Raw genomic sequence first — 65,564 nt, forward strand, 5'->3', positions numbered from 1 at the left:
TAGTTGAGTATTGTGTGTTAATGCTCTTGTTTGTTGAGCATAGATGGCTTCTCTGATCATTTCAGAGCTAATGTGTTACATTCCTACTAGGATTTCAGTATTGAAAAGTACAGAGATATCACATACTGTGTATGTGTAAGTCTCCAGGAGTTTTAGAATCTGTGGGGCTGAGCCAATGAGCAAACATGGTGGCAGCTGTTGATTGTAGTTATGACTACTGAGGTTTGCTTCAAGAAGTAAAGTGGTTCGAGGGGTGGGAGCAAAGTTGAGGTTGTCAACTTGACTGCTAGAGTTCTTAACCCCCAAAATGGTGTGCCTGGAGTTTTGAATTTTATGCAGTGTCTCTGCAGATTTCAGTGGAAAGCAATGAAGTTGGGCCATTGGCATGTGGCAGTTATGTGTGTGGTTGGGAGGGGAGGGTATATGAGCATCTGCTGAGGCTTCTGTTAGGGTAGGGGACTTGCTCCACCCCACTCCAAAGTTGCACCAGGGCTATCATCTTTGATTCGGTTGTGTCCAAGATGTTTTATAGTTTGACTTGTATGAGTTAAATAAGAGTTAAATGAGTCTATGGAGCTGGCCTATGAGCAGATATGATTAAGAATTGTGGGTCGGGGCCAGAGAGATAGCACAGTGGCATTTGCCTTGCAAGCAGCTGATCCAGGACCTAAGGTGGTTGGTTCGAATCCCGGAGTCCCATATGGTCCCCAGTGCCTGCTAGGAGCTATTTCTGAGCAGATAGCCAGGAGTAACCCCTGAGCACCACCAGGTGGCCCCCCCCCCCAAAAAAAAGAGTTGTGGGCCATGGATCTTTTTTTTTTATCATCTTGGGCTTAGCAATTTTTAGGCATTCTGGAACCAGAGAAGTAGGAAAGGGTAAAGGCACTTTCTTAGCATGAGGACTAACTCAGTTCTATTACAAGTAAACACAATGGTCCTCCAAGTATTGCCACGAATGAACCCAGAGAACAAAGTCAGAAATAAGCCTTGAGTACCATGAGGTACGGTCCATCCCACAAACTCTTAAAAATATAGAAGGAGAGAGGGAGGGAGGAAGGGAGGGAGGAAAGGAGGAAGGAAGGAAGGAAGGAAGGAAGGAAGGAAGGAAGGAAGGAAGGAAGGAAGGAAGGAAGGGAGGGAGGGAGGGAGGAAGGGAGGGAGGGAGGAATGGAGGAAGGAAGGGAGGGAGGAAGGGAGGAAGGAAGGGAGGGAGGAAGGGAGGAAGGAAGGGAGGGAGGAAGGGAGGAAGGAAGGGAGGGAGGAAGGGAGGAAGGAAGGGAGGAAGGAAGGGAGGAAGGAAGGAAGGAAGGAAGGAAGGAAGGAAGGAAGGAAGGAAGGAAGGAAGGAAGGAAGGGAGGAAGGAAGGGAGGGAGGAAGGGAGGAAGGAAGGAAGGGAGGAAGGAAGGAAGGCAGAGAGGAAGGAAGGGAGAAAGGGAGGGAGGGAGAAAGGGAGGGAGGAAGGGAGGGAGGGAGGAAGGAAGGAAGGAAGGAAGGAAGGAAGGAAGGAAGGAAGGAAGGAAGGAAGGAAGGAAGGAAGGAAGGAAGGAAGGAAAGAGGGAGGGAAGGAGGAAGGAAGAAAGGGAGGAAGGGAGGAAGGAAGGGAGGAAGGAAGGAAGGAAGGAAGGAAGGAAGGAAGGAAGGAAGAGAGGAAGGAAGGAAGGGAGAGAGGGAGGGAGGGAGGGAGGGAGAAAGGAAGGGAGTAAGGGAGGGAGGGAGTAAGGGAGGGAGGGAGGAAGGGAGGGAGGGAGGAAGGGAGGGAGGGAGGAAGGGAGGAAGGGAGGGAGGGAGGGAGGGAGGGAGGAAGGAAGGGAGGGAGGGAGGAAGGAAGGAAGGAAGGAAGGAAGGAAGGAAGGAAGGAAGGAAGGAAGGAAGGAAGGAAGGAAGGAAGGAAGGAAGGAAGGAAGGAAGGAAGGAAGGAGGGAAGGAAGGAAAGAGGGAGAAAGGGAGGAAGGGAGGAAGGAAGGGAGGGAGGGAGAAAGGAAGAAAAGCACACTATAAAATTTTCAATATTTGAAATAATCCTGAAATTTGCTTCATAACCCTGAATGAGGTCTTTTGGAAAGGACATGGTAAACATATATATTTTGTGAGTTCTTGAAGGAAATTACATTTTGTGGTAACTGCTACATGAGTATTCTATCAATGTCTTTTGGTCAGTTGTATAAATCATAGTTTTCTCAGTCTCACTGATATATTTTATTGGCCTCAACAACAGGAATTTATTTTCTGACATTTCTGAATGATAAAAATCTTAGATCAACCAACTGGCCATGTGGTTTTCTTCTGAGGCTTCTTGCTTTAGTCGTAGAAGACTGTCTTTTCCTTGTGGTGTCCCTGACTTTCCAGCTTCTAATAATTACTAAAGGAGCTCAACCAATTTTTTTTTACAATTTTTTATACATGTATATGAGTTTTGTTTCATTTATTTTGTACATAACTTTATATACTTAAGGTCATTATGAGAATTGTTGCAATTTAGAAGGATCATGCATTTAGTAGATTTCTCTAGGAATGTGTTTTTGTCAGATTTCTTGTTTGTATAAAAGTAATATATAATTTCAATAAATTTTCAGTTAGCATTACATCCTTTTTTTATATACTCTTATTTCCAACTTTTTATCCACTCTTATTTTTAAGCATTTTATCCTTACATTTTCTCTCTGGATAATATTCCATATTTACATTGAGCATTTGATCCACTTTTTACTTATTATAATTGCAAATATATATATATATATATATATTGGTTTTTTTGGACCACACCCGTTTGATGCTCAGGGGTTACTCCTGGCTAAGTGCTCAGAAATTGCCCCTGGCTTGGGGGGACCATATGGGATGCTGGGGGATCAAACTGTGGTCCTTTCCTTGGCTAGCGCTTGCAAGGCAGACATCTTACCTCTAGCGCCACCTTGCCGGCCCCAATTGCAAATATCTTAAATTTCAATCTACTTTTTTATTATGTGCTTTTCATTTGAGCAACTTTCTGTAGTATGTTCACAACTGTTCTTCCCATTTACTCGCTTCTTAGATTCTAAATATAGACTCTTTTCTGATTCTTTTAAAAGCATTTTAAAGTTATTAAAATATAACATTGTAAGAGTTATCCTTCTCTTGAAAAATTTATAAATTTTATTTTACTTTTTTGGGCCACACCCTACGATGTTCAGGGGTGCTTAGGGGACAAATGGGATGCTGGGAATCAAACTAAGGCTGGCCACATGCAAGGCAGGCACCCTACCTACTGTACTACTGCTCCAAATTAAAAAATTTGAAATATCTATAGCCCTTCTGTCCAATATGCTGGTATTAAAATGCATTTTAATTCCACTGTGCATATATACTGCAGCTTCTGTACCTATTTGCAAGGGCTCCACTTACTATAATTCAACCCCGGGAGTATGGGTCTGTAGCATATGAAAAAGTTTCCATAAGATGATTCTTGGAATTGTATATAAAAGTGTTTCCTTAGGATTGTTCTGTGACTTTTGCCCCACCTAACCCTTCCAGGAGGGGCGCTGTGGAGTTGGGAATAAATAGCTGGAGGGACAGAAGTGAGGGGTCCTTCTGTGAAAAGCTGCTGGCTGCAGGAGGATTCTCTGGCTCTCCTTGCCCGATCTTTTAAACCCTATCGTTCTTGTCTGTGTGGATTATTATTTGCTGCGGATAAATATTACCAAGGTCTTCCCCCGAAAGGGGACAAGGGGATGGGAAGTAATTTCTCATTCTGGGGACTGTTCTTGAATTCACAAATACCCAGCAAAGTTAACAGCGAAGAACCACTGCAAATGGCGCCCGAACAGGGACCTGAATCCTGGACCCAAGAAAACAGCGAATATGGTGAGATTTCTGCTCTTCTGTTTGATTTTGGCTCTTTTCAAATGGAATCAGCCCAAAGGGTTTGACCACGTGAAGCCATGTTCAAAGATGGCCACGACCCCTTCTAGGGGCACAAATTTCAGTAATACAGGGGAGTTGAAAACTTGTATCACTCCCATCCCAGGCCCAGAACTAAAACTTTGTTACAAGAAACAAAAACCTCGGCCTGTACAAAAACTGATTAAAAGTTTAAATTGGAAACGGAGGAGAAAAAAGACTGTATTTAAAGTGGACTGATTTTCTGAAAACAACCTTCAGCTTGAATTTGGATTTCGGCTTTGGAAATTTCGGACTAAACTTTTAGTTTAAATAACTTTGAACTTTGAACATCCAAAAGCCCTCTGCAAAAAAGCTGTGGCCAAAAACTGGCTTGCTAAGTGCTGCCCTGAGGGGAAAAGCGGCGAAAAGTTATCAGCCCAGAAGCAGAAACGCCTCAGCTCAGCTTTGCTCCGTGGCAAGCCTGAAAACCTGCAACCTCATGATCTACAGAACCATCTGCGGGGCCTGAAACTAAAAGGAAGCCACGTGGTAAAATCAGCGTGGGACAAACCAGCAAGCTTACAAAAGCCACGTGGTGAGATCAGCGTGGGACAAACCAGCATCTAAACTTATGATTTTAAGTATAGGAACTAAGCGGGTAGTCTTATATTTTACTAATAGTTGGTGATGGAATAAGTTTTAGTTAGTTAGTGGTTAAAAAATAAAAAATAAAGGAAGGTAATACAGCTTAGCCCATTTAAACATCTGATTTCTAACCACCTGTATCTTTGTCTTAGTCATTTTCTTTATAATTTAAATGTGTTTTGTTGTCTTTCATAGTTAATAATTTCAATTGCAAAATGTTTTACTGTGTATTTTAATGTACTTAGCCTGTTTTTAAAATGTATGTTAAGCATTTATGCTGTAGTACTTGTGTATAGGAAAGGTTTTTAGGAACAAAAAGTTCCCCCAATATAGTTTAAAAGTATAGGAACTTGAAAGTTCCGGAATAGTGTTTGGTAAAAAAGCATTAATAGAATTTTAGGTTACAAGTGTAAAGTATATTTTGCAAAAATATGTTTTTAAAAAGGGCTGGTATATTAATTTTCACTTTATTACGTTGCTGTATAAAAATATTAACCCACCTTTGGCTAAAGGTGGAGTCAAAATTACAAAAGGCTCTTTTTATATTTCAAAAAAGGAGGAAATGTAGGGTACTTATCTGAGACCCACCCATTTCTGGGAGGGGTCTTGGGAACCGGATAATAGGTGTGACTTTACCTGCAAGACCCGGCCCATTCCTGGGAGGGGTCTTGGAATAGGTAGATAAACCCGGAAGCCAGGGGATTAAGGGTCTTTGCCTTTTGGCCCTGCTGTGCACTCTGAGGAAGATGGCTGAAAGAGTTTAGATGCAGGGTAGCCTGGAATGGCTGAATGCTTAAAAGGTTATGAGATAGGCCACACACACGTGGTGGCTAGGGCATGAATAAAGCTGATGGTTCCTAATGCCTGCCTGTGAGTGAGTCTTGATTACGCCGATTACCTGGGCCTGGAACCCGCCGGCTGCATGGGGGTTGCTGAGCCACGTGGCCTGGGATGGCAGACAGAGAAATCCACCTCCATCCATCGCCATCCAGCCCCATCGTTAATTATTTAATACAACATGGGTCTGAAGCAGGATCACCATAAAAGTTAATAAATCAAGACAGTCATAAGAGAAAAGTCGTGGGGAATCAAGGGGTTTCCAGCCACATGGACTAAAAGCATGCCAAACCAACCTTCATCTGCAATCTTTATTGACCAGTCTCAATTCATCTGGGAGGAGGGGCAGACATTGTTAAAAGACAGAAGTACCTATCTCATGCTAATCAAGCCTAGGTGGGTCTTTACATCTCAAAAGGGGTGTGTGTATGTGAGGGGAGGAAGAAGTTAGGGTAGAGTCTTGGTTTTAGGTAAAGTGTAATCTCCGTGTATGTAACATCTGTGTATAGCAACATCTACCCCTTTTCTGTTTGCTTAATACATTAAATTGAGATGGGCTAGATATGTTGTGTTCTCCGTATAAACTATTTTTCCCCACAAAAGGCAAACTTCCAGTTTCAGTGGTACCAGTAATGGCAACAGCCTGGGTGAGCAGCTCCAATATACTCAGCGCAGAGATTATAGCAAAATGGTAAAAGTGGCTGTTATTTTGCATAGGCACAGTAAAAACTGGAATAAAACTTTTTAACCTAGTTTAGATTTAGAACAGGGTGGCCTTTTCCAGGAAGCATTTGATCATGTCTTTCAACTGTAGGCTTCAGGCCAGTCTTTAGTCTGCCTAAACCCAGATGGTCCTTCTAAGTATTGGGAAAATTAAAGGCTCCGTTTCCCTCATCTTCTTTTCATTAATGGCTGTCACTGTAAGACATCAGACTTGAGCTTTTGTGCTCTCTCAAATACCATATCATTTCCAAGATGGCACGAAGCTTGCCCTGGTTCCATGTCATTGCCAAGTTGACACAAAGCCTGTCCCAGTTCCATCAAGGCCCTTGGTGGGACCCATATTTTGGGTGTGTGGCCAATCTCAGAGCAAATGAAGTCAAGCCAATTTTCAGGATTTAGAACCCACCTGAAATGCTCAAATTTTTGAGTTCCTAGGTCTAATAGATGGGAACTACTTTCTTTGAATAAGACATCTCATTTTACTGGATCTATGCAAAAAAGGAAAAAAGGATATAACCACAAAGTACTATTGGGGTACAAGGGACCTATGGCTAGATTGTAGTATCTATCCCTCAATTGATGCAATTTTCCATTATCCTTGATTCATAGGTATAACAACAACATTGTTCCCCAATAAATAGACATAGAGAAATACACATATCCCCCTTTGTCTGTTGTGATCAAGTCTAAGATAGGTCAATTATGGAAGACTACTTCAGCTATCAAGTTAATCTGTTGGTCAAAAGCAGTCAGGAAGGCAATGGTAGTGTCAATGATTTCCTGCAGCTGCTACATGGAGTCATGGGCTGAGATTAGTCCTTGAGCCAGGGCTCCACTCACAAAGCTGTTCAATGTGGACAGTCTGGTCACAAATGACAGTCCACAGTGAGCATGAGAGGGGTATAAGTGAGTACCAGATGTAGACATCCTTTTATTCCAGTGTTCTCTTATTCCAATATCATGAGATTGTAAGGGTATGGGGAGGGAGCAGCACTCCAGGACACAAGAGGTGCTGAGCTGAGGAGGTAATGAGGTTTAATGGGGACAGCTCAGTTGTACTCATTTAATATTTTCATGCTGTAATAATATTATTATATTTTTAGCTTGAACTTTTCAATTTCAGGAATATCTTTTTAGACTAAAATTTACAGTAGCTCAGCAGTCCTCGCTTTGAATCTTTTATTTATATGCTTGCCTTCTTTACCTATTATTAATATTTGTAATACTTTCTAGCTTTGTTTCCTTTTTCATTTATTTTTTAAATGTTCCTCCTGTTAAGCCTTCTACTCCTGTCAGTTAGCGTGTTTAACTTTTTCCCTTGTAGTTTTAGTCTTCACTTTTTAATTATTTTTTGTTTGTAACTATTTTCTCATTTTGTTTTTTGTTGTTCTTCTGTGTCTGTTGTACATGTTCTACTGTCTTTAAACACTTTTCTAAATATTGAATTTTAATCTTGTTAGGAGAAAATCAAGTAACAGAGATTTCAGACCAAAGAGGGTGGAAGAGAAAGGAGTTAATTCTTGTGGAACAAGCGTTCAGTTAGCCCTACCAACTCTTGACACCACCCCCCAAAAGGGCCCACACCCTTTTTTTTATATCTTCATACACAGAGGCAAGCAAGCAAATAGGCTTACACAAGCTAAGTTGCTTTAAAGCTGATGGGGCTTTGAAAAACAAATGGTTTTGTATTAAACAAACTGTATTTCTCTAGTTTCTATGCTCTCAGTTCCTATACTCCAGTGATTCAAGGCTTGTGCTCAGAATTCTTCACCTTCCTTCACTTCCCCTTATGTCCATAAATCTCTGCCAGTTTCCCTCATATTCTCAGATTTCCATCAATTTACCTCACACTGTCTCCTCTATATGACCACTAGGTGGTCTCCAATTTATCTTTCCTTTAACTCTATCTATCCTACTTCCACTGGCAACAGGGAGTATTCTTTCTGCACCACTGAATGTAATTACTGAGCGCTGATAAAACATTAACGCATTCACAACACATGGCCCAACCAGGAGCAGGGTAAACAGTGCTATCACTTGGCCCTAAGAATGGAGTGATCCATGAGGCTCAAGTTGCCCACATAGTGGCCAATCTTTCATAGAAAAAATATTAATTCTTGATTAGCTCCAACAATTTCCATGGGTCCCTCACACTAATTCTAAGAAAAAACATTACTCTTTGTAATATGGCACAAATTTCCTTTCTTTGCTGTAAGGAGGTCCAGCCCCTGTTTCTTCTACAGCATCCCTATAGCTAGAGACTAATTAATCCTGCAACTTGATCACTGTCTGGTGGACTGACATCATATATACCTCTATTTTTTAGGGATATTTGGCTATGCTGAACTGGATGGACACCCAGAGCAGAAGCCCCTATTCTGGCTGTACTTGCCAGAGCAATTCTCATAAGGGTGTACAGGGTGACAGCCCATTTGGCTTTTGAATTGGGAAGAGTCACCTGATCTGGGAAGATGACTATCTTCTATATGGGCATTAGGAAGACTACTAACAATCTGCATTATCAGGAAGGCCTGAGAAGTTGCCTCCCGAATGGTCAGGCAAAAACTATCCCATTGGGCTTTCTGTCTGTGACTTTAAGATTACAAGGGCACTCTCACTTGTTCGGTTGGTGTTCAACACTTGACTGGTGTTCAGTAGGAAATCTAGATAATCCTGCAATTGAGATCCTGGCTCAGAGCTAATCTCTGAGTCTATGTCACTTTGTGACCTGGAGAATCCAGTCCTACTAATATTTTCCAACCTAGCTTACGCACTTCTCTGGCCTTCCACATATCTTAGGACATCATTATCAGAACAAGAATATTTGGAACATGTAAATAGGATTACAATGCTAAAATACAATAGGTACAATGCCCCTCTTCTTCACAGCTGCTAGTGTTCAGGTACAGCAGTTTTCAGGCCTATAGCTAGGATTACATTTATCAGAAGTTGAGCTATGATGCCATAGGTGACATCTCAGGTGAATCAGCTAGAATCAGCCTCGGTGGAGCAGTCAGTGATGTTCATTTCAGATGGAGATAAAGTTTTCCCTCTGTGTTCAGTGCTTCTTGAATAATCCACTGCTCAGGGGTGATGCTGCCTAGGCGTGTGGGTGACAGTCTGGGAAATGATCAGACTGTATCATTTCCTCATGAGTTAAATATGTGCGAAGGAATGAGTTGGTTTACCCTCCTCTACTGGTAACTGGGTGGCTAGCTTGAGACTACAGATCCCTTCAAGATGTATCAGCAGACTGAGGGGGAAGGTGGCACATTGCCCTTTAATATCCATCAAATCACCAGTTTCTAAAGGAATTCATCCCCAGTTTCTAATGGATAAAAAGCAGTTATAATCTTAGCAGTTTAGGACTAGAAATAAGCGGTGACACATGAGGATTTCCTCAAGTTTATGCTGTGCATATGCCAACTAGTTTCTAGGGGTGGCTGAATCAGTACCGAAGTCCTCTCTTTTCTTAGTTCAACCAGAGATGGGAAGGGTCTAGACTGGCTCTGGCTGCAAGCTACACTAGTGCAGGCTGGGCAGAATAACCAAGTGACAGACAACTACATATCTGATGAACCTTCAGCTTCCTATCATGAACTAGGCAGGGGTCGGCAACCCATGTCTCCAGAGCCAAATGTGGCTGTTTTGAACCTTTGTCGTGGTTCAGAAATCAGGGCCAATAACAAGGATCAGGGAGTGGTATCACTTAAATAATTTGATGGCTATTAATTTTCACAAATATATGTTTTACATTGTTAAGTGAAAAAGTTCTTTTTTTTTATTCAGATCGACAGCTAACTGCACGATCCTGTAAATAGCATTAAGGTAAGAAACACTGTATGCAGTGCTATAATTGTTTTAAATGTCGCTATGGTTTTGCGGCTCCCAGGGTTTTCCTTTGGTTGCAGCTCCTAGGTTTTTTTCTCCCCCTTCGGAAACAAGTCAAAGTGGCTTTTTATGTCTTAAAGGATGCTGACCCCAATAAGTGATTATCATCAATAAAATTTCATTTGAATTATCCATATTAAAATCCACCCTACTACAATTGTTCGATTATTTCTATAGGGCTTGGATCTAATTTATATAGAAGGCAAATTAACAAGATACACTTTTTTCCTTTACCCTTACTAGTATCTACAAATAATCATAGTTGTGGGTTAAATTTACTTCTGACAAATGGGCCCAGAGAGATAGCACAGCAGCGTTTGCCTTGCAAGCAGCTGATCTAGGACCAAAGATGGTTGGTTCGAATCCAGGTGTCCCATATGGTCCCCCGTGCCTGCCAGGAGCTATTTCTGAGCAGACAGCCAGGAGTAACCCCTGAGCACTGCCGGGTGTGGGCCAAAAACCAAAAAAAAAAAAAATTACTTCTGACAAATATTGCCAGTCATTTTGTATAGCCACAGTAAGAACTACACAGATTCCTTTTATCTAAAACTTACATTAATTAAGCTTAAAGATCTCTCTGGACTTAAGGGTAAATGTTAAAGCAGGGTGATCTTTCCTGGGAACATCTTGTCATATTTCCCAGACTGCAAACCTTGAACCAGTTTGCTTTAGATTTTCTCAATCCCATAGTTAGTGTTCTTGTTAGTTGCCTTTTCTTCCTTTGAGTCAGAACCAATTTCATGAATTTTCTTTTTAATCTATATATAAATTCGTTACTTAAAAGACCATGTATCATATTGTTGAGGTTATAGTTAGTCAATCTCTAAGGCCTCCAGGAATGTTAGAGAAAGTTCTAGAAATTGCAATTGCAGCCCAAGGTGCCCAGAAGAGAAAGGAATTTATTCATCTGGACCAAGAGGTATCCCCGAAAAGAGAGTCTACTCCATATTTTATTTTCAAATGCAGAAGCAAGCAGGCATGCAAGCGAGTTTGCACAAAATAAATTGCAGTTAAGGCTGATTTGGTTTTGAAGAACGAGTGGTTTTTGCATTGAACTGTTTTGTTTCACTTTTTCCTCTGGTGAGTTGGTCCTTTCTTATACTCGAAATTCTTCATCAGCTTCCTCATGCTTATGCCCATTCATCTCTGCCAGTTTCCCTCATATTCCCAGATTTCCATCAATTTCCCTCAAAATAGGCTGTTTAGGCATGACTTTCTAGGATATCTGTATTGTCTGTGGAAATACTATTAACTTTCTTAAGGTTTTTTTTTTCTTCATACTGACAGAGATTTAACCACAAGACTTTTTTTTTTAATTGGGGGGGTGGGTAGGGGACGGGCACATCCACCATCACTCAGAATTCTGCAATCAGGCATCATTCCTGGCAGGCTTAGGAGACCATGTAGGATGACAGGTATTGAACCTTAGTCAGCCTCATGCAAGACAAGCAACTTACCTGCTATACTGTCTTTCTGGATAGATGATTTCTTACTGATTTTATATGAATTTACTTTTCTTAAATGTCTAGTTTATTCAGAAAGTTTTTTTTATTAATTCTCTCTCTGAGCTTATGTGCAGTTTCTTATGTACTCTGTATTCTACTACTACTCTCTTACACTCCTACTATTCTGTTCTCTTCACTTTTGATTTTACAGTTTGTGGGAAGTATCTCCTCTCACAACAAACCTCAAGGTTGGGATACTTTCCCAGTAAAATAATTTAGGTCTCAGAATACAAAGGATTACCAAATATGCACCAAGCAAAAAAAAAAAAAAGGCTTCTGCATACCTATGTTCATTGCAGCACTATTTACAATAGCCAAAATCTGGAGACAACCCAAGTGCCTGAGAACGGATGAGTGGCTAAAGAAACTATGGTACATTTACATAATGAAATATTATATGACTATCATGCTTAAACATGGATGGATAACAAGTGAAATGAGTCAGGACAAGATATGCATAAAATATCAAACTCATTTGAGGGGTATAAAAAAAGACAGTATGGTAACAATATCCAAAGATAACAGAGACCAAGCCCAGGAGGACTATTCCACAGTAGAAAGCTGGAAGCTGAAGTGGTAGTACAGTGGGTAGAGCATTTACCTTGCACATGGTCGACCCAGATTCAATCCCTGGCATCCCATATAGTCCCCTGAGCACCATCAAGAGTGATTCCTGAGTGCAGAGCCAGGATTAACTCTTGAGCATCATTGAGGTGAATCAAAACTAAAACCGAAATCAAAATAAAACCAAAAAAATATATAGTAGGAACCTGGAGGAGTAAAGTTAGAGCTGAGAAAGGACCACTATGGCAATGGTAGTTGGAAATAATCACTAGACAAAACTGGGTGCTGAAAGGAGATAAAGTGATATAAATGATACCTGAATAGTTGAAGACATTGGTAGCATAGGAATGTGCACTGGTGAAGGGTGTTGTACATTTATGACTGAAAATTATGAACAACTTTTAACTGTTAAAAAATAAACAAGAGGAGCTGGAGAGACAGTACAGCAGGTAAGGCTATACTATACATGGTCCACCCAAAAACCAACTCAAAAACCCATGTGATCCCCCCCAACATCACTAGGAGTGATTCCCAAGGGAGGAACTAGGAGTAATTCCTGAGCAATGTTGATGAGATTGGTGTTGGATCATTGAATGCTAGAAATAATTGCATTGTGAGCAGCTCTGTAAATCACAGTACTTTAAATACATTTAAAATAAAAAATAGCAAGGAAGAAAACAAACATTTGAGGCAAGCATGGAATAAGACTCTTTGGCATCTAATAAGTATAATGGGAAAAAAAATACAATAGGAAATTGTCATAGTTATTCTTAAGCCTCTGTTGTTAAAAACTTATTGAAAGTTGATGTTCTTACTGCCCTTCATGTCTCTGTCAATTAAAATAATGGCTTACCTGTTGAAAACCTAGTGCAGGTGCGGGAACTATTGTGAGATGACTCGCGTGAGCCCGAAATTTGGATATTCGATGTGTGATTGCCACCTTACAGTTTTTAGTAATCAAAAATTTAATAATGTCCTTTTCTCCTCCTCTCCATTCCCAAACATAATCCTTTCCCTTTTTATTTTTATTTAAAGAAAATACATCATAGTTGACATAGTTGACTAAATAATTTTACTAAATTACTTCTATTATTGATATATGATAAATTATTTATATTACATAATTATGTTATTTTAGCTAAATAATATATTTATGTATGGGTGGATGGATAGCTAAATAATATATTTGTTTCCAGATAAGTGAAAGCAAAGTTATTGAAAAAAGAAAAAAAATTCAAAAGACAGACAGTAAAAGAGCAGCAAGCACATTTGTGAAAATTATTGCATCTCCAATGAAGTCATTAATGGTTAATAATATGGCTTATTAGTAATATTAGTAATATTAATAATATGGTTTATTAGTAAGCTCTTGGTGTTAGCTGTCCATTCTGTTAAATTGGTTGTTCCTTTATAGATGACAGCATGAAACAAATAAAATTGTCTATAAATTTAAAGCACTATTACTGATAAAACAACTTTTAGGGGCATCACTAAGCTGACAGGCCTCCTGGAATAAGAAAGCTATAGGAGAAGGGTGCCCACACTTGCTCCCCGAAACCCTGGTGATATCAGCTGCAAAACTGGCATACCTTGAAGTGTGGTCAGATCAGCTACCACATAATAGTAAGTACCCATAATCTTTCTTGGCTTGGTTTTACATCTTTTTTGAGAAAAGAGTAAGTCTATAGAGCTGGCCTGATTCAAACATATGTGGGTGTGGTTACAGCTGCTCAGCTTCCCCCAAAAAGGAAAAAACAGGGGAGATTGCCTGAATTCACCCCCAAAATCCCTGGTGATATCTGCTCCCAAATTGGCATACCCAAATGTGGTCAGATTAGTGTCCGAGCATGGAATTGTAGAGGGTCAATGAAGAGGCAGGGCCATCACAAAAATGGTGATTCTGGGTTTAGAGGCAGCAAGCCTGACTTTGGCAGAAATGAGGACTTGGACCATTCTTACCTTCTAAGATGGCCAACTTTCTGCTGTTTGGTCCAGTGTACCCATAATCTTTCATAGCTCAGTTAACATTTCATTTGAGAAAAGAGTGAATCTGCCTCCTAATATTTTGTCTTATTCTCTGTGACTAACATATCCCCCACCCAGGTCAAAGGCACTGATTGGTGTTGGACAACAGCTTATCTTCAGTGTGAAAATCTATCTAATCTAGAAGAAAAATCTTGGATGGCTAAATTTTATATTAGATAGCAACTATAATGCTTCAATTCTCTTAGTCATTAAAAAATGGTGGCATTTGTCATATATTCATATAAGGTATTTGAAGTAGACAAGTAACCACCCTTTTATGTTGTCCTCAAATGATCTTACTGTACTTTTTAGTAAATTATATTTATTTTGTCTATCTTATGGCTCATGTTATAAATAACTTACCACAGAAATAAGTACTGGTTGTAAAATAAAACCCCTACAGTTTGTGAGGTCACCTGAAGCACCATGTTTCTAAACCCCTTCCAGAGAAGTCTAAAGAAGTAGGGTAGTGACAAAGAAATAAAAAGCCAAGACAGTCAGGAGAGAGTAATGGAATCAGTGGCTTCTCATGGATTCTCCCTAGCGCCCAAATCCAGAGTTCCTCTTTTGTTTTGTTTTGTTTTGTTTTTGGGTCACACCGCCAGTGTTCAGGGGCTACTCCTGGCAGAATCAGGGGACCATATGGGACGCCAGAATCCGAACCACTAACCTTCTCATGAGAGGCAAACGCCTTACTCCATGCTATCTCTCCGGCCCCTCCTCTTTCTTTATTCAACCAATTCTCAGTACCAGGATGAAGAAGGTTATGTAATCTTGACGGGCTTTTACATATCAAAAGAGAAATTTATAGGAAAGAGGAAAATTGAAAACATGCTGGTAAAGGAATCAAAGGGAAGAGGAATGAGTTTTAGGAGGCTTTGAGAAAAAGGTGGCTCTTAGATTGAATGTTGGCAGTCCATATCACTCTCTTGGACCCCCATTTCCATTTATTTGAGGATCTCATCCATTTCCATGCCTTCAAACATAATAAGTCAAATATTCCCTCAAATCTGGGTATAAGGTCTGGAGTTGAGGTGAGACAGGTTGAGGCAGACAGATAAGGAAAGTCCCACCCACAGCTATGAATTCTTGAGACATAATAAAATCAAGAGATTTAGAGGAATTATTTTGTCATTGATAAGAGTCTCACCTGGTGCCACAACAGGCCTAAAAGCCTAGACCCACTACCAAGAGAATATCCAGCATAAACAAGATCAAGAAAGGAATATCAAGAAAGACAATAAATGATGCCCCAAACTTCCCTCTGGCAACCATAACAACAGTACTCTTACCTAGGTAAAAGGTCCCATGTAAAGCCAACTTAAAAACAGGAGGCACACACATGTCCCAAGTACCCAAACACATGTCACCCACAGTCCTTCTTGATATGTGCACCTTTGCTTACATACTTTCACGCTGGGATGTGCACCAGGACTCTACTCTCTCTGCCTTGTGCTCTTTTGAGTGCATTTCTCTCTTCTCTCTTCTCTCTCTCCCTCATCCTCTCCCTTCCCTTCCTCAGAATTTCTATATTAAACCTGTTTATTTCACTGTTCATTTCCTCTTGAAACTCTTTTCTGAGAGAAAAGCTAAGGACCTGAATGCCTGATTAGAGTCTAGAACTGATTTTTCCATTCTTGCAAAGCACAAGACCACAGTCCTAGATCTCCTCATCCAGCCATTCACAGGTAGCAGAAGTAGGTAGAGAGAAAGCAGTAGATTTTCTTCTGAGGGGCTACCACCTCTCTTCTCCCCAATTCACGTAAGTTACCCAGGAACCCTCATCAGCATCCAATCATTTTAACATCATAGCTTGTAGAGCCACTTGCAGGTGTGACAGACACAGCAGATTCAGCCTGGGTCAAAACAAGAATATAACTTTATGCTTACACTTAATTACTGTAATCTACAAGTTGTGATATTATGTTTTAATTTGTATTTCACGTGATCTCCTTCCCTCTCGTTTTCCCCTCCTTTGGTCTACTGGTTATTCACTGAGAGGTACACTGTTTAATTACTAAATATTTTACAGCTTTTAAAGTATGTTTTGGTTTCCAGTGAATCCATACATGTATAGTTTCTCACTTAAATAGTAAGCTTTATTTATTTATTATGCAAATTTAATCTCCCTGTGTGACACTTCTATGTGTACTTGGAAAGAATGTGTATTCTGCTAACTTTGTGCCATGCTTAGTTTCAATTAGGTCGAGTTGGTTGTGTTAAATATTATATATGTGTATATATATTGGTTTGGGCAGTCAAACCTATATATAACATTCAGTAATGCTCGAGGATTATTTCTGTCTCTGTGTTCAGGGATAACTCCTGATGGTGCTTGGAAGGGGGAAACCATATGGGACTCTGAAGATCAAACCCAGGTCAGTGACATGCATTAACATACTATCTCCTCAGCATTATATATTATTATTATTAATATTATATATTCTTAGCAATTTTCTAATTCTATAATTACTAAGGGAAATATTAAAAATTTAAACTATTATTGTAAAATTAAACATTTCCAGTTTTATGTTATAGCTTCATGTTTTCTGAAGCTCTAGATTTGAAATACATATAAAATTATTATTACAATGAAATATTAGCATATAATAAATATGTAAGATACATGTGCCTGTTAAATCTAATTCTTGATGTGGTCAATACATTTATAAAAATAGAGAACGATTGACAGTTACATATTTACTTATGAAGATTTAAAACTACACTCATACTTACAACAAACAATAAAAATACTTCAAAAATTTTTAATTTTTTTCATGCATTTATTTTACTAATTAGAATAAAATCAATAAAATTCTTGTGAAGGTTGATATTAAGTATTATATATGTTACTTAAAATAGTTTCCTGTGGCTTGCATATTTTTCCTAGCAAAAATAGATAAGAAGTTGAAAGATTTTTTTTTCTTTAAAGGGCCTAATGATGATTGTTCTTTACTTTATTGGCTGATATGCTGTCTCTCAATACTAACTTTTAGGTCATTACCATTATAGCACAAAAGCGGCATAGACAATTGTAAACAAATGGACAGTTTTATCTACAAAAACAGGCAAAAGGTCACATTTGGTGTGTGGTCATAATTTGCCTACTCAAAAAGACTTTAACATTTACAATACATAATTATTTTGCATCTAAATTCTGATATATTATAAAATGAGTTTCCAAATTTTTAGCTTCAATCACTTGGAACTAAGAAAGAATAGGAAAAATAAAAAGACTTTTTACTAGGTTTCAGGAAAGTTACATACCAAATGAAGCTTTTTTTTTCTATTTAGCAGTAGATGTTTTGAGACTTCCCAATACAAAAAGTCACTAATGTAATATTTGAGTAATGAATCTGAACTTATCAAAACTTCAGTAACACTCTACATATGGTGGGGGTAAAAATTCAAAAGAGTTATGTGAAAATAAAACCTATATTGGTGGTGGGAACCTTGCACCGGTGAAGGGGGGTGTTCTTTATATGACTAATCATACAACTACAATCATTTTTGTAATCATGGTGTTTAAATAAAGATAATTTAAAAAGAAAAGAAAAGAAAACCTATGATGTATATTTATATTTTTAATTTAGAGGCCGGAGCATTGGCGCAGCGGTAGGGCATTTGCCTTGTGCGTGATTGACCCAGTGCAGAACTGAAAAAATAAAGAAAGAAAAACATCTAAATTATCTGCTCCAGATACATGCAGAGGGGAGGATGGGTAAAAAAACTGGGTACATTGATGGTAAGAAATGTGCACTTGTGAAGGTTGGTTGGTATATATGACTGACATTCCATCATGAATAATTCTGTAATCCCAGTGCTTAAATATAAAGCATATTAATAAAAAGTTAACATGCTTCTCATAAAAACTATAGAGTTTTTATCATTCCAAAAATGTATATGGCATATATTCAATATTTTCATTTAAATAGCATAAAATTTTCTCAAAAATATTGTTATACATTATATCTATTCTATAATAGAACATAAAACCTAGAATACAAATATTAAAAATGATCACAATTAATGTTTAGCATAAACTTATTTATATGATCAGTATAAATAGGTAGAATCACCAATTTTATTTATTTATTTACTTATTTTGGCTTTTAGGTCATACCTGGCAGAGCTCAGGGGTTACTCCTGGTTCTGTGCTCAGAAATTGTTCCTGGCAGGCTTGGGGGACCATATGTGATGCTGGAATTCGAACCACCATCCTTCTGCATGCAAGGCAAACACCCTACCTCCATGCCATCTCACTTGACCCCACCAATTTTATTTATTATAAAATTGTTTAAATATAATTATTTTTAAATGGAAAAATACATGGCATGGTGAAAGAACACATGTGTAAAGTCCTGAGTTCGTGCCCAAAAGCATAAAGTAGATTAACATAAAGGTATAATTTAGGGCCAAGCAAATAGGTAAACATTTGAGCACATGCATTTTGCATTCAGGAGGTGTGAAACCAACCACCATTACTGTAGGTCTCCCAAGTACTGCCAGGAGCAACCCCAAGCAACAAGTATCCCATGAGTATTCCTGAGTATGGTCCAAAAACAAAGCAAAAAAAGTAAAATAAAGTTATCAATTTTTCATTTAACCAATTTAAGCTTTTATTCAAGTAAAAAGATTTACAAATTCAATATTTATAGGTTAACAAACATTTTCTCATACCATTACATAGAATATTCTGTTCACCACTAAATTACACACAATCCAAAGATATATCAATTGTTTTATATCTAATAATCAAGTATAACTGGTAAGCAATTCCTTAACCAAAAATATCACTATAATTGTATGAAAGAAAGCCCTACAATAAGGTGAATGCAATAATGTCACAATCTTCTCAAATACAGTATATAAAAGCTTTAGTTTTCACAACTATGAATTAGTTTTCCAAAACCTGGTTACCAAAGCCAACTTCTAAATGTTAGCACAGAGGTGGGCCAGTAACGGAAAGAAATGATTTAATGGAACTCAAAAGAAAAAAATAAATATCATAGATTTGGGCTGAAAAAGTACCTGGCATAAGATACTCAGAATTATGTAATAATGCATTTATCAAAGTTTATTGGCTAAAGGGCTAAGGGTAAGAGGCAAGTAAAAGGTAATATTTTCTTTTAACAAAGCAGACTAAGTAATATGGTAAGTGTTAGGGTGGGATAGGAAAGAACTCAAGCTGGGCAAAATTTCCTCTCGGATTTTCTTACAAACATCTATTTTAGTTTTGTACCAATGTACTCATATGAGGAGAGAACCAACTCTATCCACCCACAAAAGGCTTCCTAGACATATAGATCCTTGTCCTTGTCCTGAAAGGCAGCTCATCCTCTTGAGGCCCCACCGGAAAATGGAAATAAAGGAAAATGGAATCCAATCTGAAAAAGTACGCCTAATCATGTTGACTCTTTCAGTGAACCAAATTACTCAAATACCAGCACAAAGTAAAGCTTTAAGTTAGAAAACATGGATAAAAATCTTTCTTGAAAATGCCTGTAGGATCTCCTGAAGGAAGCGATGATATGATCTTGCATTTCACTAAAGTTATATTCTCCCACAATAAGGGGATTCATAAGGTCCTGTGAAAACCAGCTTCTTTGTCCATCTTTCCAAACGAAATCTTAACAAATGCAGTTTAAATCCTTTATTGTGCTCAGTAATCCTTTCTCCAGAAATATGATGCCATTTTTTTTTCAGGTAACTTCTGTTGAAATATATGGTCTGATATTTTGATACCACTAAAGATAAATATATTCACTCGAAATCAAATGATGCTGCTTTCAGAGAGTTGTCAGAAAGAAAATCAAATGATACACAGAGAAAACACATTGTACGGATATGCAAAGCCCTCAGACCAGCTTGATATGTTCTATGAGGAGGCTCCAGGCCATGTGGGAATTTCATGTGAATTCTGTCAATTCTAAGAGAGGCATAAGCTTCTTAAAAACTTCAAGCACAACTTTATAACAAAAGTGATACTGCTCCTACGTACATATATATGAAAAATAACAGAATGTTAAGTTATTGAATACCAATATCTATTTTCAGAGAACTTAGTTATAATTTTCAACCACAAAGGAAAAATTCTGACAAAGAGCACTTAACCAAGAACTTCTGTACATAAATGTTTATTTTTAATATCAGTAAGATAAATTACAATAATATATATTTTGGTTTAAACCTTGTTAATTAAAAGTTTAACTGAACTCACAATGTGAGAAACTGACTCAAATCTCAATTTGAAAGCTTCTTTAAATCTAATTAAAATATTTTTTGAGATATAACTTCAGTGTTTTCAGGCAATCCTAGTCAAAATAAGATACTTTTCAATATTGGCCTAAAAACAGATTACCATAAAAAAATTAGGGGTTGGGGTCAGTGGGTAGAGGACTTGACTTGCATGCAGCCCACCCAGGTTAAATCTCCAACATCCAAAATAGTATTTCCAGAACCAGCAAGCCAAGCCAGGAGTGATATCTGATTGCAGAGCCAAAAGGAAGCCCTACACACTAGGCTTTGACCAAAAACTAAAACCAAAATAATAATTTAGGAGAGTTTTAATTATCTATAAACTCTTGACCCTTTCCCAATAATTGTAAATAATATGTAACATAAATGGCATCTTTTTATAACTTACAATTACCTTATTTTAGTGCAATAAAAATGTCCTAGATTGCAATTAATAAATCCACTGAAAATAACTTTTCACATTAAATAATAATACATTATCTACAGCTTTATGCTTGAACATCAAGTAACTTGCTACAGCATTGGTTCTTTCACTAGAAAATGTCAGCTTCTAGAAATCTCTTAGCACAAAGTATATCAGCAATAATACCAGATATATATATGTATATATCTCAAAAAATAATTTTACATGAGAAAAAGAACTTTACAAACTGCAATATATTCTTGATCTATATAATCATTAATTCTCTTATTAGAATTTATGAGGTGAGGGCTTACCTTTGTTTGAATCATGCCAGGTCGTTGTTGTCTCATTTGGGACACTATATTCAGGATATTGAACTGCAAAAAGATAATGGTAATTTCATAATATGTGTATAGAAGGGGCACAAACCCACAGATTTCCAGATAAATATTCTACATTGCTTTCCAGTAAAAGAGATATCAAAATTTAGCCAAAAAGTTCACATTTGCACTCATCTGCTATTTTTAACATAGGGGGCCAGAATTATATAGTATAGTAGATAGGGCATTTGCCTTGCACATGGCTAACCCAGGTTTGATCCCCAGCATCCCATATGGTCCTTAGAGCCTGCCAGGAATAATTTCTGAGAGCAGAACTAGGAGTAACCCCTGAGCACCTCCAGGTGTGACCCAAAAACAAACAAGCAAAATATGGATAATGAAATAAGGAAGTCCTCTTTAAATTGATTTCCAGGGGAAAGAACAACAATTACAGAAAGAAATGATCTTCAAAAAAAAATAACCAATTTGTCCCTATTACCTTTCTGTTCTTCTAAACAAGCACTGTTATTTGGAAAGTATTTAGCATAGACAACGTCTACCCATAAAAGGGTCAAGATGTTTCTCCCATAAAGATTCATCTTATCTCAAATGGCAACCCTGAGCAACAGCTGCCCAACACTAGATTCTGCTATTGCACTTCCTAGTGGACCTGCACTGCCTAAAGTGGCCACTGAGCTGATCCAGATCAAGCTGGTGACCCACAATGAGATGAGTTCAGGGAATGAGATGAGTGTTTCAAACTTCTTGAATATATTCATTGGTTTAAGCATCAATTTGTTTAAACATCATTAAAAAGCAAGTGCATGAATATTAGCTCCAAATAGGAACTAATGTTCATGAACTTGCTATTAATATTTGTGTTCTATGGAGAAACTATCTGCATTTCTCTGGGTAAATATTTAAAAGTGTTATTACCAGGATTACATAGACAAGTTAGGTCTAGTTTAGCTGTGTTTCTTTGTATTATTTTCCAAAAGAAATTGTTTAACTATTTTCCAGGATGGCTGTGTTGCTATGCTGTTTCATTCTTACAAGCAATGCATGACTAAACTACTTTGAATCTTCACCACTCTTGGTGTTGTCGCTCTTCATATTAGCCTTTCTGGAAGATACTTAATAGTAGCTCCCATTTAATCATAAAATTTTTTCATGATTTATCATCTATGTGTTTCCTTTGATGAAATGTTCATATCTTTTATATTTTCAAATTTAACTGTTCTTGTATTTGGGAGGATTTTACTACTATAATCTAAGGATGCTTATATAACACGACTGAATGCCTTTGTTGAACATGTGGTTTGTAAAGTCTCCAAGTCTGTGTTTTTTTCTCCTTTTCATGGTTCTTTCATATTATGAAATTTTAATTTGCTTTTCTCCAGATATCAATTATGTCAACTCTCACTAATTATATTCAAATGGTACTTAAAGTCCTAAATAGCATAATAAAGCCAGGAAAAAAATATGTAAATTGGAAAGAGGAGAGAATAGAAGGAGAAGGGAAGAAAAGGGAAGGGAAAGGGAGAGGAAAGAAGGTAAGGGGATATAAGTGTAGGAGAGGAAGAGGAGAGAGGGAAGGAGAGGAGGGGAGGGGATATAAAAGAAAGGGAAAGGGAAGGGAAGGGAAAGGGAGAGGAGGGGAAGGAAGTGGAAGGGAAGTGAAGGAGAAAAAAGAAGGGGAGGAAAGGGAGGAGAGGGGAATAAAAATTTGTCTCAACTAAGGGCCAGAGCGGTGGTTCAAGCAGGAGGGCATTTACCTTGCATGTGCTAACCTAGGACAGACTGTGGTTCGATCCCCTGGCATCCCATAAGGTACCCCAAGCCAGGAGCAATTTCTGAGTGCATAGCCAGGAGTGTCACCAGGTGTGGCCCCAAAACAAACAAAAAATTTGTCCCAACTGAAAGGAAATAAAGTATTATACATGGCATTCCTTCTGTAACAGTACTGCAAACCACAGTGCCTAAAAGGAAAATAGGAGGGGGGGGAGAGAGAAAGAGACAGACAGAGACAGAGAGAGAGCAGTGTCTCTCAGACATAGAGGTAGGCTTGAATTGGGGGACTGGAAGGTAACTGGGAAAATTGGTGGCAGAAAATGATCATTGGTGAAGAGGGAGTGTTGAAACATTGTATGACTGAACATCAGCTATTATCAACTTTTTAACTCTGTATTTCATGGTGGCTTCAGGCCTAAAGTCATATTTCCAAATCAGGTTAATCAAACTAAAGTTAATAAAATAATTACAATATCTTGGCTAGTTTCAATTTTTGGAGCAAAGTATTGTTCCTGATTGTTTCAAACCTAACAATACTATTATCCCCCTTTTTTTTTACATAAGAAAAAACTTAGTTTCGTGAATATTAGCAATTTTTACAAATTTATCAAACTATAAATTATGTGGCAAAACTAGTAGCCAAATTCAAAAACCTCTTATGATCTCTGAAGTTTACATAGTTCCATAAGATTTCCATCCAATAAGAAGAAACACCTTTCCTAGACATTTTCTAACAAGATTTTAAAAATAATGTGTGAACAAAAGGAAGTAAATGGAAAAAGAATTCATGATTACTAAGCTATATACTATTTCTATTTTCCAGACAATGCTGACAGTCATTATTTTGCATTCTGCATTTTAATCCTCAAAACCAATTCCAGAAACCTGAAACAGTTCAGCAAGAAGCAGGTAGCCAAAGCTCATGTTTTCTATTTACTAAATTATGCTAGAACAGCCAAGTAGTCTTCAGACATTAGAAGGCTGTTACGAGTACTGTGCTTACTAACAGCATCTGTTTATCTGCTTACACTTACTGTAAAGTTCTTTTCAATGGCACAGAATACAACATCCACACATAAGAATACCCCAGTCCTGCCCACGCCAGCACTGCAGTGAACAACCAGGGGTCCTGTGTGATGGCTCTTCCTCACGTAGCGAGTATACTTGATGAAGTCTTCTACTGAGGCAGGAGTGCCATGGTCTGGCCAGTTGGTGAATTGCAATTGTTTTACAAGATGACTAGTTCCCGTCTGTTGAAAGTGATGAAAGAAGAGAAAGAAGGGAGGGAGGGAATGAAGAGAGATGAATTATCAGCTTCTTATGTTTGAGATTTTATCTCAGTGTCTAATAAACTATGAAAACATTACTTCAAAAATGGCTCCTGTTGCATCAAATAATTAACGATGGTGCTGGATGGCGATGGATGGAGGCCTTTGTGCTTAGGCCCCAACCACGTGGCTTCATCCCCATTCAGCTGGCGGATTCCAGGCCCAGGTAGTCGGCGTAATCAAGACTCACTCACAGGCAGGCTTCAGGAAGAATCATCTTTATTCAGGCCCTATTCACCACATGTGTGTGGCCTATCTCATAACCTTTTAAGCACTAGTTATTTTTGGCCCTGCATCTAAACTCCTTTCAGCCATCTTCCCTTTGGGCTCCATGCTGGTTAAAGACCAGAACACAGAAACCCAAAAGCCAGAGCGCCCAGCAGCGCAGAACGGGCAAAGAGCCAAAAGGGCAACAAGCCAAAAGCCAAAAGGGCCGAATTCCCTTGGTCCAAGCCTTATCTACCTTTTCCCCGACCCCTCCCAGGAATGGGAGGGTCTAGCAGGTAAGGTTACACCTACTATCCGGTTTCCAAGACCCCTCCCCGAAATGGGTGGGTCTAGGGTCTTAAATAGGTACACCCACATTTCCTCCTTTTCTTAATATTTTTATGCACCAACGTAATAGAGTGAAAATTAATATACCAGCCCTTTTCAAAAACATATTATTTGCAAAATATACTTTACACCTGTAACCTAAAATTCTATTAATGCTTTTTTACCAAGCACTATTTTGGAACTTTCATGTTCCTATACTTTTAAACTATATTGGGGGAACTTCATTGTTCCTATAACTTTTCTATACACAAGTACTTCAGCATACATGCATAACATACATTTTAAAAACAGGCTAAGTACATTAAAATACACAGTAAAACATTTTGCAATTGAAAATATTAACTTTGGAAGACAACAAAACACATTTAAATCATAAAGAAAATGACTAAGACAAAGATGCAGGTGGTTAGAAATTAGATGTTAAAATGGGCTAATCTGTATTACCTCCCTTATATTTTTATTTTTTAACCACTAACTAATTAAAACTTATCCCATCACCAACTATGAGTAAAATATTACTACCCACTAATTTTCTACACCTAAAACCATAGTTTAGATTAATTTGTCCCACGCTGATCTCACCACGTGGCTTTTGTAAACTTTTAAAGTTCAGATGTTGGTTTGTCCCACGCTGATCTCACCACGTGGCTCTCTTTTATAGTTTCAGGCCCCGTAGACGGTTTTGTAGACCATGAGGTTGCCTGTTTCGCTGCCCGCTGCCGGTTCGCTGGAGGGTGGATTCCAGGTTTTTCGCTTTTCCGGGCCAAACTGAGCCCAGCCAAGCCTATTCCAGCCGAGATCCCAGCCGAGCCGAGCCCAGCCGCTTTTTTCCTCCGGGCGCACTTTGCAAGCAAGTTTTTGGCCACACCTTTACAGGGCGCTTTTGATGTTCAGAGTTCCAAGTGATTTAAACTAAAAGTTCAGTTCGAAATTCCCAAAGTCGAAATCCAAATTCAAGCCGCAGGTCATTTTCAGAAGCTCCGAGGTAATGAAAGACAATTACTACTAACAAGTAACATTAACTAAGCATTTACTGTGTATAAAGGTATTTAACACTTATGTGTTAAGACAGCACATTTCATTCATTCCTTAAATTTATCCTACCAAGTAGGCACCGCTTATTCCTTTTAACAGATGAAAAGGGAGTAGAGGGGTTGAGAAATGTCAACCAGGTCAGAAGACCCACGTGTTTAGAGTTAGGACTGCAATGCAGTCCTCCTCAATCTAAATCTATTGCTTTCTTCTGAGCCATATGATTTCAGGGAGAAAAAAAATGGACAACATGTTAGAAAAGAAAAATCCTATTTTAGTTTAAGTATTCTCATGGCAAATTTAATTATATCAACGATGTGCTGTCAAATTTCTTGACCAAGGGGACACTCGACTCCTCTGGCGATGAGAACTGGTACTTAATGACCATAAGTGTGGATGGTGGATATTACAACTGAAGCTTCCTCCTGTAACATCCTTGACAGAGCTGATAGAAAAAGCACGTTATGTTTACTCATCATCCCTTCCAAACATTTTTAGTGCCATTAAGTTTACTAAGATATTCTCTAAGAAAAACTTAGAATGGGTTTAGCACTCCTCTGTTTCTCTCTAATTTGCCTCTTTTTAAGTTACAAATGAAAACAAGTTTTTCTATATTATCAATAGAAAACTCAAGTTTATATCACTGGTCTGCTGAAACTGAAAGCTAAAAATCCAGTAAAGGCAGTAAGTTGAGGAAGCTCTCACTATTATCTTGTTTCAAGAGTTAAATTTCTCCTGCCACTGCTTTCCACAGAGAACTTGAAAAAAGGTAGAACCTTACCACATTTCTGGCTAAGTTCCCTAAAGACAGAACTTTTTTTTTGATCATTTATTATCATATAGTTTAATCATGAAACAGAAGAAATGGCCAGTCCGTGAAAATTATGAAGGCGTGGTGTAATTCCATTTGCAGGACTTCTTCAAGTTACCCATTTTAACAGTCCATGAGTGATCAGTGTTTGGTGGTTGATTCTAATAAGTCTTTTGCTTCATTTATTTTGGTTGCTAAATAAGGAGATCCACCTTTATCTGGGTGATTTAAAATCATGATTCTCTTGTGAGCTGTTCTAATCTTGGCCTTGCTACCAGATGGGCTTATGCCCAAAATAAGACTAGCTTCTCGCCGACTCATTTTCTGTTCAAATCCTCCTTTATAGTAAGATGAAAGGTTAAAGTTGAAATCTTCTGAATAGGTATGGTTTCCTCTCTTCTGTTTCAATGATTGATCAACTATTTTGGACTCTGGTTAAGCATAATCCAGTTCCTTTACACTAGTGAATTTACAAATTCTGTATATGTCGTGGAATAACATATTGAGACTTCTATTTACTCTGCTCAGATCTCTGGAACTCTGGGCAGTAGAAATAGACACAAACATTATTTTGGTGTTAATAATGATGCTTGCTTCTTCCCTATGTATTACAGTGTTGTTGCTTTTTTATTTTGTTTCATACAACTGCCTTCTGATGGGAAGGACAATCTGTAACAATATTAAAGCACTATTTACATTTAAAAAAAAAAGTTGAAATCTTCTTTGCAGTTTCTGTGATTACTTGTGCTAGAAGTTTCCAAACCTGAAATGCATAGCGACCAGACCACGATCGATATCCGCGTCAGAATGTCGGGACGTTGGGTCAAGTGAGGCGCATACTCCACATAAGGCAGCCCCTCGGCGGAGGTGGAAGCGACGCGATGCCGCCACTGGCAGCCATGGCGATGTGGCCCCAAGACAGAACTTTTAATACAAATGAAACCAAACAGCAAACTCCTGTTCTGAACCATATTAAACCATTGTTTAATTCTCCAAGAATTCTGTTTTATTCTGCAACAGCTTGCCTCACATATTATTTAGAACTGCAGTGTTGGTATCTTCCTTCAATAGTATGTATTCTGAAAGTTGATATTATGTCTGATTTCTTTCTCCAGCAAATGACACACGAACTCTAACAGGAAGAAATCAGCAAATACTAAGGAAGTACAGGAAGAGGTAAATCTATAATTATATATAGCCAGAAGAGGACCACATGTCACTAGCACCTAACTAGTAAGCACTGTATTCATGTCAGACATCATTATTATTCTTGGCCCCACTTGTCACTCACTCTGCTCTGGTGTTCCTCAACTTTCCTGCTCTTGTTTTCAAATCTGTCTGCTCTCAGAAACCTCACAGTAGTTCAATAAAACCTTCAATCTGCATGTCATCCATGTGCTCTTCATTCTCTGCAGTTATATCTAATTGGCCACTTATCCTATCTTCTTAGTTCTATGCAGCACAGAGACAATTTATGGTTCTAGCTTCATCTTCCTAATTCTATCACTGAGTGGCTAAACCTCCTAGACAATTTGCCATATTCATTGCAGATCATTATTTTCACTCTCCCAAAGACTGACATCATCCAGAGCAAAGTCAAGGCCTAAGGAGCCCAGCATTCAACACCCATATATTTCTCGGTTTTTTTTACTCTTTTTGTAGTGAAGACCATGCCTAAGCCCCTATTATCAGTCTGTTTATTATCAACTTTAGTGCCCTGTAATAAAAAAATCTTCCAGCTTCTTAAACTCCAACACTACTTCCAGACCAAAATCTCAAATGTTACTGACACTTTTGTGCTTCACTTAAAGTCCAACAATGATATAACCAAATGGAACACTTCTTTCCTTCACTTATTGTCCTTTATTTACTGTTTATTAGGCCCTACTTCTTTTCATTTTCCAAATAAATTTAAATTCATGGTTAGTCATTTCAAGCATTCTTTAATCAAGTCAGTTTTTATTAAACTTCAGTATCTTCCAAATATCTTCATCATAAGTTTCATGTTCCTGAGGAAAATTCTAAGGTATTTCAGCTATTCTCTATTCACTTGTTATAGCTTTAGTTCATCTCTATTACTACTCTCATACTGAATGTTCACATTCCTAAATACTTGTTTTTGTTTTGTTTTTGTTTTTGGGTCACACCCAGTGCTCAGGAGTTATTCCTGGCTTCAGGCTCAGAAATTGCTCCTGGCAGGCACGGGGGACCATATGGGACGCCGGGATTCGAACTGATGACCTCCTGCATGAAAGGCAAACGCCTTACCTCCATGCTATCTCTCCGGCCCCTATTCCTAAATACTTAACTACCTACATTTCTCTATATACCCTCTCTGCTATTTTATATTAATCATCTACTTTTTCTTTTTTCAGTTTTGTAATTCTCAATCTGAGTAAATGTCCTCTCCCATAGCATAACTTTCTCCAAATCACAGGGAAAGCTAGTGCATCCCTTTTGAGACCCTAAAGAACTCACGAATTTCAATATTACCCTTCAGTTCAGTACCAGTTCCACTGGAAGTATCAGTAAGCATACCAAATTACATAATATTCAGTTTAGAAGACACAGTGCCTACAAGTAATTAGCATAGCTAAGAACTAAATCTATTTATGTAATACTAGACAGAAGCAACAAAGTATATCCCAGAATTGAGCAACTTTCAAAACTCAGTATCCCCATGCTACCTGTCCTTTTCAAAGTTTTCATCTCTTCCATCAGAGTTAGATTAAGTAGAAACCTAAGTTGTGGGTTCTTGTTTCCGGTACTAAGAAAGAGTAACAAGAAGGTTGCTTTTTAAAGTATTCCCAGTCTATATATCATCCTAGTCCTAATCCCCCTTGTCCTGACACATGTATTTATGTAAAGAAGGATATAATATTTTTTATAACTTACAGACTTTCTCTCAACTTGAAATATTCGGATGACAAAATCTTGACACATCTGGTACTTCTTCAGGGAAATACGACAACTACTCAATTCCAAAGGCTTGCTTTCAGAAATGGGCCAGTAATGGTGACATTTGACAATTCCACCTTCAAGCTCTCTGGTTATCATTACAATAACATCAGAGTTATTTTCTACAACCATTTGCCAAAAGTCATCCATTGTGCCTGGCAATGGACCTTGAGTAGCAATATAAAAATATTCTTCTTCAGAATTGATTATTCTAATATAACTAGCATTGATGTAGTCCTTGTTTTCTCCAAGAGGTACACGTGTTGAATCATCTATTACAAAAACAGAAATAGGTGAGATGAGGTTGAGGGGGTCTGGTCGGCATGCAGTGGCCCCCCCAATTTTCCTGGAGGCGCCAGGAGGAACGTGACCCAAACGCAGGGTGCTGCTGGCGGCGGCTATAGGGCTGGTAGTGGTGCTGCTCTATGCCTCCATCCACAAGATCGACGAAGGGTACCTGGCCGTGTACCATAGGGGAGGAGCTTTACTAACTAGCCCCAGTGGACCTGGCTATCATAGCCTGTTGCCCTTCATAACTACGTTCAGATCTGTGCAGACAACGCTGCAAACTGATGAAATGAACAATGTGCCTGGTGGAACAAGTGGTGGGGTCATGATCTATATCGACAGAATACAAATGGTCAATATTGGCTCCTTACGCAGTGTTTGATATTGTGAGGAACTACACAGCAGATTATGACAAGATCTTAATCTTCAATAAAATCCATCATGAACTGAACCAGTTTTGCAGTGCCACACACTTCAAGAAATTTACATTGAATTGTTTGATCAACTAAATGAAAACCTCAAGCAAGCTTTGCAGGAAGACTTAAATGTCATGGCCCCAGGCCTCACCATTCAGGCTGTGTGTGTTACAAAACCCCAAATCCCAGAAGCCATAAGAAATTTTGAGTTAATGGAGGCTGAGAAGAGAAAACTGCTAATAGCTGCCCAAAAGTAAAAGGTTGTAGAGAAGGAAGCTGAGACGGAGAGGGAAAGGGTTATTATAGAAGCAGAGAAAGTTGTGCAGGTGGCAAAAATTCTATTTCAGCAGTTGATAGAGAACGAAACTGAAAAACGCATATCTGAAATTGAAGATGCAGCATTCCTGGCCCGAGAAAAGGCGAAAGCAGATGCCGGATATTATGCTGCGCACAAGTGATCAAATAGAAGAAAACCTCAAGCAAGCTTTGCAGAAAGACTTAAATGTCATAGCCCCAGGCCTCACCATCCACGCTGTGCGTGTTACAAAACCCAAAATCCCTGTAGCCATAAGAAGAAATTTTGAGTTAATGGAGGCTGAGAAGACAAAACTTCTTATAGCTGCCCAGAAGCAAAAGGCTGTCGAGAAGGAACCTGAGACCGAGAGGAAAAAGGCTGTTATAGAAGCAGAGAAAGTTGTGCAGGTGGCAACGTTCTATTTCAGCAGTTGATAGAGAACGAAACTGAAAAACGCATATCTGAAATTGAAGATGCAGCGTTCCTGGCCCGAGAAAAGGCAAAAGCAGATGCCGGATATTACGCTGTGCACAAGTGATCAAATAGATGAAAACCTCAAGCAAGCTTTCCATCGAGAGTGAGAACAGAATAATGGATACGGCTACTGCCTTGAATGCAGCTAACCTGGGACAGACCGCGGTTCGAATCCCAACCTCTCAAGCAGGAGGTTCCCAAGGAGTTGCCTGATGTGACTCCTAAACAAAACCAGTAAGTTTCCATTGAATTGTTTGATCAAATAGAAGAAAACCTCAAGCAAGCTTTGCCCAGCAGATTATGACGGGACCTGGTATGGTACAAAAACAAACATATAAACAGTTTTATAACAGTGCCTCAATAAAAATGGAATTTTCAACAAATAAAATATTAAAATGCTTTGCAGACTTGATATGCTATATGTATACCCTAAATAGGCCTGGACTACATGAGAACCATACTTGATTTGTTTGGTACTATAAGAGCAAAATGAATATGTTGAACAACTAGGCAATTGTAGTAAATAAAGCAAAAAAAAAGTAAAGATAAAAAAAATAATGGAAGGGTCAAATTGAATGAAGTAAAATGACAATTTAATTTGAAAACAGACTTTGAAAGGAATATGGTATATAGAATGCTATCTCCTGCTTAAGATTAAAACTATGTTAAAAACTATGTGCTTTGGTGCTGGTGAGGTGGCACTAGAGGTAAGGTGAGGTAAGGTAAGGTAGAGGTAAGCCTTGCAAGTGCTAGCCAAGGAAGGACCGCGGTTCGATCCCCCGGCATCCCATATGGTCCCCCAACCCAGGGCAATTTCTGAGCACTTAGCCAGGAGTAACCCCTGAACATCAAACGGATGTGGCTCAAAAACAAAAACAAAAACAAACAAACAAAAAAAACCTATGTGTTTTGTTTCTACTCTTTAACAAAGCTTGAGATGGATAAATTCTATGGAAAAAGCGTGACATTATGCAATGTAGAAGATATTGTTAAAGGGCAACCATATGGTTGATGGAAGTTGCCAGCTTTACTGTTCAGAAAAACATTTATCAATAGTTCTCACAGTAAGCAGTTTGTTTAAATTTTTATTGATTGATTGGTTGTTGGGCCACATCCATTGGTGCTCAGGAGTTACTCTTGGCTCTGCACTCAGAATCTTTGTTTTGTTTTGTTTTGTTTGGGGGCCACATCCTGCGGTAGTCAGGAGTTAGCCCTGGCTGTCTGCTTAGAAATAGCTCCTGGTAGGCACAGGGACCATATGGGACACTGGAATTCGAACCAACCACCTTAGGTCCTGGATCGGCTGCTTGCAAAGCAAACACCGCTGTGCTATCTTTCCGGGCCCTGCACTCAGAATTTGACCCTGACAGGCTGGGGACCATATGGGTGCTGGGAATCGAACCAGGTCCCTCATGGGTCAGCAGCATGCAAGGCAAAAGCCCTACCGCTGTGCTATCTCGTTGGCCCAAGCAGTTTGTTTAAAATGGCTGAGGCAGAGTAATGAGGGCTTGAAAGAACCAAAACTGACAGATGTTTCAAACTATTACATTTTGTTAGATTGTTTATGGCCTGGGCTGGAGAGATAGCATGGAGATAAGGTTTTTTCCTTTCACGCAGAAGGTCGGTGGTTCGAATCCCGGCTTCCCATATGATCCCCCGAGCCTGCCAGGAGCGATTTCTGAGCATAGAGCCAGGAGTAACCCGAGTGCTGCTGGGTCTGCCCCCCCTTCCCCCAAAATTGTTTATGGCCTGAAAAAAAATGCTTAGAATAGCATAAACAGTTTTTTTTTTTAATTTTTTTTCAGGCCACACCCATTTGATGCTCAGGGGTTACTCCTGGCTAAGCACTCTGAAATTGCCCCTGGCTTGGGGGAACCATATGGGACGCCGGGGGATCGAACCGCGGTCCTTCCTTGGCTAGCGCTTGCAAGGCAGACACCTTACCTCTAGCGCCACCTCGCTGGCCCCAAGAATAGCATAAACAGTTTTAAGTAACCCTGGGACAGTAACTGGAAGAAATACTTGAAATAGAAAACTTCAACTTCACCATGTTCTAGCATCTCAAGAACATGCCAAGTCCACTTCCTGCTCCATGTCAGTTCTTCATCCTAGTGAGATAAGAGTCAAGTTCCCAAAACTAAAAGTCATACATACGGGGCCGGAGAGATAGCATGGAGGTAAGGCGTTTGCCTTTCATGCAGGAGGTCATCGGTTCGAATCCCGGCGCCCCATATGGTCCCCTGTGCCTGCCAGGAGCAATTTCTGAGCCTGGAGCCAGGAATAACCCCTGAGCACTGCCAGGTGTGACCCAAAAACCAAAAAAAAAAAATAAAATAAAAAAAAAATAAAAGTCATACATACAACCCACTTCTTATCTTTTCACAAACATGAACAGAAAAATAATCAATATAATTTTAGCTTACATGGAAGAATATCTCGATATCTGTTTTTCTCTCTGTTGCTGAATTTACTCCCACAGCTGCATGCATCAGATATAGTCTTAAATTCTAAAGACTTGAAAAAGTAAGAAATATCAGTCATGTATTTAGTATAACAAAGAAAAAGAAAAAATGAGACCTTGCTTATTGCTCATAATCCTTAAAACTCTGCATAACATTACCTGTTAATAGGGTACTATAAACTATCTCCATTTGACACGTAATCACTAAGTCTTTGATAAAAATCTTAAACCCTCTGGATGTAGATTGTCCCTTTTAAATTCAATACTGTTATTTTTATTTTAAAACGCTTTTAATTAAAAAAAAAAACCCTACAACCAGGGCCAGAGCACTGGCACAAGTGCGTACAGCTCTTGCATTGCACGCACTAACCTAGGATGAACCAAGGTTCAATCCCCGGCATTCCATAGCCTGGAGTAATTTTTGGGGGGAGGGAGGGGGTCACTCCTGGCAGTGCTCAGGGGTTACTCCTGGCTCTGCACTCAGAAATCACTACTGGCAGGCTCGGGGGATACTGGGATTCGAACCACCATCCTTCTGCATGCAAAGCAATGCCTTACTTCCATACTATCTCTCCAGCCGCCAGGAGCAATTTCTGAGAGCATAGCCAGGAGTAATCCCTGAGCATCACTAGGTATGGACAAAACCAAAAAAAAAAAAAAAAAAAGGCTAGAACCTACTTATAAATCTATTATTTCGTAAACAAATTTTATACTAGCAATAAAGTATGTAAATACATCAAACTAAAAAAAGTCTCACAATGTACTCCATTATTCCTTCAATTTATCTCATGAAGAAATAACTGAAAATTCCTTCCTTCAAAAAGAATAGTTTTGTATGATACAGCAACTACATTATTTCTATCTCTATCCCCAAAAATAAAACATTAATTCAAAAAATAGATATATGCAAACTTATTTTCATTGCACTGCTTAGTACAATAACCAGGATTAGGAAACTACTCAAATTTCCAACAACAGAAAAAGGTAAAAAGTAGATATGATAAATAGAAAGTAATTTCATGCAACTATATAAAAATATGAAACCTGCAGTTTGCTGTAACTTGAATAAAATTGAAGTAAATTGTGTTAAGTAAATAAGTCAATGAGAGAAGAATAATGATATCACTCACATGTCATAGGCAGAAAAACATAAGGGAATAGACAATAATGAATGAGGTCAAACTCAGGTTATTGCAGAACTGAGACTATTAAGTGGCAAAGAAAGAAAGAAAAGAGGTGAACAAGAGGAGACCTAAGAACAGTGATGGAGGGTCTAGAGAACTTTGGTAGTGATGAAAGTATAGCATAATATAGCATACTTGTAGATAAAAATTATAGAAGTTAACATAATTAGCTTTAATTATGCTATCTAAACTAAAAATTTAGCGACTCTGTGGTTTACAATCCCATTAATCATGGTTTCTCCTAAACCACAAATATTTTTAAAGCAAGGGAATGGAGAGTCTCCAGTTAAAACAACCCTTGGATTTGACAACAGAACAAAAATTTTCAAGTAGGGTATGGGTCAGAAGATATGGAACAGACTAGAAGTGACCTAAGGATACTTTGATAGTAACAATGGAGGTACAGCAACTTCATATACCAAAAACATAAATAGAAACAGTATTTATTCTCTAAAGACCATTCAATATGCTATGTGACTTCAATAATATAAATTTTAATTCAGAAGAATGAAATGCCAGTGAGATCAACAAATATCATTTATCACTTAAGAAATGAATAAAGATTCAAAAAGGTCTTAGCACAAAAATACTAATTGCCTTTCTATATATTTTTTCTTAAAAATACTCATATATATGGGGCTGGAGTGGTGGCACAGTGGTAGGCGCTTGCCTTGCACAGGGCTGACCTAGGACAGACCACAGTTCAATCCCGCAGTGTCCCATATGGTCCCCCAAGCCAGGAGTGATTTCTGAGCACATAGCCAGGAGTAACCCCTCAGCATCACCGGGTGTGGCCCAAAAAACGAACAAAAAAGAATATTCATACATATTTGCATACAAATATGCAAAGAGGAGCTTGCTGTTATGAATATAAAAACGAGAATAATCCAAATTTCTCCCAAAACAACTGTTTCAATCAATGTTTCTTATTCTCTAAAGACCATTCAATATTTAAAAATATGATATTTTGTAAATATGATCAACATGTATAGATCATGTATTTGTTATGTGAGTTTTTAATAGAAAACGACTGAATGCTAAATATATATATGTCAACTATTTTTCTGGAAATTTATACAAGTTATAATACAAAGAGCACTATGAAGTAAAAAATGAAAAAGAAAAATCATATATAATTATTCATGCTATTTACTATGTATACCTATGACTTTATACTAAGTTTAAGAATTAAAAGCAAAAAAATATACTCACTGTAATAAATAGAAGAAACTTTGGTAGTAATGCTGAAAACAAAACATATAAAACTTTTAAGACCAATATACTTACCATAAATTCCTGAAAAATTCCGAATTCTGTTTTCTGAAGCATTTTAAATGAATCCTGGATGATTGATTTCCCATTAATACTTGGTTCTAAAGGCTGAATCAGAGCCAGTTCCGTTAGTTCCATGTCAGAAACAATTTGCACATCTAAGAAAGAGAACACTTTACATTTGTAAATCATAAAAGAAAATTTTGCAGTTTTCTCTTAAGTAAAAGCACAGCCATTTAAGAGTAAATATACTTTTATTTTTCAAAAGACTAATATTTTAAAAGAAAGTTGGGGCTGGAGAGATAACACAGCGGCGATTGCCTTGCAAGCAGCCAATCCAGGACCTAAGGTGGTTGGTTCGAATCCCAGTGTCCCATAATGGTCGCCCGTGCCTGCCAGGAGCTATTTCTGAGCAGATAGCCAGGAGTGACCCCTGAGCACCACCGGGTGTGGCCCCCAAAAAACAAAAACAAAAAACAAAAAAAAAGAAAGTTTCTTAAGTCCAGAAGGATAGCACAGCAATAGAGCGTTTGCCTTGCATGCAGACAACTCAGGATAGTCTCAGGTTTGATCCCTGGCATCTCATATAGTCCCTGGAGCCTGCCAGGAGCGATTTCTGAGTGCAAAGCCAGGAGTAACCCAAGTGCCACAGGGTGTGGCCGAAGAGGTAAAAAAAAAAAAAAAAGAAAAAATGTTTCTTTGCTTAGAAAAACCATGAGTATGTATCTAGAAATTACACAAAAAATTCTTGTGAAAAATTTTAAGTCCTATAAATGTAATTGTTTGACTATATCAAGGCAAAACAAAATATTACTGGGATGGAGCTGGAGTGGTAGGGTGTTTGCCTTGCATGTGGTCGATTCGAGACAGACCTGGGTTCAATTCCTGGCATCCCGTATGGTCCCCCCAAGTTTGCCAGGAGTGACTCCTTAATGCAGAGCAAGGAGTAATCCCTGAGTGCCACCGGGTATGTCCCCACAAAAAAGATAATGGGAAAAAGAAAACTTTTGTACCCTTGAGATCATGTAACTGAAAATCCCTGACATCTGAGATGATAGATATGGAAAGTTTAACATTATTATTTTAATATTACTATAATACTATTATATAAACATTTTATATTATAAAACATATCAAAGAGCATGCCTGCACATACAGTTTGCACCCATGCATGCACATCACATAGAAATGCACACTATGTATACATGTTCAACATCAAAGATTAGATATTTATGTGATTAGTAGAAAAATGGATATACATTATGTATTTTATAACAAAATATTTATTATTTAAGTGTATTAATTACACAATATAAGCAATAATATAATGCATATTTTTCTTTTTCTTTATATTTTAAATATGTGTATGCTTCTATTTATTTATAAAAATCTTTTGGCTTTAAGGTATCACCCCTTTATCACAGTCTCATAGATTATTGTGTATGCTTTCTTTTTTCTGTTGTTTTTTTTTTTTGGGGGGGGGGAGGGTCACATCCGGCAGCACTCAGGGATTACTCCTGGCTTTATGCTCAGAAATCACTCCTGGCAGCCTCGGGGGACCATATGGGATGGCAGAATTCGAACCACCGACCTTCTGCACGCAAGGCAAATGCCTTACCTCCATGATATCTCTCTGGCCCCATGTATGCTTTCTAACCTTTTTTTTTTTTTTTTGACACCATGATTTACAATACTGTTAATAGTAAGGTTTCATGCATGCAGCATTTTAGCCCTGTACTCTCCACCACAGTGTTTTTTCCTACCATTGTCCCAGTTCCCTCCCCACACTATCCTATTCATTTTACCCTCATCACCCCTACAGTAATATGCTTCCTACTAAAGACCAATTCTCAGTTTCTGTTGCCTTTAGGTACTTGTTATTCTCCTATTATGTTTCCTTATGTCCTACATATAAGATTATTCTGTCTGTCCCTCTCCTTCTTACTAATGTCACTCAACATTGTCCATCCACAAAGAATACACAAATTGCAGTATTTCATCATTTTGCATAAACAAGTAGTCTTCCATTACCAATGTGTTTCATAGCTTCTTTATCCAGGCATCTGCTCTTGGACATTTAGAATATTTCCAGATTCTGGCTATTGTGAATAGTGCTTCAATGAACACCAAATGTTCTTTCTGAAGAGTTTTTGAGCCCTATGTGCAGATGCCAAGAAGTGGAATTGCTGGTTCACATGGAAGCTTAAATCCTTTGGGGTTTTGTTGTTTGGGGGCCACACCCAACAATGCTCAATGTGTACTTCTGTCTCTGTAATTAAGAATTACTTCTGCAATGCTTAGGGAATATGAAGATCAATTATCACTCCAACCCCAATTTCTAGGGCGTTTTTGGAGGGGGGCACACCCGTTAACGCTCAGGGGTTACTCCTGGTTCTGCACTCAGAAATCGCTCCTGGCTTGGGGGAACCATATGGGACACCAGAATAGAACTGAGGTCTGTCCTAGGCTAGTGCTTGCAAGGCAGATACCTTACCTCAAGTGCCACCATTCTGGCCCCAATTTCTAGTTTTTTTCAGGTCATATTGCTCTCTAGAAATTTGGCACAGTCGACATTCCCATCAGCAGTAACTGATGGTCCTTTCTTCCCCCACAAACACACCAAAACTGGTTGTTTCTGTTTCCTTTGATGTGTGAAATTATATATCATTGTTTGATTTGCATTTTCCTGATTATAAGTGTGGCAGAACATTTTGGCATATACCTTTAGGCCATTTGTATATTTTCTATGAGGAACTTTAGACGAATATAGAAAGAGGTGCTAAAATTAAGTGATGTATTTAGGTAAATGCTAACAACTATATTGGGAAAAGTTGACAACATGCATTAAACATAGAATTACAGGACTAGAAAGATAATATAGCAAGTAGGGAACTTGCTTTGCCTGCAGCCAAGTGGGGTTCCCAAAGTTCCACCAGGTGTGATCCCTAAGCTTAAATCCAAGAGTAAGTCCTGACCACTTAAAGAGTACCAAGTGTTCTTAGTTGCTGGCAGATACCATCTTGGTGACCTCTCACGAAATGGTAGCAATACCATATTCTTATGGGAAGCTGCTCCCCAAGGAAAATATTTTGATGGCAAACCCTGAAAAAGACTCCATCAACTCAGAGCAAATAACTTACCTAATAGGAGGAGGAAAAGACAATTAACAAGCGTGCTTAATCCTGAAAAGAAACAAAAAAGAAGACCAGACCCACACACATAAAATCTGTAAGCATTGGGGGCCAGAGAGATAGTATGGAGGTAGGGCATTTGCCTTCATACAGAAGGACAGTAGTTCGAATCCCAGCATCCCATATGGTCCCCCGAGCCTGCCAGGAGCGATTTCTGAGTATAGAGCCAGGAGAAACCCCTGAGTGCTGCTGAGTGTGACCCAAAAACAAAAAAAAAAATCTGTAAGCATTATGTTAATAAAATAAAATATTCAAGAAAAAGTAAAAGTTTGTTCTTATGAAGCATGGTATATTTTCAGAATAAAATTTATTTTAAAAAATGTTTCCCACTCTTTATAAGTTTTTCTTAGCTCCTTCATTTATATTTAAAGAAAGTTTGGATATCCTCTGAAGTATTGTCTCTTTTTTTGTTTGTTTGTTTGTTTGTTTTTGAGGCCACAAAAGCGGTGCTCAGGGGTTACTCCTAGCTATCTGCTCAGAAATAGCTCCTGGCAGGCACGGGAGACCATATGGAACACCGGGATTCGAACCAACCACCTTAGGTCCTGGATCGGCTGCTTGCAAGGCAAACGCCACTGTGCTATCTCTCCAGGCCCTGAAGTATTGTCTCTTAAAGAATCTACTAATTAGGGGCCGGCGAGGTGGCACTAGAGGTAAGGTGTTTGCCTTGCAAGCACTAACCAAGGAAAGGACCACGGTTCGATCCCCTGGGTCCCATATGGTCCCCCCAAGCCAGAGGGCAATTTCTGAGCACTTAGCCAGGAGTAGCCCCTGAGCATCAAATGGGTGTGGCCCGAAAAACCAAAAAAAAAAAAAAAAAAAGAATCTACTAATTAAAATAGGATGAAGCATACCAGAGATCTGAGAAGTAAGAGAGTCAGATGGCCCAGGAAGCTCTTCATTCTCATTGTCACATTTGTCTCTTAGTAAATCATCACTCCACATGTCTCTTTCACTAGAAAAATAATATATATATTTGTTCATGGTTTGAGAAATGTGTATCCAAGTATGTTGATCACCTATATTAAATATTTAACTGGCATTCTCCTCCATTTCAGTTGAGCCAATGACTTCCATTTTCAGCACCTGGAACTGAGCCTCTTAGATAATTCAAGTCCAATGCCTGATCATAAACACAACCTCCTCCTACTTTTTGTGTTGGAGGAATCCACTGATGCTATTCACTTTCTTCCCTCCTTTACTTTTAAACTTAGTTGATCTTACTTAGAAATTAAATTTCTTTTATATATCTGATTCTTTCAGCTGTCAAGAGCAACAATGGTATAATATTCTTATTTGTAAACAACATATTGTATAATTTAATTTATATTAATTAGCATATACTATCAGCATATATTTTATAAAATTTCTTTGGTATTACTATTAATTGCTCATTTAATATCCTTCTGAAAGTTAAATTTTATTTATTTAATTTTTTTTGTTTTTTGGGCCACACCCATTTGATGCTCAGGGGTTACTCCTGACTAAGTGCTCAGAAACAGCTGGAAATTAAACAGTCTACTACTGAACAACCAGTGAGTTCGAGATGAAATCAAAACTTTCCTGGAAACAAATCACAATGAAAGCACAAACTATAAGAACCTATGGGATACAGCAAAAGCAGTACTGAGTGGAAAATTTATAGCTTTGCAAGCACACATCAGGAAGGAAGAGGGAGCTTACATGAATAGCTTAATGATGCAGCTTATAGAATTAGAAAATGATCAACAAAAGGAACCAAAAATAGGGAAACAGAAGGATATAACAAAGCTGAGAGCAGAAATCAATGAAGTGGAAACCCAAAATACAATCCGAAAGATCAACGAAAGCAGAAGTTGGTTCTTTGAAAAAATAAAGTTTGATAGACCACTGGCAAAACTCACAAAGAGAGGGAGAGAAACTTGATAACATGTATTAGAAATAAAAAGGGGGAGATCACTACAGATACTGCAGATTCAAAGGGTATTCAGAGACTACTTTAAGAAACTCTATGCCACTAAATATGAGAGCCTGGAAGAAATGGATAAATACTTGAACTCATATAACCTTCCACAGTTGAATAAAGAAGATGTAGCATATCTAAACACCACATCACTATTGAGGAAATTAAAACCGTAATCAAAAATTTTCCCAAAAAACAAAAGCCCAGGCCCTGATGGATTCATGAATGTATTCTTTCAAACCTTTTAAGAGGAACTACTACCAATCCTGGCCAAACAGGAACACTTCCAAATAGCTTTTATGAAGCCAACATCACATTAATACCAAAATCAGATAGAGATGCTGCCAAAAAAAAAAAATTACAGACCAATATTCCTGATGAACACAGATGCAAAGATCCTCAACAAAATCCTGGCAAACAGGATCCCATGCCTCATCAAGAAGATCATTCACTACAATCAAGTAGGTTTCATCCCAGAAATGCAAGGATGGTTTAACACCCATAAATCTATCAGCATCATATACAACATTAACAATAAGAAAAATAAAAATCACATGGTCATATCAACAGATGCAGAGAAAGCATTTGATAAGGTCCAACACCCATTCTTGATCAAAACTCTCACCAAGATGGAAATGAAAGGAAACTTTCTCAATATAGTTAAGGCTATCTACCACAAGCCAATGGCAAATATCTTCAATGGACAAAAACTAAAAGCCTTTCTCTAAACTCTGGTACAAGACCTAGCTGTCCTCTCTCACCACTCCTATTCAACATAGTATAGAAGTACTTGCTATAGCGATTAGGCAAGAAAAAGATATCAAGGGAATTCAGATAGGAAAGGAAAAAGTCAAGCTCTCACTGTTTGCAGATGACATGATACTCTACTTAGAAAACCCTAAAGACTCTACCAAAAAGCTTTTAAAAATAACAGATTCAGGGCTGGAGAGATAGCAAGGAGGTAAGGCATTTGCCTTTCATACAGAAGGTCATCTGTTCGAATTCCAGCATCCCATATGGTCCCCTGTGCCTGCCAGGAGCATTCCTGAACATGAAGCCAGGAGTAACCCCTGAGCACTGCCGGGTGTGACCCAAAAACCACAAAAAAAAAAAAAATAGATTCATATAGCAATGTGACAGGCTACAAAATTAACACACAAAAATCAATGGCCTTTTTATACACCAATAATAATAGGGAAGAAATGGTATTAAGAAAACAACTCCCAAAAAAAAAAAAAAAGAAAACAACCCCATCATATTAGTGCCACACAAACTCATATATTTTGTACTCAACCTGACTAAAGATATAAAGGATCTATACAAAGAAAACTATAAAACACTGCTCCAAGAAATAAGAAAGCATACGCAGAAATGGAAATACATACCCTGCTCATGGATTGGCAGGACCAACATCATTAAAATGGCAATACTTCCAAAAGCATTGTACAGATTTAATGTAATTCCTCTAAAGATACCCGTGACATTCTTCAAAGAAGTGGATCAAACACTTCTGTAATTCATTTAGAACAATAAACAATAAACAATAAATAAATTAGAATGTGGGAGGTATTATTTCCCCAATTTTAAGTTGTATTACAAAGCAATAGTTATAAAAACAGCATGGTATTGGAATAAAGACAGACCCTCAGATGAGTGGAGGCTTGAGTACTCAGAGAATACTCCCCTGACATACAACCACGTAGTTTTGATAAAGGAGCAAGAAATCCTAAATGGAGCAGGGAAAGTCTCCTCAACAAGTGGTGTTGGCACAACTGGTTAGCCACTTGTAAAAAAGCAAACTCAGACCCCCAGCTAACACCATGTATGAAGGTAAAATCCAAATGGATTAAAGACCTTGATATCAGATCTGAAATTATAAGGTATATAGAACAACACGTAGGTAAAAACACTCCATGACATTGAGACTAAAGGCATCTTTAAGGAGGAAACAGCACTCTTCAAACAAGTGGAAGCAGAGATAAACAGATGGGACTATATTAAGTTGAGAAACTTCTGCACCTCAAAGGAGATAGTGCCCAGAATACAAAAGCCACCCACTGAGTGGGAGAAATTATTTACCCAATACCCATCAGATAAAAGACTAATATCCAAAATATATAAGGTACTGACAGAACTTTACTGACAGAAAAAAGCATCTAACCCCATTAAAAAAAAGGGGGGGAGAAGAAATGAACAGACACTTTATAAAAGAAGAAATGCATAGGCCAAAAGGCACATAATTCCACATCACTAATCGTCAGGGAGATGTAAATCAAAACTACTATGAGGTACCACCCCACGCAATAGAGATTGGCACACATCACAAAGAATGAGAACAAGCAGTGTTGGTGGGGATGTGGAGAGAAAGGAACTCTTTTTCACTGCTGGTGGAAATGCCGTCTAGTCCAACCTTTATGGAAAGCAATAACGGAGCTTCCTCCAAAAACTGGAAACTGAGCTCCCATATGATCCAGCTATACCACTTCTAGGGATATACCCTAGGAACACAAGACTACAATACAAAAATCCCTTCCTCATACTTATATTCATTGCAGTGCTATTTACAATAGCCAGACTCTGGAAACAACCAAGATGCCCTTCAACAGATGAGTGGCTAAAGAAATTGTGGTATATATACACAATGGAATATTATGCAGCCGTCAGGGGAGATGAAGTCATAAAACTTTCCTATACATGCATGTACATGGAATCTATTATGCTGAGTGAAATGAGTCAGAGGGAAAGAGACAGACACAGAATAGTCTCACTCATCTATGGGTTTTAGAAAAAAAATGAAAGACATTTTGGCAGTAATTCTCAGAGACAAAAGAGATGAGTGCTAGAAGGTACAGCTCATGACATGAAGCTCACTACAAAGTATGATGAGTGCAGTTAGAGAAATAACTACATGGAGAACTATCCTAACAATGTGAATGAATGAGGGAATTACAAAGCCTGTCTCGAGTACAGGTGTGGGTGGGGTGGAGAGGAGGGCGATTTGGGACATTGGTGGTAGGAATGTTGCTCTGGTGAAGAGGGGTGCTCTTTACATGACTGAAATCATACAACTACAATCATATTTGTAGTCATGGTGTTTAAATAAAGATAATTAAAAAATAAACCTCTTATAAAAAGATTTTTAGAAATTTGGGCCGGGAAGGTGGCGCTGGAGATAAGGTGTCTGCCTTGTAAGCGCTACCAAGGAACGGACCGCGGTTCGATCCCCCGGTGTCCCATATGGTCCCCCCAAGCCAGGGGCGATTTCTGAGCACATAGCCAGGAGTAACCCCTGAGCGTCAAATGGGTGTGGCCCAAAAACCAAAAAAAAAAAAAAAGAAATTTATTAAGTACATTCTTATAGTTTAATAAAATGTTTGCTTACTTAATGTTTTTGTATGTAACATCTTATTTTTAAAGATCTAATTTCAAAACATCTAATTTTAAAAGTAGGAAGAATTAACTTATTTTTAATATAATTCTCCTTGTTTTTCATATGTAGTATTGTAAACAATCAGGCCAAAAGTTATATTTTTATAGCATATTTTATTTCCAGAACAGATCTACTTTCTAAAACATAGTGATTTATCAATTGTTACCTTAAATGAAGAGCAGTACCCTTTCCAAGACCTCCACCATCATTTATAATGATTTTGAAAGGTAATTGCTGCCAAAAGCTATATTTTTATAGCATATTTTATTTCCAGAACAGATCTACTTTCTTTCTTTCTTTCTTTTTTTTTTTTTTTTTTGGTTTTTGGTCCACACCCAGCAGTGCTCAGGGGTCACTCCTGGCTGTCTGCTCAGAAATAGCTCCTGGCAGGCACGGGGGACTATATGGGACACCGGGATTCGAACCAACCACCTTTGGTCCTGGATCGGCTGCTTGCAAGGCAAACGCCGCTGTGCTATCTCTCCGGGCCCACAATCTACTTTCTAAAACATAGTGGTTTATCAATTGTTACCTTAACTGAAGAGCAGTACCCTTTCCAAGAGCTCCACCATCATTTATAATGATTTTGAAAGGTAATTGCTGAAACAGAGAAACAGAATTCGTTAAGAATATTTTTCTTTATGTTAATAACATTATATTACAAATATATTCTATTTCTAGTCAAATTAGGTGTACTTACTACAAAGAGCTGCACCTTAAAAAGTCAATCAAAATGTGAGGACCATTACTTATTATCTCTAACCACAAAATAAAATAAGCTAACTATAAATATGAACAGGCAAAAAACATACTAAACATATTAATTATACCTTCGGGGCTCTTTACAGAGATCTTCACAATCACTATGTGGAAATTTCTTAAGAAATCACTTTCTTTGAGTTTATTTTCAAAGACTTACAGGTTTAAGGAAAAAAATTGGGGCCATGAGTTTAGAAATATGTAAGTTTAGAAAAATATAATTTCTATAACTTCATAATGATCATTTGTGTGAACAAATAAAAATTACTTGTATTTTCACACAAATGATTGTCCATTACTAAAAAGTATTACTAAAAACAACTAAATTACTAAAATAAACTAAATATTTACTAAATTATTACTAAAAATTGCTTACTAAAATATTTCTAAAAGTACTAAATATTACTAAAAATAAAACTTACTACAATATTACTAAATATTATTACTAAAAATAAACTTAACTTTCTTTTAAAAAAATTAAGGCAGCTAATTCATCCCAGAAATGATTCTTACAATTCACACTTTTCACAGATCATGGACTGTAAACACTGTATTTATCTTTACATTAGTTTTGTATAATTTAACTAAATAATTTTAGGTCTGTATCTTCCGTAAGACTTTAATTTAAAAAGCCCCCCAAAAAGATTTAGTCATCTTGGTTACATTTGCAGTACTTGACCTACTGACAAATAAAATTAAACATAGTAGGTGGAAAAAATACCATTTCTACTTAAATGAACCTTCTCATTCGACAATTCTTTTTTTGTAAATTTAATGTGTAGTAAGACGCTAACCAGGAGAGCTATAAGCTCTGCTTTAAAAAGTACTTATATTCTCTCATGGAAAAAGAAAATACACAAGCAGTCATAGAAATTGCAACTCACACTGCTATTACAGCAAAAGCATTTGGTTACCTGCCATGGAGATAAAAATAAAGAAAGGACTCTAAGAAGCAGAGAGAAAGGAAGGACCTGAGCAAAGAAACTCCCAAGTTCAGAGTCAAGGTTTGACCTCTGCCTAATTTTCCATCTTCATCTTACACCTCTCTTTCATGTGCCACATATCTCTCCATATATAGTCCATGTCCTGTCTGACATCATTTCTGGTGTCTTTTAATATCTATCACTTTATATAAAACCATCCCCCACCTCTTGCCAGTTGGTATGTGGGTTTGCTTAATTTCATGAAACTTCCTAGACATGAACCACTGTTGGCTGGCATAACTATAGCCATCATTCCAAAATAATGGTCAAGCAATAAATTTTAAGAAGTAATTTTGAGGCCGGGGGGGGGGGGAGGCACTAGGTGTAAAGCATCTGCCTTGCACGTGCTAGCCTAGGACGAATCATGGTTCGAACCCCTGGTCCCATATAGTCCCCCAAGCCAGGAGCGATTTCTGAGCTCATAGCCAGGAGTAAGCTCTGAGATTTGCCGGGTGTGGCCCAAAAACCAAAAATAATATAATAATTTAATGTAAAAAACTAAACAACCAACCAGTATTCTTATCAAGTACATGCATTTTGTTGAACAAATCAGAACAAAACCAACTAAGTTTTAGTCTAAGATGAATAACCATTGACTGAAATATAAAATTAACTGATGTTTTAGCAATAATTTTAACTAATTTCAGATATATTAAACTCTATATATATTAAACATTAGATAAACTAATGTTATTTTAAATAACATAAAACATAAATTTAAATTTTTCTCATTCATATTTTTTGTGGATGAATTTTCTTTATTGAATCACCATGAAATATAGAGTTAAATAGCTGTTGATGGTTGAGTTTCAGACATACAATGTTCCAAAACCCATCCTTTCTCCAGTGTTCATACTGCCCACCAATTTTTCCAGTTTCCTTTCTCTCCCACTCCCCTCACTGGCCCCCCTATCCCTACCAGCCAATTTCTATGACAGACATCCTTTCCTTCTTTCCTCCCTACTTTTCCCTCTGCACCCACCCATCCCACTCTACCCCCATCTTCTTTGCTTCCTTTATTTTTTTGTAGGCACAGTTTGCAATACTGTTATCTAAAAGATATCATTTATTGAGGTACACCTGTCAGTGCTCAGGACTTACTCCTAGTTCTGTTCATTCATGTTTTTATTTATTTATTTATTTATTTATTTAAACCATTGTGATTTACAGTAGGGTTTCATACATACATGCTTTAGAACAGGGGTCTCAAACTCAATTTACCTGGGGGCCGCAGAAGACAAAGTCGGGGTGAGGCAGGGCCGCATAAGGGATTTCACAAAAAAAAAAAAAGTCCTCAAACGTCATTATTAACAGTTTTAGTTATTTCTTCTGAACATGAATAGAATATTGAGTGAAGATCATGAACAGTTCTTCTGATCATGGCATCTTTTGCCTATTCCTTGCTGACAGAGACTTGACAGCACTTCTCACAAATCTGAACCACATTTGGCTTTAGAGAGGAAGCAGTTGAGACCCTCAGTATGGCTTGAAGATGATCATCATTAAGTCTAGACCTGTACTTTGACTTATTGAAGCTCAATGTGGAGAATAACTTTTTGTTGCAAGTCAGCCCCTGAAGAGGTTGACTGATGGAGGGATGGAGGATGAGGTCTTTCTCTTCCAGCTCGGAGCACACGTCTGCCACCCTGTCTAGCCGACGGTTCTGAGGTGAAAAGGCGAGTAAACAGCTCGCAGACAGTCAGGCTCGTGGAAATATTAGCTTTATTCGGTGGACAAGTCTGAAGTCCAAAGACTCAGCCTCAGTTCCAGCAAAAAAGCCCCGGCCATCCACAGACCCTAGTTTTTATCCCCCAGAGTCAGGTACCAACCAATGGTGGGATCAGATACCAACCAATGGTGGAAGCTGAATCAGGTACTACCCTAGGGTGGGGGCAGAATGCCAGGTCACACCTTAGGGTAGGGCACAATCACCGATCAGGTTAGGGTGAGTAACATAGTAATCCCCTAAAATATTTACATACACAACAACTTTTCACACAAATATGTGCTCCCAAAAAGGCACATGGTGCGCCTGAACATTCAGAAAAGCTCAGGTAAGCTGGGGGGCAATTCTCTCAAAAATTGCCCATGCATGTCTGCTTTTCCACTAATCTCCCTGAACTTGGCTTTGAGGTCAGAGTTGCACTGCAGGTCAATGAGCTCCATTTGAAGCACAAGGAGGGGCATCTTGCACATCAAAGGAAAAGGGGTCCACAAAAATTTGGAAACTGGCTCTGTGCTTTCTGAAGTCTGCAAATCTGTGATCAAATTCCTTCTCTAACTTACAAATAGTATCAACATATTTCTCACCACTGAATGGTATGCCTGCATCCACAAATTTCTTGCATCCTGGGAAATGGCAAAGGTTTGTCTGAGAGAGCTGGGATTTCCAGAACACAAGTTTTGTGGAGAATGCTCTCACGTTGTCATAGGCAACACTGATAAGCTGCCCTGGGCCTTGTAACATCTTGTTTAGTACATTCAGCTTATGTGTGATGTCAACAAGAAAAGCTAAGTCCATGAGCCATTTGTGATCACTCAACTCAAAAACAGCATTCCCATCCTTCTCCATGAAGGCTTTCACTTCTCTCAACTCAAAAAATCTTTTCAGGACATTTCCCATGCTGAGCCAAGCCAACGTACCTCGGTGAAATAGAGCACATCTCCATATTCTGACTCCATTTCCTCTAAAAAACCACGGAACCTCCTGTGCTTTAAGCCCCTGGATCTGATTTGGTTGATGCATTTCACAACAGACATCACATTGTTACACAGCAGGCATTTACTGCAAAGGGCCTGCTGATAGAAAATGCAGTGAAGAGCAATGGCCTTCTCTACACCCTCCTCTTCAAGTTTTTTTTGAACAAGTGCCACCAGTCCATTTTTCCTCCCTGTCATCGATGGCGCTCCATCAGTTATTATTCCAACAAACCTCTTCCATGGCAAACCTGCATTCTCAATGGCATCACATAGATGCCAAAATATCTCATTAGCGGTGGTCTGGCCATGCATTGGAATTATTGTGAGCAGCTCCTCTGTCAATTCAAAATTGCAATCAACACCACGGACATAAATTGTGAGCTGCGCAGTGTCTGTTATATCTGTGCCCTCGTGAAGAGCAACTGAGTATGCATCAAAACATTTGGCTTTCTCACACAGTTGATGATAAATGTCACTTGACATGTCAGAAATGTGCTCTGCCACAGTGTTGGCAGAAAGGCTGATTTTGCTAAACTGAACTTTCTTTTCCGGACAGATAATACTTGCAGCCTGTAACATGCATTTTTAAACAAACTCTCCATCTGAGAATTGTTTCCCTGCCTTAGCAATCATCTCACTTACCATGTAACTAGCTTCGACTGATGCAGCATTCTCTTTGGTTATTTTCTTGAAGAAATCTTGTTGCCTCATTAGACATGCTTTAAGACTGGCAACCCACTTGGCTCTCTCATTTCCTTGATATTGTGCACATTCCTCAGCATGTTTAGTTGAATAATAGCGTTGTATTCCTTGTGCACTGCAACTTTCTCTGAGCAAATAAGACATGTGGGGATGCCCCTGTGCTCAACAAAGAAATACTGTGTCTCCCACTTTTCCTGAAATTATCTGTGCTCATCATCAATCATTCTCTTCACTGCAGGCTTTGATGAAGTCATGATGATGGTATGACAAAATCTAATTCTGTAATAAACTTCTCTCCCTTAGGCTTCTGATAATGCAAGGGACAGCGGGCAGGAGCAGCGGAAATGATGTCTAGGCGCTAGGCACAAAGTATTCACGATTATTCGCTTACAGAATATTCGCAATAAAAAATCACATAAGTAAGAAAAAATCGCAAAAAATCGCATTAAACATTTGCATATCCCGACCGGAATTGCTCGGGGTATGCGAATGTTTAATGCGATTTTTCTCTTACTAAAGCTATTTTTATTGCAACGAATAATCGCGAATACTGCGATATTTGAAGGCGGGCCACAAAATGTTATATGGAGGGCAGCAAATGGCCCGCGGGCCGCGAGTTTGAGACCCCTGCTTTAGAACCAATTCCATCACCAGTGTCAACCTCTCTCCACCAATGTTCCCAGAGTCCATCTCATGTCACCACCACCTACTGTCATCATAACAGACCCTGTTTTTTTAATTTTGGCTTTTAAAGATTAAGTGAGAAGGAAAAAATGGGAGGGGAAGGAGAAACACAAATATAAAAAGATGGGGGTCAGGGACCAAGGTGCATTGGTGGTATTAAGAAAGTACAAAACTGGGGCCAGAGATATAGCACAGCGACGTTTGCCTTGCAAGTAGCCGACCCAAGAACTAAGGTGGTTGGTTTGAATCCCAGCATCCCATATGGTCCCCAGTGGGTGCTAGGAGCTATTTCTGAGCAGATAGCCAAGAGTAACCCCTGAGTACCACCAGGTATGGCTCAAAGCCAAATAAATAAATAAGTAAATAAATAAATAAATAAAAATAAAAAAGAAAGTACAAAACTAAATATACAAGTCAGACTCAACAACAATAAAAACATTAGACCCAATCTTAAACAAGCTCAATCATATGTTAAGTGCTTTAAATCTTGCTCTTATTATTTGGGAATGTAGTTCATCTGGAATCAACTTTAGTCTGAAGTGTGCCTTATCCACTCTCATCAGTCACCAAAAAAATAATGATCTTACATTTAATAGGATATTTACAAGAACCAGCACCAAGTAAGTTTTACAGAGGAGGAGCTACAACATATAACAAATCTTTTAAAATTGACATTATCTGGAGTCTTAATAGTATTACAGAGTCATCTCAGGTACAAGGCAGTCCAACAAAGTGACACCTACAAATTACCTTGATGTATATGCCTCGAGCTCACAGGAACCTTGTCTCATAAAAACACATTAATCTGAAATCTGGTATTTTTAACAAGGGATTTCCTACACTCACATCATTTGTACTTTACATCATTTGTACTCACATCATATGTACTTTATATAACTATCCAAAATCCAAAGATTACTTTTAACATAATAAGTGCTAACTGGTAAGTAATATTGATGTTCCACCTTTATCAGATCAGAGAAGCAGGATGTTAGGTGACTAACACAAAATCACTTTCTAATTATGGTTCTGTAGACCTGTACTCTAAGTAGTAAAGTAGTTTTCTTTTTCTTACTAGAATAGCTCAGCACTGATCATTGAAATTATGTCTACAATAGCCCTATCGCACAGAAGGTTCCCATATAAGCATGGATAGTCTCCTGGAATCTCTGTACAGTTACATTGCTCTTTTTTATTGCCACTTTCATCCTATTTACCTTTCTTTCTGTATCATATTTCCTTAATTCCTTTAGCTTACTAATAAGTCTTGATAACTTACAGTGGCAGTTATCCTATTTACAAAATTCTTTATTTTCTTCCTTTCATAATAGTCTTGACTACTCATTAGTCTTCTGTTTTCTGAAGTAAGATTTTAAGCCAGTAGATCAATTCTCATAGACATAATGCAATAAGTTTTGAAATCTTTATTGAAATTGAACTAAATCAATTAAAGGTGTTATATTTAAGATCTTTTTCACTTGACCATTTTTATATGATTAACTGACAATACTAGATCATGATCCAAGAAAATATTTTATAGTATTATCAAGCAGAACAGTTTATTTGCTATTACTGCTTAATGAGCAAACTACATGCTATCAATAATTCTTTATTTACTCTATACTAAGTATATTAAATCTGTTTTAATTTCTTTGTCCCGTGAATGTAGAAGTATCTTTAAATTTTATATGTATGTTTCATCTTTTTGTGACTGACTTATAGCAAAATTAGAATGCACAGTACTACAAAGATTATGTGGCATTTATTAATAGTTACTTTTTTTTTAGGATAGCTAAATTTTATAACTTATCCACATAAGTTGAAAATAATATGATCTTTACATTTTATATCTTCATCATGTTTATATATATATATATATATATATATATACTCTTAAAACTATGAATAAGAGATCATTTTATAATGGCCTGCTCTCATAGTGGACTTATCAATTGTCCATTGAAAAATTCTTTAAAACATGATTTATATATTCTAAATACAAGTGGTTTACATATTCTGAAGCTACAATTTGGTGCCTATAAAATTTAAATTTTTATATTTTCCCTGTGAACAATATACAATATTATTATATTATTATTATCAGTGATGTACTGATCAGGTATCTACTGATATCTGATGGGTTTTTTTTTTTTTTTTGGTTTTTCGGGCCACACCCGTTAGATGCTCAGGGGTTACTCCTGGCTATGCGCTCAGAAATCGCCCCTGGCTTGGGGGGACCATATGGGACGCTGGGGGATCGAACCGTGGTCCTTTCCTTGGCTAGCGCTTGCAAGGCAGACACCTTACCTCTAGCGCCACCTCGCCGGCCCCTATCTGATGCTTTTTGTTTGTGACTATCTAGTCTAATATGATTGTAGCTATACCATCTTTTTTGTTAGTTTTGCTGTGTTTTAATTGTCACTTTAAAATGTCAAGTAAGAAGCTGATGAGATAGTACAGAAGTTAAGAACAAGAGGGCACTTGTCTTATGTACAGCCAATCTCAGTTCAATCTCTAAAACCACATATTGTTCCATGAACCTCCAAGTGTGATCCCTGAGCACCACTATGAATAATCCCAAAACAATCAAATAACAACAATAATAAATGACATGAGAGTTTATAAATTTGGGGATTATACCTAGTGATATTCAAAGAAATATATGGTACTGGGAATCAAACCAAAGACGACCACATAAAAAGCCTTAACCCCTTTGATCTCTTCATCCCCACTGTCATTTACATAGTCCAAAGATATACGAGATAAGTATACAAATCAAATATTTACTGATAATAAGTCATAAAAATATTATTTTAAATGGTCTCAACGTTGTATTATGTGACCCCATAGAGAATTGCAACCCACAGTTTAAGAAGCAAGAATCTGGAGCCAGAAACACAGTACAGCAGTAGGGCATTTGCCTTACATGCAGCCAACAGAGAACAGACCCTGGTTCGATTCTCCCTGAGCGCCACCAGGTGTGACCCAAAAACAAAGCAAAAAAAAAAATTAAAAAAAAAAAAAAGAAGCAAGGGTCTGTAACCTCAAATTAATTGCTTCAAGAAATGTAAAGCATTTTTATAAAATCAGTCAATTTAACAACACGGTTTAAAATATATCCAGCTTGCCTAGCTTTACCTCTGGAACACTGGTGAAGCTTCCTTTTTTTTCTGACTTGGAGATACGTTTTTCCAGATAAGCTTGTCTTTCTGCTCAGTCTTATATTTCACCTTACCCTTTCCTGAACAAAGAGAAGGAAAGAATACGTCAAGACAAATGACCACACTTCAGGAACGGTTGTGCCTTAAAGTAAAGAGACAAGCTTTGTGATGGAAATTAGTATGAATTTTCCCCTTGTAGGCTCATATAATCTTTGTCTCCACTCTGAATTACTTTACTCTTTGCTTTGAAAAAAAGTAGTAACAGCAAATAATAATGTTTTTAGGACTAGTCTCGGGCAGTTTATTTTCAAGCAAACCTAGTGCCATATCGTTCAAGAAAGTAATAACAACATTGTAAGATAGTAACTATTTTCACAAGTATTATTTCACGTAACTATATATTGGGATTTATGTTGACCATTTTATTAAAACAAGCGATGTCAAATCAATTATTTTGTGCCTGCTAAATGGGCAGGCTTGCAGTGGAGAACTGGAGACAATGCTAGAAGGAAGGTGGTGGGATGTGAGACAGCATTCAATAATGCTTGAAACGAATGTACTATGAACAACTCCGGGCCAGCAGCCTGGCGTACCTGGTTGAAGTCTTCGCCCACTTCGGAGTAAACGTGCATGTGGTCCACGCTGCCCGCCATCTTCCCTTGGCTCGGCCCAACGGCCGTTGGGCAGCGACAAAAGTCCACGTCCTCTCCACACCACAGTCGGGAGCTCCGCATCACCAGAGTGGAGTGTGGAGGGGTTGGGGATGTCCCAGGCACCTCGCAACCCAGCTGGCTTGGCCTCCACTACCCGGGAACCACACTCCACTGCACGCACAGCACAGACTTCCTTCCCTCCTTCTGCTCTCGGCAGCCCGGAAGTGACACGACGTAAGCCACGCCCCTCGTCTGATCATCATCTGCTGCTGCTGCTGCTGGAGGGAGGGGGGAGGGAGGGAGAAAAGAAAGAAAAGAAAAGAAAGAAAGAGAGAGAGAAGGAAGGAAGGAAGGAAGGAAGGAAGGAAGGAAGGAAGGAAGGAAGGAAGGAAGGAAGGAAGGAAGGAAGGAAGGAAGGAAGGAAGGAAGGAAGGAAGGAAGGAAGGAAGGAAGGAAGGAAGGAAGGAAGGAAGGAAGGAAGGAAGGAAGGAAGGAAGGAAGGAAGGAAGAGAGAAAGAGAGAAAGAGAAAGAGAAAGAGAGAGAAAGAAAGAGAAAGAGAGAGAGATCAGGTCTCGGGATTCTCTTGCACTGAAACCAAGAAATAAAAATAAAAATAAAATAAAAGAATAAAGGGAAAGGACATGCTGAATGAGTTTTTAAAGAATCCCAAGAACTACATACCTGGAATAAAAATGAACTGCATTAGTATTAAGGAGAGATAGCATGGAGGTAAGGCGTTTGTCTTTCATGCAGGAGGTCATTGATTCTGGCATCCCATATAGTCCCCTGAGCCTGCCAGGAGCGATTTCTGAGCATGGAGCCAGGAGTAACCCTGAGCGCTGCTGGGTGTGACCCAAAAACCAAAAAAAAAAAAAAAAAAGGAAGAGTGAAAAGTGAAAGTACAGTTGAGTTTACCTCAAAAAAGTTTACTAACAAGTGGCATAGACTTCTTTATACAAATGTCTCATGACATTTTTATGTGTACCATATCTAAAATCGTCTCCTTTGCCAAAATTCAGGTCATATGTAGCTAAGAGAATATTTTGGCTGAATATCCTGAGTTAAGAAAGACTGGTTTGTGTTGAAACGAGTATGATCAGCTTTCTGAATTTTGATCATTCCAGATCAGCAAATGTAGTCACCACTGCCTTCTCAAGGTAAGATACAAATACTCTCAACTTCTCTAGGCACCTTGCCAAGAGATGGAGTTTGCCATCTCACACCTATGGGAGAGTAATGTATATAACTGAGTATATTAGTGTGTCTAAAGATTGAGAAAATTCCTGTTTTCTAGAGCAGAGGAAGACTTAACTAACATTTAAAGTTAGCCTGGTAAAGATAAAGCTGTTAAGCTGACACAGACTCCTTTATCTTTCTGCTCTTAATTATGCCAATTTAATTAAAAATTGTCTGTATCTAAAAATGTTACCTTTTACTTAATAGAAAGCAGTTTACTTTGACTTATCGATCTTCTTTTCTGAACTGTACTTATATAAGGAGGTCAAGTACCTTGCACGGGTACTTTTAAATCAGGGGTCTCAAACTCCCGGCCCCCGGGCAGTTTGCAGCCCTCCATACATTTTGTGGCCCTGCCCTAGAGGAATCTTTTTTTGTTTTGTTTTGTTTTAGTTGTTTGGGTCACACACCCCCAATGTTCAAGGCTTACTACTGACTTTGCACTCAAGGATCACCCCAACTTTGCCTCCTGCGGCCCCCAGGTAAATTGAGTTTGAGACAGCTGTAAATAGAGGGCAATCCTGAGTGTGATCATCATTAGAATGATTCTTATCTTGCCAGTGAGTGCAGAAAAACAAATTGTCCCAGCAAACAGGTAAGTTGGTGTCTGGGCCACTACTAATTCTTTCCACTACTAAGAGAAAGCATATCAAACTCTTTGAAGAGAAATGTAACCCTATCACACAAGGAAGTGAAAGGACTGATTTGTTCTGCAATTAGGATTTTTAAAGATCTATTTACAAAACACATTTCTTTTGTTTGTTTGTTTGTTTGTTTGTTGGGGGGAATTACACTTGGAGGTGCTCAGGGGTTACTCTTGGCTCTACACTCAGAAATTGCTCCTGGCAGGCACAGGGGACCATACGGGATGCTGGGATTCGAACCACCATCTGTCCTGGATCTGCTACATGCAAAGCAAACACCCTACCGCTGTTATCTCTATGGCTGCATTAATTTATTTTTAATACATAAATTACTTTATTTAAAAACCATGCATTACACAGTTGATCATAATACATTTGACTACAGGTTAATGGGAGTAAAACTCCTAAAAAATAAAAAAAGAAGAAAAGGGAAAAGATTTTAAAAAAAGTACAGCAACAAGAAATCTTGTGAAAATTATTACATCTTGCAGTGAGGTCAATAAGTCATTGTCAGAAAGTTTACTAAGTTCTTGTTGCTAGTTGATCTTTCTGTTACTCTTTTGTTTCTGAACATTAAGTGGCTTTACATACATCCTGGCATATAAAACCATGTGTGACTACATGGATGACAGTAATAAAAGATTTGGAATTGTACTGCATGCAGCAAAAAATATGTATTTCTAATTGAAATTACTTAAACAGGTTTATTATATTCCAACTAAAGAATAATGCTAAGACTGGTTTTCCTGGGCCCGGAGAGATAGCACAACGGTGTTTGCCTTGCAAGCAGCCGATCCAGGACCAAAGGTGGTTGGTTTGATTCCCGGTGTCCCATATGGTCCCCCGTGCCTGCCAGGAGCTATTTCTGAGCAGACAGCCAGGAGTAACCCCTGAGCAATGCCGGGTGTGGCCCAAAAACCAAAAAAAAGACTGTTTTTCCTTCATAATTTCTGTATTTTGGAATGTCTTTAATTCTTTTTTTTTTTTGGTTTTGTTTTTTTGTTTTTTGTTTTTTTCTTTGTTTTTGGGTCACACCCGGCAGCACTCAAGGATACTCCTGGCTCTACACTCAGAAATCCATCTGACCTTCTGCATGCATGACCTCCATGCTATCTCTCTGGCCCCTTTAATTCTTAATTAAGCCAATTAAATTAAAATCTCCATGTTTCTAAGAAGGTTGTTTTTAATTAAAACAGTATAGCTATTTATGAAATCACTAAGTCTCAGAATTAATTTCTAGCCCTTCACTCAAGCATTCAAACCATTACTAAAGATCAAGACTTTATAGCAATATCCTGTGTAATAAAAAATGTTTCTGATCACTTTGTTTGTTGTTTTGGAGGCACATATGGTGGTGCTCAGAACTTACCCTTGGCTCTTTGACTTGGGACCTGAGTCTGGCCTTGTGAAAAGCAAGTGCCCGATCTGCTCTGTTATTTCTCCAGTCCCCAATTTCTGACTACTTTTAAACATGAAAAATGATGGACGTAGTTCCTCAATCACCACTGGATATGGTCCAGAAGCCAAGTAAATAAATAAATGAACATAAAGAATAAAAAACTTTAAATAGTAAAACCTTTTACAGGTATAAAAATTTCATTTAAGGGGCCAGAGAGATAGATGGCAGTAGGGTGTTTGCCTTCCATGCAGAAGGATGGTGGTTCGAATACTGGCATCCCATATGGTCCCTCGAGTCTGCCGGGCCAATTTCTGAGCGTAGAGCCAGGAGTAACCCTTGAGCACTGCCAGGTGTGACCCCCCCCCAAAAAAAAATACCCAAACAAACAAAACTTTCAACTAAACATTTTGTTTAGTTGAAATCTAAGATTCTAAAATAGATTTGCACTCAAAATACTAGAAAGCTGACTTTGAGTACTTAACTGTATATTATAATGTTAGTGATTCAAATGCAAGGCCAGAAGGGAAATGGACACTCTAGTGGAGGATGTGATGTTGGAACATTATATGTATGAAACATTGACAGTATGTAAATCACAGTACTTCAAGCAATTTCTTGGGGTCGGGGGAGGCAGAGAAATGGTAGTGTGGGTAAGACATCTGTGCTGCATGCAATCAACCTAGTTTTGATCCTCTGCCACATGATCCTCCCTAAACTCTACCAGGAGTCTCCTGAGTAGAATCTGGTATGGTACCCCTCAGCTGCCACCCTGGAGATTGACCCAAATGTTAGCTTGCATTGTGTGCTTTTTTGTTTGGCTTGCTTTGGCTTGGTTTGGGGGCCACACTTGGCAGTGATCGAGGTTTTTCTCTTGACTGGGATCACTCCTGACAGTGCTCAGGGGATTGACCATATGACCATATGCAGAGCCAGAGATCAAACCTAGGTTAGTCACATACAAGGCAGGCAAGCACCTTACCCAATTGTACTATACTCAACTCTGAGGGCTGTGTACTATTGGCTTATTTTTACCTATGGAGAAACTGGTGTTCACTCTTGAACACATAATTCTTTCCCCTCATTTCCTACATTAGTTTATTTCATGATTCACCTGCTATCTGAAAAAAATATTTTCCTGAGGGGAAGCAATGGACTTGGAACACTTGGGTAGAAGTTTGGATTGATGTACCTTTCCTGCAAAGACCAATAACATTTCATTTTGGGTCTGGGTCGCCAAGAACTCAGATGGTGGAGAACATCAAAAGACCAAGTGGACTTTGGAACCATCTTTCTTGCTATCTGGTGGGTCTGGTGGGAAGGTAGCATACAGACTGTAGGTGGTTCAAAGCTGACTTTGTGAATTCTAGTCCTCCCCCACACTTATTGGGATGACTAAGCAGGATCAAGTAGCTTTTCTTGAGGCTACTTCCCTCACTTCTCACTTCACCTGTCACTGGCAACAGAATAAAAGGCATCTGGACATTTTTCTATGGTTTCCAAATAGAGTCATTTATGACTATTTATGAATTCTTAAGTATCTGTTAAATGAAATGAGTTATTGGTCTTTGCAGGAAAGGAACATCAATCCAAACTTCTACCCAAGTTTTCCAAGTCCATTGCTTCCCCTTAGAATCTGTGGGCATGGAGCCTGTCATTTTGCAAAGCTTCCCTCTGATAAATCTGATGCAATCCCATGGGAAACACTAAACAACTCACTTATTCTCCTTGTTTTAGACCAGCAAAGATCATTTAGAACTTTCAGTGGTTTCTATGACAAGCCTACCCAGTTGCTTTTCATCAGAACTTGATGCCACATGTCGCAATAAATCTAAATCTTACCAATCTTTCCAGAACACTTTCATGTGCAGGCCACTAACCCACATTATATACCATACACTTTGCCTAAAATTATCTCTATAGTGCACTGGCCAAATAAATCGAGTAATCTACAAATTGGGAATAGAAATTAGAATAGAAAAATGGGAATAGTGATGGGGGCCAGAGAGATAGCATGGAGGTAAGGCGTTTGCCTTTCATGCAGGAGGTCATCGGTTCGAATCCCGGTGCCCCATATGGTCTCCCGTGCCTGCCAGGAGCAATTTCTGAGCATGGAGCCAGGAATAACCCCTGAGCACTGCCGGGTGTGACCCAAAAACCACAAAAAAAAAAGGGGGGGGGAATAGTGGGAATAGAAAAATAGGTAATAGAATAGAAAACAAGTAATAATAAAATAATAATAAATAAAATAGAAAAATGGAATAACATTATCCTCCAAACCTTAGTTCTATGAAGGTGGTAGTCATTGTTAGGACTAATAAAATAAAATCTTATTAGACAAATGAATGTAAATAAAAACTGAGTTGTCTCTGTACTTTTTTTTTGTTTCTTTTTTGTTTTGTTTTGTTTGATTTGGTTTTTGGGCCACACCCAGCAGTGCTCGGGGTTACTCCTGGCTGTCTGCTCAGAAATAGCTCCTGGCAGGCACGGGTGGGGGGGGGCATATGGGACACCGGGATTCGAACCAACCACCTTTGGTCCTGGATCAGCTGCTTGCAAGGCAAACACCACTGTGCTATCTCTCCGGGCTCGTCTCTGTACTTCTTTAACAAGAAAACTTGAGCCTTGCTTCCATTAGAGCAAAGGACACAAAAGTGACCCCTGAGGTAAAAACAGAAATAGTGTGTACCCCATCTCACACCACAGAGACTGGCACACATCACAAAGAACAAGAATAATGCTGGCAGGAATGTGGAGAGAAAGGAACTCAATATTATTCACTGCTGGTGGGAATGCCATCTAGTCCAGTCTTTATGGAAAACAATATGGAGATTCCTCAAAAAACTGGAAATTGAGCTCCCATATGATTCAGCTATACCATTCCTCGGGATATATACCTTAGGAAAACAAAATACAATACAAAAAATCCTTCCTCACACCTATATTCATTGTAGTGCTACTTACAATAACCAGATTCTGGAAACAACCAAGATGCCCTTCAACAGATGAATGGCTAAAGAAATTGTGGTATATGGAATATACCATAATGGAATATTAGTATACCACAATGGGATATTATGCAGTGATCAGGAGAGATGAAGTCATGTACATGGATGTACATGGAATCTATTATGCTAAGTAAAATAAGTCAGAGGGAGAGAGACACAGAATAGTCTCACTCATCTATGGGTTTTAAGAAAAAATTAAAGACATTATTGTAATAAGGCCCAGAGACAATAGAGTTAAGGGCTGGAAGGGCCAGAAGGACCGGCTCACAATTTGAAGCTCACCACAAAGAGTGATGAATGCTGTTAGGGAAATAACTACACTAACAACTAGCATGACAATGTTAAAGAATAAGAGAAGTAGAATGCCTGTCTTGAATACAGGAAGGTGGGGCGGGACATTGGTGTTTCAAATGTTGCACTGGTATTCTTGTGTACTGGGGGGCATTCTGTTTATGACTGAAACCCAACTACAATCATGCTTGTAATCATGGTGCTTAAATAAAGATTTTATATATATATATGTATATATATACATATATATATATATAAATTTTTTTTTTTGGTTTTTTGGGTCACACCCATTGATGCTCAGGGGTTATTCCTGGCTAAGCGCTCAGAAATTGCCCCTGGCTTGGGGGGACCATATGGGATGCCAGGGGATAGAACTGCAGTTGCGATCTTTCCTTGGCTAGCGCTTGCAAGGCTTACCTTACCTCTAGCGCCATTTCGCCGTACCCAAGATTTCATATATTTTATTAAATATTTAAATATTTATTAAATTAAATATTTTATTAATTTATTAAAAATGTGTACCTTTCCATTTTCAGACTCTAGATACTAGCAAGACTCCTGAGAAATTATTTTGATTTGGGGTGACATCTGGCAACTATCAGTGTTTTTTCCTGGCTCTTCATTCAGTGATCACTCCTGGCTGGTTTAGAGAACCATATGAGGTACTAGGGATCAAGTCTGGTTGTCCACATGCAAGCATCCTATGTGCTCTACTATCACTTTAGCCCTGACTCTTAAGAGATTTTAGAAACTCTTTGCAAATCAATATACCTACCAATGTGGATGCATTATTACTCAGGTAATAGCATCAAATAACAACAATTTAGGTCATATTAAATATATCAACTTATATAACATCGCAATAATCATTATAGGGCAAGTATTATTTCATCTCATTGATTAAAAAATGGAGGCACAAAAGTACTAAATAATTTGTCCAGTCACTTACAATCTGCTTCAGTCCATTACCTTCTACAGTGTAGATGAATGATGATCATGCCACTAAAAAAAAAAAAAAAAAAAAAAGCACTTTAAATCTGTGGCAGAAATTGGAGATCAGACAATGCATGCCTCTAACAAGTTTACACTGAATCTATTTCTACATCTAATACATAGTAATAATAATACATTCATACATGCCTCATTGAGCCAAGGTGAAGATTTATAAATTTTATGCATAATAATGTATTAAAACACTGTGGGGCTTATGTAAGGGCTCCACTGTGAACCATTTTTTATTATCTGCAACATAATGCAACACAAGAGATTCAAAAGACATAACAAACGTAAATTCAATATTTCCCTGGTGATTTTAGATCTGTAATTTCTTAGATTTCTAGTACATTAGATGCAGTTTGCAATGCAATAAGGAAGTATTTTTATAGACATTTTAAGAATGACTGTGGGGGCTGGAGTAATAGCACAGCAGGTATGGTGTTTGCCTTGCATATATATGACTGACTCAGGTTTAATTCCCAGTATCAAAGATAGTCCCCCAAGCATACCAGGGGTGAATTCTGAGCTTAGAATCAGGAGTAATCCCTGAGTGATTCTGGTGCGGCCCAAAGAAAGAATGGCTACCATGACAAACCTTAGCCCATCCTGTATAAAACTATGAATTAGTCTTAACAATGAAAAGCACTATGGGGCCGGAGAGATAGCATGGAGGTAAGGTGTTTGCCTTTCATGCAGAAGAACGGTGGTTCGAATCCCAGCATCCCATATGGTCCCCCGTGCCTGCCAGGAGCGATTTCTGAGCGTAGAGCCAGGAAGAACCCCTGAGCGCTGCCGGGTGTGACCCCAAAAAAAAGCCAAAAAAAATAGAAAAGCACTATTTTCTAGGGTTTAGCTCTTTTTAGCGGGCATTCTCCATTAGTAGGTTGGGTAAATGTAAACAAAAACAGCCAGATTTTCAAGTAGTTGTAAATTATAGTGGAGATGCCTTAAAGAAAACCCTGTCAGGTTCATAAAAGTCAGTCAGCCTCAGCCATCACATTTATGTAAGTAAAAGTGAAATGAAAAGCTAAACAAAAAATAACCGACATGCATCATGTGTGTTTACCACTCCATGAAATTATTCCTTATATTTTATCATTTAACCCTCACAACATCCTTTAAAGGTTAAACATTCCCATAGAAAATCCCACAACATCATTGATAGAGTTCACTTTAAAATCGTAACTACACATTTCATGTGGGTAGTCAGCACAGTCTGGCAATGCAATCTCACTTCCCTAGTTAGTTCACTATCTCACTCTCCAAAAGAACTAAATCACAAGACTCTTCCTCCAAGGTCAAACACCTCTCTCCTCCCCACTGCTGCCCTCTCAGTATTTCAAATTTATCAGAGGAAACCCGGATCAGCTGCAAGCACCTTTTCCACTATACTATCATTATACTATCATTCCAGTGCCACTTAAGTAATTTTTAAGTTAATTAAAATCCTTCACATTTCCAAATCTATCATTCATTCACCACTATTGTCCATTGCATATTGTCCATTACATATATACATATATATACTATTCCTAGAGGGCTTACTCATTGTTTATTATTATCATCATTAGTGAAATTAATAATGTGATTTACAGTATTGTTTTTGTTTTGTTTTGTTTTGTTTCTTTTTTTTTTCCTTCCACCCAGAAAGGTCAGGTGGATGAGGTCTGGGTAGGGGCTGGCTGTACAGTTCAACCAAGAAGAATCAAATGGGCAGGGACTGACCAGGAAACAGGAATGGCTTTTCTTCCTAGAGCCCCTCCTATGCATTTTCCCTGCTTCGCACAACCTGAGTTCTGTCCTCTCTCCTTCCTGTGTCCCAGATGAAGGATGTTCGCAGCCATGTGGAAGGGTCAGATCCCAGCGACAGTGAACGGAAGTTTCAGTTCCTCCTTCCACCACCAGGAGTGAAGCTGCCCTGAACCCCCCAGGCAAAAACCCAGAGGGCAAAGTTCAGATTGGTGGTACTGTGGGAGGGATAAGGTACTCTCAACAGGAGCCCCTTTTGATATGCCTCTCATTTCTGTTCAAGACTGGGATGCATCCCACCCCAGCTCTCCAGCCCCCAGGAAATGTCTGTTTTTCAAGGTCAGCATGGGTGAAGGCAGGTCCCCTGGAGAAATGAGGCATTGTGCAATGTCATGGATGGTGCAGAATTCAGGGTGTTACTGGAAAGAGTTTACAGAGAGAAGGGTGAAGAGAAAGAGGGAAGAAAAAGTGGGGGGGGTGAAAAGAAAAAGTTGGGAGGGGTACTAGTCTCCCCAAAAAGAAACAAGTTGAGGTGCCAGAATGATAGGAGAGGGTGTTTGTCTTGCATGTAGACAACCTGGTTTCCATCTTGAGGGCTTGGCATTACTTAGGACCTCACAAGAATGATTCTTGAGTGCTGAGCCAGAAGTAACCTCTGAGCAATGGTAGGTGTGGGAAAGAAAAGAGGAGGGAGGGAGGGAGGGAGGAAGGAAGGAAGGAAGGAAGGAAGGAAGGAAGGAAGGAAGGAAGGAAGGAAGGAAGGAAGGAAGGAAGGAAGGAAGGAAGGAAGGAAGGAAGGAAGGAAGGAAGCTACAGTATTGTTAAGGTTAGCTTCTTATGCACATATATCTATGTTCTAAAGTACTATTCCTATGGTATCAATTCCAAGTAGCTAGTCTAGTTCTGAGTTACCTCAAGACCACTCAAATATAACATGGTCTCTCTGATACCTAAACTATAAAATCTAGTCAGTGGTTTATGTATATTTTACCATAATAAAAATAGATACAAGTGGCTCATAGGTGGCAAGAAATGTGGAAAGATGTACAAATAAGTGAGAAAAAAAAGTGCAGCAAACGGTATTAAGGGAAGCTAGATAGTGATTTCTGGAGTCTACTGTATAAATCTTTTCAACTATATGCTCATACGTTCAGGCTCGGTGTTTATTGGGAGAGTGAAAACTTAGTAGGCCTTTCAAAATTGTGTATTTAAAAAATGATTACTGGTCCGGAGAGATAGCATGGAGGTAAGGTGTTTGCCTTTCATGCAAAAGGTCATTAGTTCAAATCCCGGCATCCCATATGGTCACCTGAGCCTGCCAGGAGTGATTTCTGAGCATGGAGTCAGGAGTAACCCTTGAGCACTGCCGGGGGTTACCCAAAAACCAAAAATTAAAAAAAATTAAAATTAAATTAAAAAATGATTACTGATTTAATCCTTTCCAGAAAATAAAAACTACACTGTCCGAAAGGTGGCCAAAATGCAGAATGGATCTTGACTTACCTATTTTTTCTCACCTGTGATATACTCTATGGAAGCAGGAGCTTGCGTACCTTGCACACCAATATGTCCAGCTTCTAGGACAGCGTCTGGCACACAGGAAGTCAGTCAAATACAGCTGCTGCACTAAGCCCCCTTTTTTCCCTCTAGGTTCCCTCCACCGGCCACTGGTCCTTGGCGTCTTGATTTAGGGGTCAGCAGAGCCCACCTCTTAGTACCTAGTTTTGACTTCTGATCAATCCTATCCATCATCCTCAAAGAGGGTTAAGATGGATCCTATCCATGATCCTCAACGAGTAGAGGTGTTTCCTGTGCCCAAACCTGTCAAACACAGCAACCGTCACAGGACCGACAAGAATCATCCAGCCCATCGTGGTCTCTTCCCCAGGATTAGGGGTCCTCTGTGCTATGGCCCACTGTGTCCTACCACTAGGGCCCACCTTTGGGCCCCTCTTTGGGCCCCTCTTTGGGCCCCTGTGTATCTGTGGCACCTTCCTCTACAGAAAGCTGTACAGGCCCCAGACGGCACTCTCTAATCTTTAGCCCCCTGTCCCTCTGAGCCTTGGGACCATTTTTCCTCACCTGGCCTCCCAGGTCTTTGCCTGATCCCCAACTTAACCGCCCAGCTCCCCAGCCTACCTTGCCAG

General features: G+C 38.6%; 1 protein-coding gene and 2 pseudogenes across 1 annotated transcript; 2 read left to right on the top strand and 1 right to left on the bottom strand.

The window, feature by feature from the left end:
• Window positions 1-19,948: 19,948 nt before the first annotated feature.
• PTPN20 (protein tyrosine phosphatase non-receptor type 20) lies at window positions 19,949-44,994 on the bottom strand. The gene is made up of 8 exons (XM_049790777.1): window positions 44,987-44,994; window positions 39,937-40,037; window positions 35,907-36,049; window positions 33,398-33,488; window positions 29,439-29,773; window positions 23,852-24,067; window positions 21,021-21,083; window positions 19,949-20,038 (listed from the first exon to the last, which is right to left on the bottom strand). The coding sequence occupies exons 2-8, from the start codon at window positions 40,025-40,027 to the stop codon at window positions 19,955-19,957; spliced, it is 1,023 nt and encodes a 340-aa protein (XP_049646734.1). The 5' UTR covers window positions 40,028-40,037; window positions 44,987-44,994; the 3' UTR covers window positions 19,949-19,954.
• On the top strand, window positions 29,800-30,663 carry LOC125994979 (erlin-1-like; annotated as a pseudogene).
• On the top strand, window positions 30,665-31,038 carry LOC125994980 (erlin-1-like; annotated as a pseudogene).
• Window positions 44,995-65,564: the final 20,570 nt, after the last annotated feature.

Source organism: Suncus etruscus, chromosome 17 (genome assembly GCF_024139225.1).
Source record: "Suncus etruscus isolate mSunEtr1 chromosome 17, mSunEtr1.pri.cur, whole genome shotgun sequence".
Taxonomy (NCBI): Eukaryota; Metazoa; Chordata; class Mammalia; order Eulipotyphla; family Soricidae; genus Suncus; species Suncus etruscus.

Bases quoted from the DNA above. Each gene is read 5' to 3' on its own strand.
- PTPN20 (XM_049790777.1), bottom strand. From the start codon at position 40,027: ATGTGGAGTGATGATTTACTAAGAGACAAATGTGACAATGAGAATGAA. The intron at 36,050-39,936 runs GTATGCTTCATC...TCTCTTTCTTAG, and splicing joins TCTTACTTCTCAGATCTCTG to ATGTGCAAATTGTTTCTGAC. The intron at 29,774-33,397 runs GTAAGCTAAAAT...TTTTTGTAATAG, and splicing joins ATATCGAGATATTCTTCCAT to ATGATTCAACACGTGTACCT.